Source organism: Ranitomeya imitator, chromosome 4, assembly GCF_032444005.1.
Source record: "Ranitomeya imitator isolate aRanImi1 chromosome 4, aRanImi1.pri, whole genome shotgun sequence".
In the NCBI taxonomy this organism is placed as follows: domain Eukaryota; kingdom Metazoa; phylum Chordata; class Amphibia; order Anura; family Dendrobatidae; genus Ranitomeya; species Ranitomeya imitator.
Genome location: NC_091285.1, coordinates 7488710 through 7551658, shown reverse-complemented (window position 1 = coordinate 7551658; position 62949 = coordinate 7488710). Strand labels below are relative to the sequence as shown.

The 62949-nt window shown below is 45.8% G+C and overlaps 1 protein-coding gene across 2 annotated transcripts; it reads right to left on the bottom strand.

Moving 5' to 3' along the window:
* Positions 1–2771: 2771 nt before the first annotated feature.
* Positions 2772–38486, bottom strand: LOC138674968 (zinc finger CCCH-type antiviral protein 1-like). 2 transcript variants are annotated; one of them, XM_069762850.1, is made up of 14 exons: positions 38089–38486; positions 27926–28061; positions 26174–26525; positions 25633–25935; positions 24713–25546; positions 24227–24289; positions 22384–22507; positions 22043–22205; positions 21716–21836; positions 21444–21540; positions 21226–21337; positions 21015–21145; positions 18233–18384; positions 2772–3204 (listed from the first exon to the last, which is right to left on the bottom strand). In XM_069762850.1, the coding sequence occupies exons 1-14, from the start codon at positions 38361–38363 to the stop codon at positions 2915–2917; spliced, it is 3153 nt and encodes a 1050-aa protein (XP_069618951.1). In that variant the 5' UTR covers positions 38364–38486; the 3' UTR covers positions 2772–2914. The 2 variants fall into 2 exon arrangements, with proteins under 2 accessions (XP_069618951.1, XP_069618952.1); XM_069762851.1 differs by having other exon boundaries at positions 27926–28026; positions 38089–38432.
* Positions 38487–62949: the final 24463 nt, after the last annotated feature.

The following is a 62949-nucleotide window of genomic DNA, read 5'->3' as shown; positions in this document are numbered from 1 at the left end:
CCCAGCGATCTGTCTTCCTGCTTCCTCTCACACACGCGCCGCTGGATGACGTCATCAGTCAGCGGCCGGCTGTGTCAGAGGAAGGCGCTGAGATGCTGCGGCAGAGCGCGAGGAGAGGTGTGTGTGTGTGTGTTGCGCACTGCAGGGGAATGTGCAGAGAAGTAAATGGTGTGTGTGTAGAGGGAGGAGAGGGCAAGGATGGGGATGGTGGTGGAGGAGGAAATGATGGAAGTGGTGGAATGGGCAAGGATGGGGATGGTGGTGGAGGAGGAAATGATGGAAGTGGTGGAATGGGCAAGGATGGGGATGGTGGTGGAGGAGGAAATGATGGAAGTGGTGGAATGGGCAAGGATGGGGATGGTGGTGGAGGAGGAAATGATGGAAGTGGTGGAATGGGCAAGGATGGGGATGGTGGTGGAGGAGGAAATGATGGAAGTGGTGGAATAGGCAAGGAGGCGTATCTAGGGCAGTGGCGTATCTAGGGGGGCAGCCGGGGCATGTAGGGCATTAATTAATAGGGAATTAATTAATAGGGAAAATGTGAATTTGGGTGGAAAATATTTTGGCATGGGGGGGGGGCCCCATTTGAAAGTTCGCACCGGGGCCCATAACTTTGTAGTTACGCCACTGTCACCCGCAGATGTCAATGCACGGGCACGGCTCAATATATAGTATATATACTGCAAATCAACCGGGGCTTCCCCAGTGATGAAACCCCAGGATCCCCTGATAGGAGCGTGCATGTATACAGGCCGATTAGGGGGGTATGGTGCTGTATATAGGGGTGAGGTCTCATGCATGATCAGTGATGTCACCACCGGCGGCGGGGCTGACAACCTCTCACACATGTACACAGCAGGTTGTCAGTAGTGTTGTATATAGTAGTGGGGGTCTCCTGTCTGACCACAATGACGACACTAGTAGCCCCAAGTAATCTGGGAGGACCCCCTTTATTTATCAGTTTATACAGAAATACAATGACTCAGCAATAATCTCTTTAGAGAAGATCGTGGGCATAAAAGAGTTAACCTCAGCTGCAGGGTCTGTAAGAGCCATTAGCAGGTTCTCCATGGTGGGCACTCCCAGTCATGGCGGTACACAGTGAGGAGGGTCAGAGGTCGTCTCCCCGTGGAGAATCCCTTTAAGATTTCTCTAGTTTCTGATTTGTTTCGAATCTTCAGTGAATTTTATTATTATTATTATTATTATTATTTATTGTTATAGCGCCATTTATTCCATGGCGCTTTACATGTGAGGAGGGGTATACATAATAAAAACAAGTACCGTAATCTTAGACAATACAATTTACGCTGGTCCAGGAGGAGAGAGGACCCTGCCCGCGAGGGCTCACAATCTACAAGAATTTTCAGAATAATCCTCTGATTTATTGAACATATTCAGCGTTTAGCCCCCCGTCCTGTCTGGGATTGGGGGCTATAATCACACGAGCCGGACCAGAGTCCAGATATAAGAGAGCCGGACTGGAAATCCTCCAGAAAACTGGAAGCACCAGGGCTGTGCAGGGTGAGCAGGGGCCGCCCGGTGCCCACAGGGCCCGACTACCCACTGACCACGACTACCCCCAGCTCATCCCAAAGAATGATGTCACCACGCCTGCATGATGACCTCACTAATCCTCACCCAGGGGCTCAGACGCCCCCAGGACGCCCTCGGGTGAACCCCGGGACTAAAGCATTCCCCTCACCCAGGAATCAGTTCAGGGTAAGGACATTATGCTCCTCCAAAGCCAGATCTCCACCAGGAAACCTTTATGTTAGAGGCGGCACACTCATACATCATTTTATGACTTATTCTCTAGTCACACATAGAGCTGCAGTCATCTTTCTGCAGATACCTAATTCCCACATTAATGTGTTTTCTTTGCTGCCCTCTTGTGGTCAGTGCTTGCGTAGCACGTTCTGATGTGATACATTTTGGGAGATGTGATGTTTTCACCAAGCACAAAAAAAACTATAATTCTCCAAAGATGCAAAGAAGCAAGTTTCCTACCTGATTGGTCAGGATCAAAATGTATCAACTATTTATCACTATTCTACATGTTGTGTATTCATGTCCCATATGGAAACAATTGAATTGTTCTGGTTTTTGTTACAATGGCAGATATTCTGGGGGACATTCCCTCCTAGTATTGTAGTGTCTCCTTGTATTCAGATTGTCTCCTCCTTGTATGGGGTTGGATCCTCAGCGATCAGCGTTGTCCCCTCCTTGGGTTGGGATTTGCTCCTGGTTGTGCAAGTATTGAGGGTCCTCCTTATATTAGGGTTGGTTCCTTCTTGTTTTTGGGTTGGCACTTCATTGTATTAAGGGATGCTTCTCTTGTACAGTGGGGAAAAAAGTATTTAGTCAGCGACCAATTGTGCAAGTTCTCCCGCATAAAAGATGAGAGAGGCCTGCAATTGACATCATAGGTAGACCACATGAGCGGAGGACAGAGGAGCCTCTTAAAGAAGAAGTTACAGGTCTGTGAGAGCCAGAAATCCTGGATGCTTTTAGGTGAACAAATACTTACTTTCCACCATAATTTGCAAAATAAATCTTCCCATATCAGACAAGGTAATTTTCTGGATTTGTTTTCTCATTGTGACTCTCATAGTTGTGTTCTACCTATAATGTCAATTACAGGCCTCTCTCATCTTTATGGGAGAACTTGCACAATTGGGGGCTGACTAAATACTTTTTTCCCCACTGTAAGTCAGTTACGGTAATTTTTTTCTTAATAAGGGTTACCCCTCCTGCTCTTTATATTGGGGTTAATTTTTTTTGTTTTGAGGGGTTCATTTATCTTTATATTGAGGTGGCTCCTTGTTTTGAGGGTCACTCCTTATGTTGAGGTTTATTTCTCTTTATATTGGGGCAACCTTCCTTGTATCGGGGTTCTCTCTCCGTTTGGTGCTCAGCCGACGATGCAGGATTTTTTCCGCTCTTCTTCATATTCCAGGAGATACTCCGGGTAGATCTGTTGCTTCTCAAACACCACAAAGATGGAGGGATCAGTGGTGTTGTCCACACAGGAGTCATAATGCTGCGAGCTGCTGCCGGGTCTCAGTGGTGGCAGCTTCATTTGGGGGTTTCCCGTTACGTAGTCTCCCACCAGCACGCGAGCTACGAACATCGCCCGCGTCCCACTAGGCGTCGGTGTGGAGTAGTTATGGGAGTACGAGGCGTCTCGGGCAAAGTAGCTTCCTATGGGGAGAACAACTACAGGTTACAAGAAACTCCTGAGTGATGACATCAGTAATACATTACACATGATGGAAAGCCGAGGCTGTCAGGACATGCTGGGAGTTATGGTTGAACAAGGCTGGAGAGCCACAGCCACTGGTGTAACCAGACTCTGATGAGCTCTGGTGCAAAATGTAACCTTGGGTCCCCACTTTCCACATGTTGGTCAGAAGTATGAACCCTTGTAGTGTTCTAAATCCTATGAGAACAAAGTTATCCCCCCTCCCCTCATTATGTAGCATGGTCCGTCATCCTGGCGCCATCCTGGTATATATCACCCCATCCTGGTATATATGCCCCCCATAAATGGCCAATCCTGATATATATGCCCCCTATACTTAGCCCATCCTGATGTATATGCCCTGCATACTTGGCCCATCCTGATATATATGCTCACCATACTTGGCCAATCCTATTTTATATGCCCCCCATACTTGGCCCATCCTGATATATATATGCTCCCCATACTTGGCCAATCCTGATGTATATGCAATAACCATTCTGCCGCCTCACCATCGCCAGAGCCGCCGCCTCGCCTCTACCTTCTGTCTCTTCCCCACTTTCCCATAGAATGTAAGTCCGCAAGGACAGGGTCCTCTCCCCTCTGTACCAGTCTGTCACTGTAAACCTGCTTACTGTAATCGATATCTATAACCCTGTATGTAACCCCTTTCTCATGTACAGCACCATGGAATTAATGGTGCTATATAAATAATAATAATAATAATAATAATATGCCCCCCATACTTGGCCCATTCTGATATATATGCTCCCCATACTTGGCCAATCCTGATTTATATGCTCACCATACTTGGCCAATCCTGATTTATATGCCCCCTATACTTGGCCCATCCTGATATATATGCTCCCCATACTTGGCCAATCCTGATTTATATGCTCCCCATACTTGGCCAATCCTGTTGTATATGCCCCCCCATACTTGGCCCATCCTGATGTATATGCCCCCCATACTTGGCCCATCCTGATATATATGCCCCCTATACTTGGCCCATCCTGGAATATATGTCACTCATCCTGTCATATTTTTCCTCATTTTGTTATATATGTTTCCCATCCTTTAACAGTGGCATGTGAAAGTTTGGGCACCCCTGGTCAAAATTCCTGTTATTGTGAACAGTAAAGCAAATTGAAGATGAAATGATCTAAAAGGCCTAAAGGTACAGATGGCACATTGCCTTTGTATTTTACACATACAGAAAAATTGTATTTTTTTTTAAATTAAAATTGCAAAAAGGAAAATGAGCAGATGGAAAAGTTTGTGCACGTTTTCAGATTTGTGTACTCATAACTTTGACCAAGGTTTCAGCCCTTAATTATCCTGTTACGGTTATGACTTGTTCACTATCATCGTTAGGAAAGGCCAGATGATGGAAATTTCCCAGCTTTATAATAACCCAGCCTTCTCTAACCTTGTGCCAAAAAACAGCAGCCGTGGGGTCTTCCAAGCAGCTGCCTAGCACTCAGAATGGTGGAGATCCACAAAGCAGGAGAAGGCAATAATAATAATATATATAATAATAATAATAATTTTTATTTATATAGCGCCAACATATTCCGCAGCGCTTTACAAATTATAGAGGGGACTTGTACAGACAATAGACATTACAGCATAACAGAAATCACAGTTCAAAATAGATACCAGGAGGAATGCTACAAGCTACAAACTATGAGGAAAAGGGGAGACACGAGAGGTGGATGGTAGGAAAAGGCAATAAGAAGATAGCAAAGTGTTTACAAGTTGCCCTTTCCTCAGTTTCAAATGTAATTAAGAAATGGCCATTACCAGGAACAGTGAAGGTCAAGATAAGATCTGGAAGACCAAGCTAAGTTTCAGTGAGAGCTGCTCGTAGGATTGCTAGAGAGGCCACTCAGAACCCCCACTTGACTGCAAAAGACCTTCAGAAAGATTTAGCAGACTCCGGAGTTGTGGTACATTGTTCTACTGCTCAGACACACCTGTACAAATATAGCCTTCATGGAAGAGTCATCAGAAGAAAACCTCTCATGCGTCCTCACCATAAGATTCAGAGTCAGAAGTTTGAAAAACAAAATCTAAACAAGTCTGATGTATTTTGGAAACAAGTCCTGTGGATCGATGAGGATAAAATAGAACTCTGTGGCCACAATAATCAGAGGTATGTGTGAAGAAAAAGGGCACAGAATTTCAGGAAAAAACATCATGCCAACCATTAAGCATGGGGGTGGATCAATGAGGCTTTGGGGTTGTGCTGCAGCCATGATACGAGGAACATTTCATGGGTAGAGGGAAGAATGGATTCAATGAAATGTCAACAAATTCTTGATGCAAACATAGCACAATCTGTAAAAAAGCTGAAGGTGAAAAGAGGATGGCTTCTACAAATGGAGAATGATCCTAAACAAATGTCACAATCCACAACCTCAAAAGGCGGAAGATGAAGGTTTTACAATGGCCCTCACAGTCCCCTGACCTAACATCATTGAAAATCTGTGGTGAGACCTTAAAATAGAAGAGGAAGCAAGTGCAGTCCAAGAATCTCACAGAACTGGAGGAATTCTCCAAGAAAAAAAAGGAGGAAAATCCCTCAAAGAATAGGAAGACTCTTGTCTGGCTACAAAAAGGATTTACAAGCTGTGATATGTACAAAAGGGGGCGCTACTAGATACTGCAGGGTGCAGAAACTTTTGCATTTTCCTTATTGTAATTTTCAAAATGTTAAAAGATTTAATAAATATATCTACTTTATAATTGTCTAAGGGTCACTTCCGTCTTTCTGTCTGTCTGTCTGTCTTTCTGTCATGGATATTCATTGGTCGCGGCCTCTGTCTGTCATGGAATCCAAGTCGCTGATTGGTCTCTCCAGCTGCCTGTCATGGCTGCCGCGACCAATCAGCGATGGCCACAGTCCGATTAGTCCCTCCCTACTCCCCTGCCGTCAGTGCCCGGCGCCCGCTCCATACTCCCTGCAGTCACGGCTCACACAGAGTTAATGCCAGCGGTAACTCACTCCGTTACCGCCGCTATTAAACCTGTGTGACCAAGTTTTTACTATTGATGCTGCCTATGCAGCGTCTATACTAAAAAGATCTAATGTTAAAAATAATAAAAACAATAAAAAATCATTATATACTCACCTTTCCCGCTCCTAGCGACACTACGATGACCGCTCCATGCAAGCGGCAGGTTCCGGTGCTAAGGATGGTATGTGACAAGGACCTGCCATGACGTCACGGTCATGTGACCGTGACGTCATCACACCCTGGGACCGAAAGCTGCCGCCTGCACCGCACACAGACGACAGAACTACAAGGGGCCCTCGGAAGGTGAGTATATGTTTATTTTTTATGTTTATTTTTTATTTTTTAACCTGTGACATACGTGGCTGGGCAATATACTACGTGGCTCTGTGCTGTATACTACGTCACTGGGCAATATACTACGTCACTGGGCAATATACTACATCACTGGGCAATATACTACGTGACTGGGCAATATACCATGTGACTGGGCAATATACTACGTGGCTGGGCAATATACTACGTGACTGGGCAATATACCATGTGACTGGGCAATATACTACGTGGCTGGGCAATATACTATGTGACTGGGCAATATACTACGTGGCTGGGAAATATACTACGTGACTGGGCAATATGCTACGTGGCTGGGCAATATACTACGTGGCTGGGCAATATACTACGTGGCTGGGCAATATACTACGTGACTGGGCAATATGCTACGTGGCTGGGCAATATACTACTTCACTGGGCAATATACTACGTGGCTGGGCAATGTACTATGTGACTGGGCAATATACTACGTGGCTGGGCAATATACTACTTCACTGGGCAATATACTACGTGGCTGGGCAATATACTACGTGACTGGACAATATACTACGTGGCTGGGCAATATACTACGTGACTGGGCAATATGCTACGTGGCTGGGCAATATACTACTTCACTGGGCAATATACTACGTGGCTGGGCAATATACTACGTGACTGGGCAATATGCTACGTGGCTGGGCAATATACTACTTCACTGGGCAATATACTATGTGACTGGGCAATATACCATGTGACTGGGCAATATACTACGTGGCTGGGCAATATACTACGTGGCTGGGCAATATACTACGTGGCTGTGCAATATACTACGTCACTGGGCAATACACTACGTGGCTGGGCAATATACTACGTGGTTGGGCAATATACTACGTGACTGGGCAATATACTACGTGACTGGGCAATATACTACGTCACTGGGCAATATACTACGTAGCTGGGCAATATACTACGTGGCTGGGCAATATACTACGTGGCTGGGCAATATACTACGTGGCTGGCCAATATACTATGTAACTGGGCAATATACTACGTGACTGGGCAATATACTACGTGACTGGGCAATATACTACGTGACTGGGCAATATACTACGTCACTGGGCAATATACTACGTAGCTGGGCAATATACTACGTGGCTGGGCAATATACTACGTGGCTGGGCAATATTCTACGTGACTGGGCAACATACTACGTGGCTGGGCAATATACTACGTCACTGGGCAATATACTACATGACTGGGCAATATACTACGTGGCTGTGCAATATACTACGTGACTGGGCAATATGCTACGTGACTGGGCAATATACTACGTAGCTGGGCAATATACTACGTAACTGGGCAATATGCTACGTGGCTGGGCAATATACTACGTAACTGGGCAATATACTACGTGGCTGGTCAATATACTACATAACTGGGCAATATGCTACGTGACTGGGCAATATACTACGTGGCTGGGCAATATACTACGTGGCTGGGCAATATACTACGTGGCTGGGCAATATACTACGTGACTGGGCAATATACTACATAACTGGGCAATATGCTACGTGGCTGGGCAATATACTACGTGGCTGGGCAATATACTACGTGGCTGGGCAATATACTACGTAACTGGGCAATATGCTACGTGACTGGGCAATATACTACGTAGCTGGGCAATATACTACGTAACTGGGCAATATGCTACGTGGCTGGGCAATATACTACGTAACTGGGCAATATACTACGTCACTGGGCAATATACTACGTGGCTGGGCAATATACTACTTAACTGGGCAATATACTACGTAACTGGGCAATATACTACGTGGCTGGGCAATATACTACATAACTGGGCAATATACTACGTGGCTGGGCAATATACTACGTGGCTGGGCAATATACTACGTGACTGGGCAATATACTACGTGACTGGGCAATATACTACGTGGCTGTGCTATATACTATGTGGCTGGGCAATATACTACGTGGCTGTGCAATATACTACGTGACTGGGCAATATACTATGTGGCTGTGCAATATACTACGTGGCTGGGCAATATACTACTTAACTGGGCAATATACTACGTAACTGGGCAATATACTACGTGGCTGGGCAATATACTACGTGACTGGGCAATATACTACGTGGCTGTGCTATATACTATGTGGCTGGGCAATATACTACGTGGCTGTGCAATATACTACGTGACTGGGCAATATACTACGTGGCTGGGCAATATACTATGTGGCTGTGCAATATACTACGTGGCTGGGCAATATACTATGTGGTTGGGCAATATACTACGTGGCTGGGCAATATACTACGTGGCTGTGCTATATACTATGTGGCTGGGCAATATACTACGTGGCTGGGCAATATACTACGTGACTGGGCAATATACTACGTGGCTGGGCAATATACTATGTGGCTGTGCAATATACTACGTGACTGGGCAATATACTACGTGGCTGGGCAATATACTACGTGGCTGGGCAATATACTACGTGGCTGGGCAATATACTACGTGACTGGGCAATATACTACATAACTGGGCAATATGCTACGTGGCTGGGCAATATACTACGTGGCTGGGCAATATACTACGTGGCTGTGCAATATACTACGTAACTGGGCAATATGCTACGTGACTGGGCAATATACTACGTAGCTGGGCAATATACTACGTAACTGGGCAATATGCTACGTGGCTGGGCAATATACTACGTAACTGGGCAATATACTACGTCACTGGGCAATATACTACGTGGCTGGGCAATATACTACTTAACTGGGCAATATACTACGTGGCTGGGCAATATACTACGTGGCTGGGCAATATACTACGTGACTGGGCAATATACTACGTGACTGGGCAATATACTACGTGGCTGGGCAATATACTACGTGGCTGGGCAATATACTACGTGACTGGGCAATATACTACGTGACTGGGCAATATACTACGTGGCTGGGCAATATACTATGTGGCTCTGCTAGATACTATGTGGCTGGGCAATATACTATGTGGTTGGGCAATATACTACGTGGCTGGGCAATATACTACGTGGCTGGGCAATATACTACGTGGACATGCATATTCTAGAATACCCGATGCGTTAGAATCGGGCCACCATCTAGTATATATATATATATATATACACGTATATATAACTCAAAATCTGTAGTAGCCCGCTCTATAGAAATCCACAGTTCTCGCCCGATTTGGGTGAAATTTGGCACACCCCCTCTCCGCCCACAAGGGCAGAATAATGCGCACGTTAAATCTCGCTAGCATCCCCCCGTCATGAGATTGGGGCCCCCGAAGTTAGGCCCTGTGCATATATTGGAGAAATGTGAAGGTGAAAGTAAAAGTGCTGAGGGGAAAACAACAGTTGTGACTGACAGGGACGGATTATAGGACGGCGCCAAAGATTCGCTGCTAAAGGGGCCGCACCGCCACACACAACACACAAACACCATACAAACATCACACAGACAGCACACATGCACCAACCCACAAGCACGACACCACACAAATGCCACAACAAATACCACATGCGCACCACACACAACACACACGCAAGGACCACGCACGCAAGGCAAACACACTCAGATGGATGCATCCTACGCACACGGACGAACATTACTGAGCAGCCATATTGATCAGGCGAACAATGCCTCATAGTAAGATTGTCATTATTGCTTACTATACAGGGAGCTTTCATCACTGAAGCTGCTGAGGTAAAGTGAAAGCTGAGCTCTGATTGGTAGCTATGGGCAAGTAGACCAGTCTGCCTGTGAGGCGGATTTCATTACTGAGATGTGAGCTCCTTCAGGTGACACTGAAAATTTTACTTTAGCTATATATATATAGTCCTAAAATATAAAGGCAATGTGTCATCTGTAACTTTAGCCCTTTTAGAGATCATTTAATCTTTAACTTGCTTAACTGTTCACAGTAACAGTAATTTTGACAAGTGGTGCTCAAATTTTTACACGCTACTGTATATATGTCCCCCATCCTGGTATATTTTTCCACATCTTTGTATATCCCACATCCTGTCTCCCATCCTAGGCCCATCCTGGTGTTTATATTCCCCAACCAGGTATATATGTCTCTCACCCTGGTATATGTGTACATGTCTCCCATCCAGGTATACATGTCTCCCATTCTGAGCCCATCCAGGTATATATGTCTCCTATTCTGGGCCCATTCAGGTATATATGTCTCTCGTTCTGAGCCCATCCAGGTATATATGTCTCCCATTCTGGGCCCATCCAGGTATACGTGTCTCCCATTCTGGGCCCATCCAGGTATATATGTCTCCTATTCTGGGCCCATTCAGGTATATATGTCTCTCGTTCTGAGCCCATCCAGGTATAAATGTATCCCATTCTGAGCCCATCCAGGTATACATGTCTCCCATTCTGAGCCCCTCCAGGTATACATGTCTCCCATTCTGAGCCCATCCAGGTATACATGTCTCCCATTCTGAGCCCATCCAGGTATACATGTCTCCTATTCTGGGCCCATTCAGGTATATATGTTTCCCATTCTGTACCCATCCAGGTATACATGTCTCCTATTCTGGGCCCATCCAGGTATATATGTCTCCCATTCTGTGCCCATCCAAGTATACGTCTCTCGTCCTGAGCCCATCCAGGTATACATGTCTCCCATTCTGAGCCCATCCAGGTATACATGTCTCCCATTTTGAGCCCATCCAGGTATATATGTCTCCTATTCTGGGCCCATTCAGGTATATATGTCTCTCGTTCTGAGCCCATCCAGGTATAAATGTATCCCATTCTGGGCCCATCCAGGTATACATGTCTCCCATTCTGAGCCCATCCAGGTATACATGTCTCCCATTCTGAGCCCATCCAGGTATACATGTCTCCCATTCTGAGCCCATCCAGGTATACATGTCTCCTATTCTGGGCCCATTCAGGTATATATGTCTCCCATTCTGTGCCCATCCAGGTATACATGTCTCCTATTCTGGGCCCATCCAGGTATATATGTCTCCCATTCTGTGCCCATCCAGGTATACGTCTCTCGTCCTGAGCCCATCCAGGTATACATGTCTCCCATTCTGAGCCCATCCAGGTATACATGTCTCCCATTTTGAGCCCATCCAGGTATACATGTCTCCTATTCTGGGCCCATCCAGGTATACATGTCTCCCACTCTGGGCCCATCCAGGTATACATGTCTCCTATTCTGAGCCCATCCATGTATACATGTCTCCTATTCTGGGCCCATCCAGGTATACATGTCTCCTATTCTGGGCCCATTCAGGTATATATGTCTCCCATTCTGTGCCCATCCAGGTATACATGTCTCCTATTCTGGGCCCATTCAGGTATATATGTCTCCCACTCTGGGCCCATCCAGGTATACGTCTCTCGTCCTGAGCCCATCCAGGTATACATGTCTCCCATTCTGAGCCCATCCAGGTATACAAGTCTCCCATTCTGGGCCCATCCAGGTATACATGTCTCCCACTCTGGGCCCATCCAGGTATACATGTCTCCTATTCTGGCCCATCCAGGTATGCATGTCTCCCATTCTGGGCCCATCCAGGTATACATTTCTCCCATTATGAGCTTATTCAGGTATACATGTCTCCCATTCTGAGCCCATCCAAGTATACATGTCTCCCATTCTGGGCCCATCCAGGTATACATGTCTCCCATTCTGGGCCCATCCAGGTCTACATTTCTCCCATTCTGAGCCCATCCAGGTATATATGTCTCCCATTCTGAGCCCATCCTGGTATACATGTCTCCCATTCTGAGCCCATCCAGGTATACATGTCTTCCATTCTGGGCCCATCCAGGTATACATGTCTCCTATTCTGGCCCATCCTGGTGTACATGTCTTCCATTCTGGGCCCATCCAGGTATGCATGTCTCCCATTCTGAGCCCATCCTGGTATACATGTCTCCCATTCTGGACCCATTCTGGTATACATGTTTCCCATTCTGGGCCCATTCTGGTATATATGTCTTCTGTAGCTGTCCAGTGACTTCAGAGTGCAAGCAGCTGGCAGTGTATGACATTACTGCCAAGAGCCCGCAGTCATACGCACGCTGACGTCAGCTGCCGGCCTCTGATTGGCCAGCATCTTGTACTGCAGCGCAGAGATCGGCATTTGCACTAAACGTGCGGCCCCAGCACCCCTCCCATGCGGGCCTTGTCATGGTTGTACCCTCTGCAACCGCGATCATTACACCCCTGGCCACAGCTTGTACATTTCTGGTATTTGTCACAACTGCAAACATAATAAGTAACCTGAAAAGTGTCCCCTGCACTGATACATCCCAATACTGTGTCCATATTCTTAAAGAGACCTGTTATGAAGGCAATCCAGTGACACAGTGTGCCAGCAATCAGAGCACATACAGTGATCTGACAATAACCCAAAAACAATAGAACGAGCTCTGAGACGTGGAATCTCTGTAGACCGCAATACGTGAACCTATCCTAAACACAACTAAAAGGCAGCTGTGGATTGCGCCTGACACTACCTATGCAACTCGGCACAGCCTGAGGAGCTGACTAGCCTGAAGATAGAAAAACAAGCCTGACTTGCCTCAGAGAAATACCCCAAACGAAAAGGCAGCCCCCCACATATAATGACTGTTAGCAAGATGAAAAGACAAACGTAGGGATGAAATAGATTCAGCAAAGTGAGGCCCGATATTCTAGACAGAGCGAGGATAGCAAAGAGAACTTTGCAGTCTACAAAAAACCCTAAAGCAAAAAACCACGCAAAGGGGGCAAAAAGACCCACCGTGCCGAACTAACGGCACGGCGGTACACCCTTTGCGTCTCAGAGCTTCCAGCAAAACGAATTGACAAGCTGGACAGAAAAAGTAGCAACAAAAGCAAAGAAGCACTTATCTAAGCAGAGCAGCAGGCCACAGGAAAGATCCAGAAGCTCAGATCCAACACTGGAACATTGACTAGGAGCAAGGAAGACAGAATCAGGCGGAGTTAAATAACAAAGAAGCCAACGAGCTCACCAGAACACCTGAGGGAGGAAGCTCAGAAGCTGCAGTACCACTTGCATTCTGCAGCCACAGAATTCACAACAGTACCCCCCCCTTGAGGAGGGGTCACCGAACCCTCACCAGAGCCCCCAGGCCGACCAGGATGAGCCACATGAAAGGCACAAACAAGATCTGGAGCATGGACATCAGAGGCAAAAACCCAGGAATTATCTTCCTGAGCATAACCCTTCCATTTAACCAGATACTGGAGTTTCCGTCTAGAAACACGAGAATCCAAAATTTTCTCCACAATATACTCCAATTCCCCCCCCACCAAAACCGGGGCAGGAGGCTCAACAGAAGGAACCATAGGTGCCACGTATCTCCGCAACAACGACCTATGGAATACATTATGTATGGAAAAGGAGTCTGGGAGGGTCAGACGAAAAGACACAGGATTGAGAATCTCAGAAATCCTATACGGACCAATAAAACAAGGTTTAAATTTAGGAGAGGAAACCTTCATAGGAATATGACGAGAAGATAACCAAACCAGATCCCCAACACGAAGTCGGGGACCCACACGGCGTCTGCGATTAGCGAAAAGTTGAGCCTTCTCCTGGGACTAGGTCAAATTGTCCACTACCTGAGTCCAGATCTGCTGCAACCTGTCCACCACAGAATCCACACCAGGACAGTCCGAAGACTCAACCTGTCCTGAAGAGAAACGAGGATGGAACCCAGAATTGCAGAAAAATGGAGAGACCAAGGTAGCCGAGCTGGCCCGATTATTAAGGGCGAACTCAGCCAACGGCAAAAAGGACACCCAATCATCCTGGTCTGCAGAAACAAAACATCTCAGATATGTTTCCAAGGTCTGATTGGTTCGTTCGGTCTGGCCATTAGTCTGAGGATGGAAAGCCGAGGAAAAAGATAGGTCAATGCCCATCCTACCACAAAAGGCTCGCCAAAACCTTGAAACAAACTGGGAACCTCTGTCAGAAACAATATTCTCAGGAATGCCATGCAAACGAACCACATGCTGGAAGAACAAAGGCACCAAATCAGAGGAGGAAGGCAATTTAACCAAGGGCACCAGATGGACCATTTTAGAAAAGCGATCACAGACCACCCAAATGACTGACATCTTTTGAGAAACGGGAAGGTCAGAAATGAAATCCATCGAAATATGTGTCCAAGGCCTCTTTGGGACCGGCAAGGGCAAAAGCAACCCACTGGCACGTGAACAGCAGGGCTTAGCCCTAGCACAAATCCCACAGGACTGCACAAAAGTACGTACATCCCGTGACAGAGATGGACACCAGAAGGATCTAGCCACTAACTCTCTGATACCAAAGATTCCAGGATGACCAGCCAACACCGAACAATGAAGTTCAGAGATAACTTTACTAGTCCACCTATCAGGGACGAACAGTTTCTCCGCCGGACAACGATCAGGTTTATTCGCCTGAAATTTCTGCAACACTCGCCGCAAATCAGGGGAGATGGCAGACACAATGACTCCTTCCTTGAGGATACTTGCCGGCTCAGATAAACCCGGAGAGTCGGGCACAAAACTCCCAGACAGAGCATCCGCCTTCACATTTTTAGAGCCCGGAAGGTACGAAATCACAAAATCGAAGCGGGCAAAAAATAACGACCAACGGGCCTGTCTAGGATTCAAGCGCTTGGCAGACTCGAGATAAGTAAGGTTCTTATGATCAGTCAATACCACCACGCGATGCTTAGCTCCTTCAAGCCAATGACGCCATTCCTCGAATGCCCACTTCATGGCCAGCAACTCTCAGTTGCCCACATCATAATTACGCTCAGCAGCCGAAAACTTCCTGGAAAAGAAAGCACATGGTTTCAACACTGAGCAACCAGAACCTCTCTGTGACAAAACCGCTCCTGCTCCAATCTCAGAAGCATCAACCTCGACCTGGAACGGAAGAGAAACATCTGGTTGACACAACACAGGGGCAGAACAAAAACGATGCTTCAACTCCTGAAAAGCTTCCACAGCAGCAGAAGGCCAATTAATCAAATCAGCACCCTTTTTGGTCAAATCGGTCAATGGTTTGGCAATGCTAGAAAAATTACAGATGAAGCGACGATAAAAATTAGCAAAGCCCAGGAATTTTTGCAGACTTTTCAGAGATGTCGGCTGAGTCCAATCCTGGATGGCTTGGACCTTAACCGGATCCATCTCGATAGTAGAAGGGGAAAAGATGAACCCCAAAAATGAAACTTTCTGCACACCGAAGAGACACTTTGATCCCTTCACAAACAAAGAATTAGCACGCAGGACCTGGAAAACCATTCTGACCTGCTTCACATGAGAGTCCCAATCATCTGAGAAGATCAAAATGTCATCCAAGTAAACAATCAGGAATTTATCCAGGTACTCACGGAAGATGTCATGCATAAAAGACTGAAACACAGATGGAGCATTGGCAAGTCCGAACGGCATCACTAGATATTCAAAATGACCCTCGGGCGTATTAAATGCAGTTTTCCATTCATCTCCTTGCCTGATTCTCACCAGATTGTACGCACCACGAAGATCTATCTTAGTGAACCAACTAGCCCCCTTAATCCGAGCAAACAAGTCAGATAACAATGGCAAGGGATACTGAAATTTAACAGTGATCTTATTAAGAAGGCGGTAATCAATACACGGTCTCAGCGAACCATCCTTCTTGGCTACAAAGAAGAACCCTGCTCCCAGTGGTGATGACGATGGGCGAATATGTCCCTTCTCCAGGGATTCCTTCACATAACTGCGCATAGCGGCGTGTTCAGGCACGGATAAATTAAATAATCGACCTTTAGGGAATTTACTACCAGGAATCAAATTGATAGCACAATCACAATCCCTATGCGGAGGTAGGGCATCGGACTTGGGCTCTTCAAATACATCCTGATAATCAGACAAGAACTCTGGGACCTCAGAAGGAGTGGATGACGAAATAGACAAAAACGGAACATCACCATGTACCCCCTGACAACCCCAGCTGGATACCGACATAGAGTTCCAATCCAATACAGGATTATGGGTTTGCAGCCATGGCAACCCCAACACGACCACATCATGCAGATTATGTAGCACCAGAAAGCGAATAACTTCCTGATGTGCAGGAGCCATGCACATGGTCAGCTGGGTCCAGTACTGAGGTTTATTCTTGGCCAAAGGTGTAGCATCAATTCCTCTCAACGGAATAGGACACCGCAAAGGCTCCAAGAAAAACCCACAACGTTTAGCATAATCCAAATCCATCAGATTCAGGGCAGCGCCTGAATCCACAAACGCCATGACAGAATACGATGACAAAGAGCATATCAAGGTAATGGACAGAAGGAATTTGGACTGTACAGTACCAATGACGGCAGACCTATCGAACCGCTTAGTGCGCTTAGGACAATGAGAAATAGCATGAGTGGAATCACCACAGTAGAAACACAGACCATTCAGACGTCTGTGTTCTTGCCGTTCAACTCTGGTCATAGTCCTATCGCACTGCATAGGCTCAGGTTCAATCTCAGGCAATACCGCCAAATGGTGCACAGATTTACGCTCACGCAAGCGTCGACCGATCTGAATGGCCAAAGACATAGACTCATTCAAACCAGCAGGCATAGGAAAACCCACCTGTGTCCCGAAACACCCAAATGTCTAGGGGAAAAAAAAAAAAACTGAACACAGAGCTGAGAGAGAAAAAAAAAATGATGTCAGAACTTCTTTTTTCCCTCTATTGAGAATCATTAGGTAGGCTCCTAGTACTGTTATGAAGGCAATCCAGTGACACAGTGTGCCAGCAATCAGAGCACATACAGTGATCTGACAATAACCCAAAAACAATAGAACGAGCTCTGAGACGTGGAATCTCTGTAGACCGCAATACCTGAACCTATCCTAAACACAACTAAAAGGCAGCTGTGGATTGCGCCTGACACTACCTATGCAACTCGGCACAGCCTGAGGAGCTGACTAGCCTGAAGATAGAAAAACAAGCCTGACTTGCCTCAGAGAAATACCCCAAAGGAAAAGGCAGCCCCCCACATATAATGACTGTTAGCAAGATGAAAAGACAAACGTAGGGATGAAATAGATTCAGCAAAGTGAGGCCCGATATTCTAGACAGAGCGAGGATAGCAAAGAGAACTTTGCAGTCTACAAAAAACCCTAAAGCAAAAAACCACGCAAAGGGGGCAAAAAGACCCACCGTGCCGAACTAACGGCACGGCGGTACACCCTTTGCGTCTCAGAGCTTCCAGCAAAACGAATTGACAAGCTGGACAGAAAAAGTAGCAACAAAAGCAAAGAAGCACTTATCTAAGCAGAGCAGCAGGCCACAGGAAAGATCCAGAAGCTCAGATCCAACACTGGAACATTGACTAGGAGCAAGGAAGACAGAATCAGGCGGAGTTAAATAACAAAGAAGCCAACGAGCTCACCAGAACACCTGAGGGAGGAAGCTCAGAAGCTGCAGTACCACTTGTGACCACAGGAGTGAATTCAGCCACAGAATTCACAACAGAGACCTGCCTCCATTTAGTTGGGAGTACCTATATGATGTGATCTGCTTTACGACCATTTTGCAAGCACTGTCTGTGGGAGAACAAACAGCTCTCCAAGTATCTGGACGCTACCTTGCCCATACACGGTGCCATGGGTGCCACAGATGCGCCAGTCAAAATTCTGATTGCAGATTGCATCGATGTGCGTTCTCTCCGTGCCATGAAACAACCGGATTTCCTTCACATCTCGTCCCCGATTGACTTTCTTCATCTGTTCCTTTTGCCTTAAGAACAAAAAACAACATTACAAAACAAGCAACCACACCATAGTGAAGAATTAGAAAGAGCAGGGACCTCCTCTATCTGTAATGTCCTGCCACCCATAGTGAAGGGATGAAGCCATAGAGAGCAGGGACATCCTCTATCTGTAAGGTCCTGCCACCCATAGTGAAGGGATGGGGCCACGGAGAGCAGGGACATCCTCTATCTGTAAGGTCCTGCCACCCATAGTGAAGGGATGGGGCCACGGAGAGCAGGGACATCCTCTATCTGTAAGGTCATGCCACCCATAGTAAAGGGATGGGACCACAGAGAGCAGGGACATCCTCTATCTGTAAAGTCCTGCCTCCCATAGTGAAAGGATGGGGCCACCGAGAGCAGGGACATCCTCTATCTGTAAGGTCCTGCCTCCCATAGTGAAAGGATGGGGCCACCGAGAGCAGGGACATCCTCTATCTGTAAGGTCCTGCCTCCCATAGTGAAAGGATGGGGCCACCGAGAGCAGGGACATCCTCTATCTGTAAGGTCCTGCCTGCCATAGTGAAGGGATGGGGCCACCGAGAGCAGGGACATCCTCTATCTGTAAGGTCCTGCCTGCCATAGTGAAGGGATGGAGCCACAGAGAGCAGAGAAATCCTCTATCTGTAAGGTCCTGCCTGCCATAGTAAAGGGATGGTGCCACAGAGAGCAGGGACATCCTCTATCTGTAAGGCCATTCCATGCCCAGTGAAAGGATTGGGCCAAAGAGATCAAGGACATCCACTATCTGTAAGGAAATTCCAGCCATAGTGAAGGGATGGGGCCACGGAGAGCAGGGACATCCTCTTTGTGTAAGGTCATGCCACCCATAGTTAAAGGATGGGGCCACCCATAGTGAAGGTCCAGGAAAAAGATGTGCACACTGTCACTGGATTGGTGCAGGCATGAACAAAATAGTCCAAGTATAGGAAAAATCAGCCGCACTCAAATGGTTGAAAGTTCAGCAAACTGTGTAGTTTCTTTATTAACATCTATATATATAATTGCCTAAGGGTTTTTCCGTCTGTCTGTCTGTCTTTCTGTCTGTCTGTCTTTCTGTCTGTCTGTCTGTCCTGGAAATCCCACGTCTCTGATTGGTCGAGGCTCTGATTGGTCGAGGCCGCCAGGCCTCGACCAATCAGCGACGAGCACAGCGACGATGATGTCATAAAGGACGTAGATATCCCGCGTCTGATTGGTCGAGGCCGCCAGGCCTTGACCAATCAGCAACGGGTACAGCGACGATGATGTCATAATGGTTGCCATGGCAACGATGATGTCAAAGGTTGCCTCGACCAATCAGCGACGGGCACAGTCTGCCGCGAATTCTGGAATCATCATTGTCCATATACTACGGGGACATGCATATTCTAGAATACCCGATGCGTTAGAATCGGGCCACAGTCTAGTAAACAATAAACATCACCAGGTGCTTTTTTAGGAGGTAAATGGGTGGCGGACTATTCAATTTGGGTAACATTTCGACCCCAGCGGGTCTTTATCAAAACCTCACTTATGCCAAAGAGGTAGAGGAGAGGAGAAAGAGCCGAGTTCCCATAGGGCAGCTCCGGTGGAGTTGTGTGAAAGCGCGTCCGCCTAGTGGGTGATGTCAATAATATGTTAATAAAGAAACTATACAGTTTGCTGAACTTTCAACCATTTGAGTGCGGCTGATTTTTCCTATACTTACCCATAGTGAAGGAATGGGGCCACCGAGAGGAAGGACATCCTCTATCTGTAAGGCCCTCCACCCATAGTGAAGGGATGTGGCCACTGAGGGCAGGGACATCTTCTATCTGTAAGGCCCTCCACCCATAGTGAAAGGATGGGTCACCGAGAGCAGGGACATCCTCTATCTGTAAGGTCATGCCCTGCCATAATGTAGGGATGGGGCCACCGAGAGCAGGGACATCCTCTATCTGTAAGGTCCTGCCTGCCATAGTAAAGGGATGGGGCCACAGAGAGCAGGGACATCCTCTATCTGTAAGGTCCTGCCTGCCATAGCAAAGGGATGGGGCCACAGAGAGCAGGGACATCCTCTATCTGTAAGGTAATTCCACCCATAGTGAAGGGATGGAGCCACAGAGATCAGGGACATTCTCTATCTGTAAGGCCATTCCACGCCCAGTGAAAGGATAGGGCCAAAGAGATCAGGGACATCCACTATCTGTAACGCAATTCCAGCCATAGTGAAGTGATGGGGCCACGGAGAGCAGGGACATCCTCTTTGTGTAAGGTCATGCCACCCATAGTGAAAGGATGGGGCCACCAAGAGCAGGGACGTCCTCTATCTGTAAGGTCCTGCCACCCATAGTGAAGGGATGGGGCCACTGAGAGCAAGGACATCCTCTATCTGTAAGGCCTTCCACCCATAGTGAAGGGATGTGGCCACTGAGAGCAGGGACATCTTCTATCTGTAAGGCCCTCCACCCATAGTGAAAGGATGGGGCCACAGAGAGCAAGGAGATCTTCTATCTGTAAGCTTCTGTCACCGATAGTGAAGGTATGGGGTAACGGAGAGCTGGGGCATCCTGGTTCAATACTGGCTCATGCACTCATCCCTTCCTGGGGCCCATATTAACTCCCCTCCAGATGTGAGGGTGAAGAGCGGACGTACCACTGGAACACCTGCCACAGAGATGGGTTCTGGAGACGCCATATCTTCTTCACCTCGTGCCTCCTGACCGTCTTGGAGAAGCTGCTGACGATTTCTAAGAACTCGATGGATAGGTTCGAGACAAGAACTTTCTACCGAAGATAGAAGAAGATACGTGACCCCTCTTGTCCTTTGTCCTCCATTCACAAGTCATAGGGGCTCCGCACACTACCTTACAGCCGATCTCCGGCATGGCCTCAGGGTCCCAGCTCTTGGGGTAGATGTCAGTGTTCATGGGGGACGTTCCTGATTTCAGGGGGGATTTAGCTGCTGCCGATCTTGTGCTGAAAGTACAAAGGATAAAAGAAAGTTTAATACTGAATTGCTGACAAAGCATCTAATGACACATCCAGGAACAACGAGGAAAGCATCTATCTGTGAGGAGTTTACCTTCCTCGCAGTAATTTCACATCGTCAAAGCTCAGAAATTTCGGTCTCCTGCGCACATCTTTCTCCGTCTTGTATATAATGTTCTTCTGCTTCATTTCTGAGACAGTAAAAAAAGGTAATTCATCCTCTTGTATCACTGTCAGAGACATCGACGCTTGGAGAAACCTCCAGCAGATGTGGTTGGATACTCAGTCAGTGACTGTAATCTCGGGGTACACATGTGTCTATCCAGAGTCACACATCGATCCCGCTGCCATTTATCGCACCCGTACCTCGGAACTTGATCTCATAGATCTGGTTGCCGGCCATGAAAGGTATAACAGCGACTGGATCGGGGAGATACACGTTCTCCAGGTCTGACGACAATATGTTGGAGCTCACGTCTTTCATATTCTAAAAGGAGGAAAATAATGTGTAAAATATAATTCCTTGAAGTTCTGCTCTCCAGCACTACCCCTGCTCCCATCTATCACATGTGTGACCGGGAGACCTCTTGGGCCTTTCCAGGATCCAGACCCTGGGTGCTATAACTCTCTCGGCCCATCCTACTGTTCCACCCCTGAGGATTGCCCATTATTATGTGCCCAGTGCCTACTTACAGATTGGCCATATTGTATCCAGCTGCCATATTCATCCCTCCAGTACCACAGCCACTCAGTGGTCAGGACATATTCAGACGGCTTCACGACCGATGATACGGTGGAGAGACGACGAGCATGGTGCCCGCCTGATCTCATGGTCAGAAAGTCAATCAGAGGAACCCTGCAGAGGATAAGTGGGAAGAAGTTACCTGGTGATTCTATATTGAGAACGTGATCCACAGCAAGAAGATGATCGATGTCAGTGGCCATCATGTCTGGTCACTTATGTGGAGTTTGTTCCTCTTTAGTTGTCACATACACACATTATAATCTGATGCTCGGTTCTGGACGACCCGTACCTGTCAACCTTTGGGTCACAGTAACTTTTCTCAACATCCTCCATGTTGGGAACGTCTTCCCAGTCGGTTCCTTTGTGAATCTGCCAGCGGTATGGCAGGTAGTAATGCATGTCTGGGCAATCCTCTGGGAATAAGAAGAACCGAGCGTTACCTGCATATTAGACAATATCCAAACCTAATAGTGACAAACATAGGAAAAGTCCAGCGTTGCAGAGTTGATCCCGCAAGACGTAATGAGTGAATGAACTACAATTTTTTGCCAATTCTATCAAAACTGAAAGTTATTTGTGTTCAGTCCTGTAAACAATGTGCACACAAGTGGTCTTCACACCACCGTTCAGTCCGTCGGATACCTGTCTGACACTTTTGCACTTTATTACTGTGCACTGGGAGTCTGGACACTGGCCGTGGATGGGGCAGCACCTTTTTCTCCCTGTGGCTGCCCTTCTGGTGACCTGACGTGATTTAGACGCGGCTTCCACCGTTCGATAGCTTGCTTGCAGGTGACGGGTTACCCATCCCTTCTATAACGGGTATTTATACAGGTTTACAAAGTGTCCGGATGGCGCTATAAATTATTCCTTGATACGTCCCATGATACTGGTGGCTGTATACTTTGGATCCCCACTAAAGTGCCATTCATCCATCTCTATATCTGCTCTCCTCAACACTGAGCCTATGACTCCAAGGATAAGCCATACGGTTATGCAAATCAAGGAAATTTTTGAATCTCTAATTTTTGGGATGTGAGAGGGGCAAAAATATTATTCACATGAGACCTCAAAAATTGGATAAAGTCTTGTAGCGCTGTATCTGGTCCTTCAGTGCGCCAGTTATTGCCACTTTGCAAACAGAGAGATGCAGGATCCTTGAACTCAAAGACCTTAGTTTATCACTCCTGAAGTTCGGAGATGTCTAAACTCTTCAATGTTGCAAGTTGCAAGTCTCAAACTGGAATGAAAGCCAGAAATCCACAGATGGATCGTCAGATTAGAAGAATTGCATGCAGTGATCAATCCTGTACCGCAAATAAAATTGGACATCACCAAGAAAAAGGAGTCAATCAGCGTCTACACAACTATAAGAAACACGACATCCACCTAATGGTGCTCCACTGAGCTTACATCACATCTTCCCAAGGTTATCAGGGTACAGAGCAAGAAAGCAATGGAGGATTGCATGCAGTGACATTCAGAGAATGGTCTGGAGACCATGTGGGCAACGCCATGAAGAGACCTTCACAAGAGAACATCACACTGGTCCTACTCCCAGATTATGGTGTAGTGGGCCATAATGTCCTAGCCAATTCACTACTTTAATCCTTTAAATCAGGGACTTCATGTAATAAACTAGTGATGTGGAATTAATTGGAGACATCTGACAGCAGATGTTGGAGTTTGCAGCATCATTCTTGTCTGATACAATTCTGCATTCATTCCTAGACCTCGGGATCTATACCTCGATTATGCAGTTTTTCTCTCTCACTGACATATCAGATCATGTGAAATTCTGGTGAGAGCGGAGGGAGGTTGCCTGATCTCCCATAAATCACCATAAGAAGGTTGCGAGGGACAGAAACCTGGACTTGGCCATGAATAAGTCGTAACCTGCCAAGACACGTTAGCCAGTTCATAGGCTGCTGTATTTTTGACACCATGAGGGAATAAAAGTTAAGTCTTTTGAGATCATCTCCGCATTGTTGGGCTTTTTCTATGTTTGCTACTGAAAAGTCTGTGGATGCAGACAGATGTCTGTACAACTGAAGCGTCCGCAACACAACAACGGTGAATTGATCGTCTGTACATGTTCATATATTTAATAATGTCCACAAGGGGTCACTTACTTCCTAGACTACAATATTTCCAAAGATTAGAGAGACAAATCTCCGGGACTTTGTTGGGATCCACTGAAAAAAAAATAAGAAAAATATCATAACATCAGTATTTTATATCCTGGACACGCACATATCACTGATGTTTCGTCTAGAGAGTGGTAGACCCTAACGGTACAAACGAGTAGGTCGACTTTAAATATTTTAAAGACTTGTCCATGTTTGACCAACTAAGTAAAATACTCATAAAATACTAAACAACACGGACCTAACTTCTAAGTGTGACCTTCAGACTTTGAATGTGACAGGAGAAGCAACAGGTTGATATGGTTTCTTCACTTTTTATGTTAATTTGACCGATCAAAACAATGATTGAAGATGGTGCTAAGAAAACCAGTCATACCAGGGATGGATCACTATGTACCCAGATGGAGTTCATTTGAGCATTTTCGAAGATTAGCTACAATTAGATGAATCTTTCACCACTCATGTACTTACCCCTCTTTGGAGACGTCTGAGGATCGGAAAATGTAGGTTCAGCAGTCACTAAATCTGGAACACCTGCCCTCAATATCTGCTTATCATCAGGTACACGCTGGTACTGGACACTGGACTGGACTGGTTTTACATGAAGAACAGGTAGACCTTCTGTAGGAGAGTTTACCAGTCTGGGATAAGATGGAGGTGCGGCAGTGGAAGGACCAGCTGTTGGGGTGGTTACTGATTTGATGGTAACAGCTCCTCGAGTGATGGAAGGGTTTCCAATTGAGGTTGTCACTGGTTTCTCCTGAGGAATAGATGGACCTTTGATATGAGAATCAACCAATTTTGGATAAGATATTGATGGAGAAATAGAAGGACTTTCTGTGGCGGAAGTTTCTGTTCTGATGGTGGTAACACCAAAGTGAGGGTTGTTCTGGTTGACAGTTGAAGTGGTTACTGGCTTCTCCAGAGGAGCAAATGAACCTTTCATAGGAGAATTAACTAAGTTGAGATGTGTCTCTGGGGAGGACCATGGTTTGGTGGTATCAACTGATAGAGATATGGATGACTTTGTGATGGGAGCCATCATTGGTTTCTCTGGAAGAACAGATGGACCTTCTATTGGAGAATCAACGATTTTGCTTGGTCTTGTTGGTGGCACTAGTGTATCATTGGGTGGTTTCACCAATGAGGGTGACCCTGGCTTTTTAGAGTCCATAACTGATGGACCTTGTGTAGGAAAATTACTTGGTTTTGGTGGAGCATTAACGGAACCTGCTGGTGTAATGGCCGGCTTTGGCTGAGGGGCAGATGGGCTAGAACTTGGAGTAAAGAGTCCGGCTGGGATTCCTGTGGATAAAATTATGGATTAATTATGAAATTCTAAACTTTCTTTTCAGCAGTATATTCTTGGGGAGACCCCACAGGGGACGTACCTGGCTGAAAAAAAGATACTTGAGGTGAGGCTGGTGGTATGGTGGTTACAGTTGGCATTGGGTGTCGCATTCCTGATGACATTGATGGCTGGAAAATGGGATAGGTTCTGGTTGGTGTGTGCAGAAATGAAGCCCCTCTGTCGTCAGACTGGGACAGGGATGAATTAAACCATTTTTTCTTTATAATATCTTGCTGAGTTTTTAGAAATTCATTCCATTCATCATAATTGTCTCCAAACCAAATAGGACTCTCCCCATTCTCAGATGTTGGCCGGCTCCTTGATCTCTCCCAGACATCGCACCCTAAAATACATTTCAAAATATTATTTATATGTCAAGGCTGCTGACTGTATAAGATGCCCTAAAAAGCGGAGTCTTCCTCCATCGAGTGGCCCAGGGGAACGAGGAGTTTTCCAGCTCATTTTATTGAACAGTGGAGGTCCTACCGACAGAGCCCTCAGTGATCATCTATCCCAGGAAAAAAAAACTGAATCTATTAAAAACAGTCTATAAGACCTCCCACCTAAAATATGGATTATACCTGTTTCTTCTTGTCGTCCTTGACTCTTGTTTCTCAAAAAGTCCTGGTAATCCCCCTTTTTTGTGGGTCTTCCTCTGCTTCTCTGGACTGCAGGGTTCCCATTCTCAACATCCTTCTTTTCCACTTTGTTCAGTGACTGGAGACGTTCATTGTGTTTTAACTCAGAAAGTATCTGAAAGTTTTTTAGAGAAACCTCAGACATCTGACAGCGATCAGCACCAACGTCCAGGAGATTGTGAGAACGTTTACAGAAGAGTCGATTACATTCTCCTCGTGTGAAGAAATCACAAATGTGAAGACGGGAACAATCCTTGCCGAGGTCACACGAGTCACGCTGATACTTCCAACAGATCTGCAGAAAACAAGGTAAAAGTAAAAATTATAGAAAGGGGGCAGTATTATAGTAGTTATATTCTTGTACATAGGAGCAGTATTATAGTAGTTATATTCTTGTACATAGGAGCGGTATTATAGTAGTTATATTCTTGTACATAGGAGCAGTATTATAGTAGTTATATTCTTGTACATAGGGGCAGTATCATAGTAGTTATATTCTTGTACATAGGGGCAGTATTATAGTAGTTATATTCTTGTACATAGGAGCAGTATTATAGTAGTTATATTCTTGTACATAGGAGCAGTATTATACTAGTTATATTCTTGTACATAGGAGCAGTATTATAGTAGTTATATTCTTGTACATAGGGGCAGTATTATAGTAGTTATATTCTTGTACATAGGGGCAGTATTATAGTAGTTATATTCTTGTACATAGGGGCAGTATTATAGTAGTTATATTCTTGTATATAGGGGGGCAGTATTATAGTAGTTATATTCTTGTACATAGGGGCAGTATCATAGTAGTTATATTCTTGTACATAGGGGCAGTATTATAGTAGTTATATTCTTGTATATAGGGGGCAGTATCATAGTAGTTATATTCTTGTACATAGGGGTAGTATCATAGTAGTTATATTCTTGTACATAGGGGCAGTATTATAGTAGTTATATTCTTGTACATAGGGGCAGTATCATAGTAGTTATATTCTTGTACATAGGGGCAGTATTATAGTAGTTATATTCTTGTATATAGGGGCAGTATTATAGTAGTTATATTCTTGTACATAGGAGCAGTATTATAGTACTTACATTCTTGTACATAGGAGCAGTATTATAGTAGTTATATTCTTGTACATAGGGCAGTATTATAGTAGTTATATTCTTGTACATAGGAGCAGTATTATAGTAGTTATATTCTTGTACACAGGGGGCAGTATTATAATAGTTATATTCTTGTACATAGGGGGCAGTATTATAGTAGTTACATTCTTGTACATAGGAGCAGTATTATAGTAGTTATATTCTTGTATATAGGAGCAGTATTATAGTAGTTATATTCTTGTATATAGGAGCAGTATTATAGTAGGTATATTCTTGTATATAGGAGCAGTATTATAGTAGTTATATTCTTGTTTATAGGGGCAGTATTATAGTAGTTATATTCTTGTATATAGGAGCAGTATTATAGTAGTTATATTCTTGTTTATAAGGGCAGTATTATAGTAGTTATATTCTTGTACATGCTGGCAATTTTGAGTGTTAATTGTGGTGATAGATATGAATGAGATGGAAGAGTGGTATTTCTGTTGTTACACTGAAATGCGAGACTAAAGACGGCACATTTTTGTATTAGTTATTTGCGTTATGTTTTGCTCAGAAGTAACTTTATTATCTCTGCTGTGTTGCACTGACCTCCGGCAGAATCTGGCTGTCATTCTGGAGCAGGAGAACTTTTAATTCTTCTACATTCAGCCCACAAATTTCTTTGTTTTTCAAAATCGACCGGTTATGATCTGTTGTAATATCATGAGAAAACTTGCAGTGTTTTCTGAAATAAGGAATGTGTGATACTGTCTGCTAAGATGTTATATAAATAATCCTTTTATATATCATATTTCAGAGCTCTCAGTGAGAACCCAAAATAGTAAATATATATATATATATACACCACCTCCTGCCCTGTACATTACTCCCCGGTCACCACCTCCTGTCCTGTACATTACTCCCCGGTCACCACCTCCTGTCCTGTACATTACTCTCCGGTCACCACCTCCTGTCCTGTACATTACTCCCCGGTCACCACCTCCTGTCCTGTACATTACTCTCCGGTCACCACCTCCTGTCCTGTACATTACTCCCCGGTCACCACCTCCTGTCCTGTACATTACTCCCCGGTCACCACCTCCTGTCCTGTACATTACTCCCCGGTCACCACCTCCTGCCCTGTACATTACTCCCCGGTCACCACCTCCTGTCCTGTACATTACTCCCCGGTCACCACCTCCTGTCCTGTACATTACTCCCCGGTCACCACCTCCTGTCCTGTACATTACTCCCCGGTCACCACCTCCTGTCCTGTACATTACTCTCCGGTCACCACCTCCCGTCCTGTACATTACTCCCCGGTCACCACCTCCCGTCCTGTACATTACTCCCCGGTCACCACCTCCCTGTTGTGAATTCTGTGGCTGAATTCACTCCTGTGGTCACAAGTGGTACTGCAGCTTCTGAGCTTCCTCCCTCAGGTGATCTGGTGAGCTCGTTAGCTGCTTCGTTACTTAACTCCACCTGATGCTGCTATCCTTGCTCCTTGTCAATGTTCCAGTCTTGGATCTGAGCTTCTCCTGATTGTTCCTGTGACCTGCTGCTCTGTATAGCTAAGTGCTTTTTCGCTATTTTGTTGCTTTTTTCTGTCCAGCTTGTCTTTTGGTTTTGCTGGAAGCTCTGAGACGCAAAGGGTGTACCGCCGTGCCGTTAGTTCGGCACGGTGGGTCTTTTTGCCCCCTTTGCGTGGTTTTTGCTTTAGGGTTTTTTGTAGACTGCAAAGTTCGCTTTACTGTCCTCGCTCTGTCTAAGAATATCGGGCCCCCCTTTGCTGAATCTATTTCATCCCTGCGTTTTGTCTTTTCATCTTACTCACAGTCATTATATGTGGGGGGCTGCCTTTTCCTTTGGGGTATTTCTCTGGGGCAAGTCAGGCCTATTTTTCTATCTTCAGGCTAGCTAGTTTCTTAGGCTGTGCCGAGTTGCATAGGTAGTTGTTAGGCGCAATCCACAGCCGCCTTCAGTTGTGTTTAGGATAGGATCAGGTGTGCAGTCTACAGAGTTTCCACGTCTCAGAGCTCGTTCTTTTGTTTTTTGGGTATTTGTCAGATCACTGTGTGTGCTCTGACTGCTAGGCACATTGTGTCTCTGGATTGCCTTCATAACACCATTCATAAGCAGACACAACAGTACAAGGAGCCAAACTAATGATTCTCAATAGAGGGAAAGAAAAAGTTCTGACATCATTTTTTATTTTTTTATTTTCTGCTCTGTGTTCACTTTTTTTTTTCCCCTAGACATTTGGGTGATTCTGGACACAGGTGTGGACATGGATATTCAGGGTCTGTGCTCTTCAATGGATAATCTCGTTATAAATGTACAAAAGATTCAAGATACTATTGATCAGAAATCTATGTTAGAACCAAGAATTCCTATTCCTGATTTGTTTTTTGGAGATAGAACTAAGTTTCTAAGTTTCAAAAATAATTGTAAGCTATTTCTGGCCTTGAAACCTCGTTCTTCTGGTAATCCTGTTCAACAGGTTTTGATTATTATTTCTTTTTTGCGCGGCGACCCTCAAGACTGGGCATTTTCTCTTGCGCCAGGAGACCCTGCATTGAGTAGTGTCGATGCGTTTTTCCTGGCGCTCGGATTACTGTACGATGAGCCTAATTCAGTGGATCAGGCTGAGAAAAATTTGCTGGCTTTGTGTCAGGGTCAGGATGAGATAGAGGTATATTGTCAGAAATTTAGGAAATGGTCAGTACTCACTCAGTGGAATGAATCTGCGCTGGCAGCTTTGTTCAGAAAGGGTCTCTCTGAGGCTCTTAAGGATGTCATGGTGGGTTTTCCTATGCCTGCTGGTTTGAATGAGTCTTTGTCTTTGGCCATTCAGATCGGTCGACGCTTGCGCGAGCGTAAATCTGTGCACCATTTGGCGGTATTGCCTGAGATTAAACCTGAGCCTATGCAGTGCGATAGGACTATGACCAGAGTTGAACGGCAGGAATACAGACGTCTGAATAGGCTGTGTTTCTACTGTGGTGATTCCACTCATGCTATTTCTGATTGTCCTAAACGCACTAAGCGGTCCGCTAGGTCTGCCGTCATTGGTACTGTACAGTCCAAATTCCTTCTGTCCGTTACCCTGATTTGCTCTTTGTCGTCGTTTTCTGTCATGGCGTTTGTGGATTCAGGCGCTGCCCTGAATCTGATGGATTTGGATTATGCTAAACGTTGTGGGTTTTTCTTGGAGCCTTTGCGGTGTCCTATTCCATTGAGAGGAATTGATGCTACACCTTTGGCCAAGAATAAACCTCAGTACTGGGCCCAGCTGACCATGTGCATGGCTCCTGCACATCAGGAAGTTATTCGCTTTCTGGTGTTGCATAATCTGCATGATGTGGTCGTGTTGGGGTTGCCATGGCTGCAAACCCATAATCCTGTATTGGATTGGAATTCCATGTCGGTATCCAGCTGGGGTTGTCAGGGGGTACATGGTGATGTTCCATTTGTGTCAATTTCGTCATCCACCCCTTCTGAGGTCCCAGAGTTCTTGTCTGATTATCAGGATGTATTTGAAGAGCCCAAGTCCGATGCCCTACCTCCGCATAGGGATTGTGATTGTGCTATCAATTTGATTCCTGGTAGTAAATTCCCTAAGGGTCGTTTGTTTAATTTATCCGTGCCTGAGCACGCCGCTATGCGCAGTTATGTGAAGGAATCCCTGGAGAAGGGGCATATTCGCCCATCGTCATCACCACTGGGAGCAGGCTTCTTTTTTGTAGCCAAGAAGGATGGTTCGTTGAGACCGTGTATTGATTACCGCCTTCTTAATAAGATCACTGTTAAATTTCAGTATCCCTTGCCATTGTTATCTGACTTGTTTGCTCGGATTAAGGGGGCTAGTTGGTTCACTAAGATAGATCTTCGTGGTGCGTATAATCTGGTGAGAATCAGGCAAGGAGATGAATGGAAAACTGCATTTAATACGCCCGAGGGTCATTTTGAGTATCTAGTGATGCCGTTCGGACTTGCCAATGCTCCATCTGTGTTTCAGTCCTTAATGCATGACATCTTCCGTGAGTATCTGGATAAATTCCTGATTGTTTACTTGGATGACATTTTGATCTTCTCAGATGATTGGGAGTCTCATGTGAAGCAGGTCAGAATGGTTTTTCAGGTCCTGCGTGCTAATTCTTTGTTTGTGAAGGGATCAAAGTGTCTCTTTGGTGTGCAGAAAGTTTCATTTTTGGGGTTCATCTTTTCCCCTTCTACTATCGAGATGGATCCAGTTAAGGTCCAAGCCATTCAGGATTGGACTCAGCCGACATCTCTGAAAAGTCTGCAAAAGTTCCTGGGCTTTGCTAATTTTTATCGTCGCTTCATCTGTAATTTTTCTAGCATTGCCAAATCATTGACCGATTTGACCAAGAAGGGTGCTGATTTGGTTAATTGGTCTTCTGCTGCTGTGGAAGCTTTTCAGGAGTTGAAGCGTCGATTTTGTTCTGCCCCTGTGTTGTGTCAGCCAGATGTTTCTCTTCCGTTCCAGGTCGAGGTTGATGCTTCTGAGATTGGAGCAGGGGCAGTTTTGTCACAGAGAGGTTCTGGGTGCTCAGTGATGAAACCATGTGCTTTCTTTTCCAGGAAGTTTTCGCCCGCTGAGCGTAATTATGATGTGGGCAACCGAGAGTTGCTGGCCATGAAGTGGGCATTCGAGGAGTGGCGTCATTGGCTTGAAGGAGCTAAGCATCGCGTGGTGGTATTGACTGATCATAAGAACTTGACTTATCTCGAGTCTGCCAAGCGCTTGAATCCTAGACAGGCCCGTTGGTCGTTATTTTTTGCCCGCTTCGACTTTGTGATTTCGGACCTTCCGGGCTCTAAAAATGTGAAGGCTGATGCCCTGTCTAGGAGTTTTGTGCCCGACTCCCCAGGGTTATCTGAGCCGGCGAGTATCCTCAAGGAAGGAGTCATTGTGTCTGCCATCTCCCCTGATTTGCGGCGGGTGCTGCAAAAATTTCAGGCGAGTAAACCTGATCGTTGTCCAGCGGAGAAACTGTTCGTCCCTGATAGGTGGACTAATAAAGTTATCTCTGAACTTCATTGTTCGGTGTTGGCTGGTCATCCTGGAATCTTTGGTACCAGAGAGTTAGTGGCTAGATCCTTCTGGTGGCCATCTCTGTCACGGGATGTACGTACTTTTGTGCAGTCCTGTGGGATTTGTGCTAGGGCTAAGCCCTGCTGTTCTCGTGCCAGTGGGTTGCTTTTGCCCTTGCCGGTCCCAAAGAGGCCTTGGACACATATTTCGATGGATTTCATTTCTGACCTTCCCGTTTCTCAAAAGATGTCAGTCATTTGGGTGGTCTGTGATCGCTTTTCTAAAATGGTCCATCTGGTGCCCTTGGCTAAATTGCCTTCCTCCTCTGATTTGGTGCCTTTGTTCTTTCAGCATGTGGTTCGTTTGCATGGCATTCCTGAGAATATTGTTTCTGACAGAGGTTCCCAGTTTGTTTCAGGGTTTTGGCGAGCCTTTTGTGGTAGGATGGGCATTGACCTATCCTTTTCCTCGGCTTTCCATCCTCAGACTAATGGCCAGACCGAACGAACCAATCAGACCTTGGAAACATATCTGAGATGTTTTGTTTCTGCAGACCAGGATGATTGGGTGTCCTTTTTGCCGTTGGCTGAGTTCGCCCTTAATAATCGGGCCAGCTCGGCTACCTTGGTTTCTCCATTTTTTTGCAATTCTGGGTTCCATCCTCGTTTCTCTTCAGGACAGGTTGAGTCTTCGGACTGTCCTGGTGTGGATTCTGTGGTGGGCAGGTTGCAGCAGATCTGGACTCAGGTAGTGGACAATTTGACCTAGTCCCAGGAGAAGGCTCAACTTTTCGCTAATCGCAGACGCCGTGTGGGTCCCCGACTTCGTGTTGGGGATCTGGTTTGGTTATCTTCTCGTCATATTCCTATGAAGGTTTCCTCTCCTAAATTTAAACCTCGTTTTATTGGTCCGTATAGGATTTCTGAGGTTCTCAATCCTGTGTCTTTTCGTCTGACCCTCCCAGACTCCTTTTCCATACATAATGTATTCCATAGGTCGTTGTTGCGGAGATACGTGGCACCTATGGTTCCATCTGTTGAGCCTCCTGCCCCGGTTTTGGTGGAGGGGGAATTGGAGTATATTGTGGAGAAGATTTTGGATTCTCGTGTTTCTAGACGGAAACTCCAGTATCTGGTTAAATGGAAGGGTTATGCTCAGGAAGATAATTCCTGGGTTTTTGCCTCTGATGTTCATGCTTCCGATCTTGTTCGTGCCTTTCATGCGGCTCATCCTGGTCGGCCTGGGGGCTTTGGTGAGGGTTCGGTGACCCCTCCTCAAGGGGGGGGGGGGGGTACTGTTGTGAATTCTGTGGCTGAATTCACTCCTGTGGTCACAAGTGGTACTGCAGCTTCTGAGCTTCCTCCCTCAGGTGATCTGGTGAGCTCGTTAGCTGCTTCGTTACTTAACTCCACCTGATGCTGCTATCCTTGCTCCTTGTCAATGTTCCAGTCTTGGATCTGAGCTTCTCCTGATTGTTCCTGTGACCTGCTGCTCTGTATAGCTAAGTGCTTTTTCGCTATTTTGTTGCTTTTTTCTGTCCAGCTTGTCTTTTGGTTTTGCTGGAAGCTCTGAGACGCAAAGGGTGTACCGCCGTGCCGTTAGTTCGGCACGGTGGGTCTTTTTGCCCCCTTTGCGTGGTTTTTGCTTTAGGGTTTTTTGTAGACTGCAAAGTTCGCTTTACTGTCCTCGCTCTGTCTAAGAATATCGGGCCCCCCTTTGCTGAATCTATTTCATCCCTACGTTTTGTCTTTTCATCTTACTCACAGTCATTATATGTGGGGGGCTGCCTTTTCCTTTGGGGTATTTCTCTGGGGCAAGTCAGGCCTATTTTTCTATCTTCAGGCTAGCTAGTTTCTTAGGCTGTGCCGAGTTGCATAGGTAGTTGTTAGGCGCAATCCACAGCCGCCTTCAGTTGTGTTTAGGATAGGATCAGGTGTGCAGTCTACAGAGTTTCCACGTCTCAGAGCTCGTTCTTTTTTTTTTTGGGTATTTGTCAGATCACTGTGTGTGCTCTGACTGCTAGGCACATTGTGTCTCTGGATTGCCTTCATAACACCATTAATAAGCAGACACAACACCTCCCGTCCTGTACATTACCCCCCGGTCACCACCTCCTGTCCTGTTCATTACTCTCCGGTCACCACCTCCCGTCCTGTACATTACTCCCCGATCACCACCTCCTGTCCTGTACATTACTCCCCGGTCACCACCTCCTGTCCTGTACATTACTCCCCGGTCACCACCTCCTGTCCTGTACATTACTCCCCGGTCACCACTTCCTGTCCTGTACATTACTCCCCGGTCACCACCTCCTGTCCTGTACATTACTCCCCGGTCACCACCTCCTGTCCTGTACATTACTCCCCGGTCACCACCTCCTGTCCTGTACATTACTCCCCAGTCACCACCTCCTGTCCTGTACATTACTCCCCGGTCACCACCTCCTGTCCTCTACATTACTCCCCGGTCACCACCTCCCACCCTGTACATTACTCCTCGGTCACCACCTCCTGCCCTGTACATTACTCCCCGGTCACCACCTCCTGTCCTGTACATTACTCCCCGGTCACCACCACCTGTCCTGTACATTACTCCCCGGTCACCACCTCCCGCCCTGTACATTACTCCCCGGTCACCACCACCTGTCCTGTACATTACTCCCCGGTCACCACCTCCCGCCCTGTACATTACTCCCCGGTCACCACCTCCCGTCCTGTACATTACTCCCCGGTCACCACCTCCTGTCCTGTACATTACTCCCCGGTCACCACCTCCTGTCCTGTACATTACTCCCCGGTCACCACCTCCTGTCCTGTACATTACTCCCCGGTCACCACCTCCTGTCCTGTACATTACTCCCCGGTCACCACCTCCTGTCCTGTACATTACTCCCCGGTCACCATCTCCTGTCCTGTACATTACTCCCCGGTCACCACCTCCTGTCCTGTACATTACTCCCCGGTCACCACCTCCTGTCCTGTACATTACTCCCCGGTCACCACCTCCTGTCCTGTACATTACTCCCCGGTCACCATCTCCTGTCCTGTACATTACTCCCCGGTCACCACCTCCTGTCCTGTACATTACTCCCCGGTCACCACCTCCTGTCCTGTACATTACTCCCCGGTCACCACCTCCTGTCCTGTACATTACTCCCCGGTCACCACCTCCTGTCCTGTACATTACTCCCCGGTCACCACCTCCTGTCCTGTACATTACTCCCCGGTCACCACCTCCCGTCCTGTACATTACTCCCCGGTCACCACCTCCTGTCCTGTACATTACTCCCCGGTCACCACCTCCTGTCCTGTACATTACTCTCCGGTCACCACCTCCTGTCCTGTACATTACTCTCCGGTCACCACCTCCTGTCCTGTACATTACTCCCCGGTCACCACCTCCTGTCCTGTACATTACTCCCCGGTCACCATCTCCTGTCCTGTACATTACTCCCCGGTCACCACCTCCTGTCCTGTACATTACTCCCCGGTCACCACCTCCTGTCCTGTACATTACTCCCCGGTCACCACCTCCCGTCCTGTACATTACTCCCCGGTCACCACCTCCCGTCCTGTACATTACTCCCCGGTCACCACCTCCCGTCCTGTACATTACTCCCCGGTCACCACCTCCTGTCCTGTACATTACTCCCCGGTCACCACCTCCTGTCCTGTACATTACTCCCCGGTCACCACCTCCTGTCCTGTACATTACTCCCCGGTCACCACCTCCTGTCCTGTACATTACTCTCCGGTCACCACCTCCTGTCCTGTACATTACTCTCCGGTCACCACCTCCTGTCCTGTACATTACTCCCCGGTCACCACCTCCTGTCCTGTACATTACTCTCCGGTCACCACCTCCTGTCCTGTACATTACTCCCCGGTCACCACCTCCTGTCCTGTACATTACTCCCCGATCACCACCTCCTGTCCTGTACATTACTCCCCGGTCACCACCTCCTGTCCTGTACATTATTCCCCGGTCACCCATCTCCCGTCCTGTACATTACTCCCCGGTCACCACCTCCTGTCCTGTACATTACTCCCCGGTCACCACCTCCTGTCCTGTACATTACTCCCCGGTCACCACCTCCTGTCCTGTACATTACTCCCCGGTCACCACCTCCTGTCCTGTACATTACTCCCCGGTCACCACCTCCTGTCCTGTACATTACTCTCCGGTCACCACCTCCTGTCCTGTACATTACTCCCCGGTCACCACCTCCTGTCCTGTACATTACTCCCCGGTCACCACCTCCTGTCCTGTACATTACTCTCCGGTCACCACCTCCTGTCCTGTACATTACTCCCCGGTCACCACCTCCTGTCCTGTACATTACTCCCCGGTCACCACCTCCTGTCCTGTACATTACTCCCCGGTCACCACCTCCTGTCCTGTACATTACTCCCCGGTCACCACCTCCTGTCCTGTACATTACTCTCCGGTCACCACCTCCTGTCCTGTACATTACTCTCCGGTCACCACCTCCTGTCCTGTACATTACTCCCCGGTCACCACCTCCTGTCCTGTACATTACTCCCCGGTCACCACCTCCCGTCCTGTACATTACTCCCCGGTCACCACCTCCTGTCCTGTACATTACTCTCCGGTCACCACCTCCCGTCCTGTACATTACTCCCCGGTCACCACCTCCTGTCCTGTACATTACTCCCCGGTCACCACCTCCCGTCCTGTACATTACTCCCCGGTCACCACCTCCTGTCCTGTACATTACTCCCCGGTCACCATCTCCCGTCCTGTACATTACTCCCCGGTCACCACCTCCTGTCCTGTACATTACTCCCCGGTCACCACCTCCTGTCCTGTACATTACTCCCCGGTCACCACCTCCTGTCCTGTACATTACTCCCCGGTCACCATCTCCTGTCCTGTACATTACTCCCCGGTCACCACCTCCTGTCCTGTACATTACTCCCCGGTCACCACCTCCCGTCCTGTACATTACTCCCCGGTCACCATCTCCCGTCCTGTACATTACTCCCCGGTCACCACCTCCCGTCCTGTACATTACTCCCCGGTCACCACCTCCTGTCCTGTACATTACTCCCCGGTCACCACCTCCCGTCCTGTACATTACTCCCCGGTCACCACCTCCTGTCCTGTACATTACTCCCCGGTCACCACCTCCTGTCCTGTACATTACTCCCCGGTCACCACCTCCTGTCCTGTACATTACTCCCCGGTCACCACCTCCTGTCCTGTACATTACTCCCCGGTCACCACCTGCTGTCCTGTACATTACTCCCCGGTCACCACCTGCTGTCCTGTACATTACTCCCCGGTCACCACCTCCTGTCCTGTACATTACTCCCCGGTCACCACCTCCTGTCCTGTACATTACTCCCCGGTCACCACCTCCTGTCCTGTACATTACTCCCCGGTCACCACCTCCCGCCCTGTACATTACTCCCCGGTCACCACCTCCTGTCCTGTACATTACTCCCCGGTCACCACCTCCTGTCCTGTACATTACTCCCCGGTCACCACCTCCTGTCCTGTACATTACTCCCCGGTCACCACCTCCTGTCCTGTACATTACTCCCCGGTCACCATCTCCCGTCCTGTACATTATTCCCCGGTCACCACCTCCTGTCCTGTACATTACTCCCCGGTCACCACCTCCTGTCCTGTACATTATTCCCCGGTCACCATCTCCTGTCCTGTACATTACTCCCCGGTCACCCACCTCCAGCACTTGCCCTGCAGGTAGTATCGGCACAGGTGCAGCTTGTCGCACTCCTCCTCTGTTTCATCCTTCAGATATTGACGGCAGATTCTCACAGGGTTTCGGGCCAGAACAAGATCCCCAACCAACGAGAACTTCTGGGGTTCATCACGCAGAATTTGCTCAATCTGCTCTGGAGGAAGCTCCAAGAATCCAGACAACTGATCTCTACGCAGCCGACCCCCATGTGAGCAAAGCAGCTTGGTCAGATATGAGGTGACAGTAGGATCAGACATGGATCTTATGGAATTAATGAACCTGGTAACACAGGAGCTGCCTCGAGGCTGAGAGCGGACTGATCGTCTGAAGAGAGAGGAGGATCCTGCACAAGGCTGAGGAGAAACGAAACCGGAAAGCAAGAAACCAGCTGGAGAGAGCAAGAATCTGTTTACATACACGTGATCAAGCCGGACAGGCGTGGTACTGTGCAGTGTATATACACAGGAGGAGTGGTACTGTGCAGTGTATATATACAGGAGGAGTGGTACTGTGCAGTGTATATATACAGGAGGAGTGGTACTGTGCAGTGTATATATACAGGAGGAGTAGTACTGTGCAGTGTATATATACAGGAGGAGTGGTACTGTGCAGTGTATATATACAGGAGGAGTGGTACTGTGCAGTGTATATATACAGGAGGAGTGGTACTGTGCAGTGTATATATACAGGAGGAGTGGTACTGTGCAGTGTATATACACAGGAGGAGTGGTACTGTGCAGTGTATATATACAGGAGGAGTGGTACTGTGCAGTGTATATATACAGGAGGAGTGGTACTGTGCAGTGTATATATACAGGAGGAGTGGTACTGTGCAGTGTATATATACAGGAGGAGTGGTACTGTGCAGTGTATATACACAGGAGGAGTGGTACTGTGCAGTGTATATATACAGGAGGAGTGGTACTGTGCAGTGTATATATACAGGAGGAGTGGTACTGTGCAGTGTATATATACAGGAGGAGTGGTACTGTGCAGTGTATATATACAGGAGGAGTAGTACTGTGCAGTGTATATATACAGGAGGAGTGGTACTGTGCAGTGTATATATACAGGAGGAGTGGTACTGTGCAGTGTATATATACAGGAGGAGTGGTACTGTGCAGTGTATATATACAGGAGGAGTGGTACTGTGCAGTGTATATATACAGGAGGAGTGGTGCTGTGCAGTGTATATATACAGGAGGAGTGGTACTGTGCAGTGTATATATACAGGAGGAGTAGTACTGTGCAGTGTATATATACAGGAGGAGTGGTACTGTGCAGTGTATATATACAGGAGGAGTGGTACTGTGCAGTGTATATATACAGGAGGAGTGGTACTGTGCAGGGTATATATACAGGAGGAGTGGTACTGTGCAGTGTATATGTACAGGAGGAGTGGTACTGTGCAGTGTATATACAGGAGGAGGGTACTGTGCAGTGTATATATACAGGAGCGGTACTGTGCAGTGTATATACAGGAGGAGTGGTACTGTGCAGGGTATATATACAGGAGGAGGGTACTGTGCAGTGTATATATACAGGAGGAGTGGTACTGTGCAGTGTATATATACAGGAGGAGTGGTACTGTGCAGTGTATATATACAGGAGTGGTACTGTGCAGGGTATATATACAGGAGGAGTGGTACTGTGCAGTGTATATATACAGGAGGAGTGGTACTGTGCAGTGTATATATACAGGAGGAGTGGTACTGTGTAGTGTATATATACAGGAGGAGTGGTACTGTGCAGTGTATATATACAGGAGGAGTGGTACTGTGCAGTGTATATATACAGGAGGAGTGGTACTGTGCAGTGTATATATACAGGAGGAGTGGTACTGTGCAGTGTATATATACAGGAGGAGTGGTACTGTGCAGTGTATATATACAGGAGGAGTGGTACTGTGCAGTGTATATATACAGGAGGAGTAGTACTGTGCAGTGTATATATACAGGAGGAGTGGTACTGTGCAGTGTATATATACAGGAGGAGTGGTACTGTGCAGTGTATATATACAGGAGGAGTGGTACTGTGCAGTGTATATATACAGGAGGAGTGGTACTGTGCAGTGTATATATACAGGAGGAGTGGTGCTGTGCAGTGTATATATACAGGAGGAGTGGTACTGTGCAGTGTATATATACAGGAGGAGTAGTACTGTGCAGTGTATATATACAGGAGGAGTGGTACTGTGCAGTGTATATATACAGGAGGAGTGGTACTGTGCAGTGTATATATACAGGAGGAGTGGTACTGTGCAGGGTATATATACAGGAGGAGTGGTACTGTGCAGTGTATATGTACAGGAGGAGTGGTACTGTGCAGTGTATATACAGGAGGAGGGTACTGTGCAGTGTATATATACAGGAGCGGTACTGTGCAGTGTATATACAGGAGGAGTGGTACTGTGCAGGGTATATATACAGGAGGAGGGTACTGTGCAGTGTATATATACAGGAGGAGTGGTACTGTGCAGTGTATATATACAGGAGGAGTGGTACTGTGCAGTGTATATATACAGGAGTGGTACTGTGCAGGGTATATATACAGGAGGAGTGGTACTGTGCAGTGTATATATACAGGAGGAGTGGTACTGTGCAGTGTATATATACAGGAGGAGTGGTACTGTGTAGTGTATATATACAGGAGGAGTGGTACTGTGCAGTGTATATATACAGGAGGAGTGGTACTGTGCAGTGTATATATACAGGAGGAGTGGTACTGTGCAGTGTATATATACAGGAGGAGTGGTACTGTGCAGTGTATATATACAGGAGGAGTGGTACTGTGCAGTGTATATATACAGGAGGAGTGGTACTGTGCAGTGTATATATACAGGAGTGGTACTGTGCAGGGTATATATACAGGAGGAGTGGTACTGTGCAGTGTATATATACAGGAGGAGTGGTACTGTGCAGTGTATATATACAGGAGGAGTGGTACTGTGTAGTGTATATATACAGGAGGAGTGGTACTGTGCAGTGTATATATACAGGAGGAGTGGTACTGTGCAGTGTATATATACAGGAGGAGTGGTGCTGTGCAGTGTATATATACAGGAGGAGTGGTACTGTGCAGTGTATATATACAGGAGGAGTGGTACTGTGCAGTGTATATATACAGGAGGAGTGGTACTGTACAGTGTATATATACAGGAGGAGTGGTACTGTACAGTGTATATATACAGGAGGAGTGGTACTGTGCAGTGTATATATACAGGAGGAGTGGTACTGTGCAGTGTATATATACAGGAGGAGTGGTACTGTGCAGTGTATATATACAGGAGGAGTGGTACTGTGCAGTGTATATATACAGGAGGAGTGGTACTGTGCAGTGTATATATACAGGAGGAGTGGTACTGTGCAGGGTATATATACAGGAGGAGGGGTACTGTGCAGTGTATATATACAGGAGGAGGGGTACTGTGCAGTGTATATATACAGGAGGAGTGGTACTGTGCAGTGTATATATACAGGAGGAGTGGTACTGTGCAGGGTATATATACAGGAGGAGGGGTACTGTGCAGTGTATATATACAGGAGGAGTGGTACTGTGCAGTGTATATATACAGGAGGAGTGGTACTGTGCAGTGTATATATACAGGAGGAGTGGTACTGTGCAGTGTATATATACAGGAGGAGTGGTACTGTGCAGTGTATATATACAGGAGGAGTGGTACTGTGCAGTGTATATATACAGGAGGAGTGGTACTGTGCAGGGTATATATACAGGAGGAGTGGTACTGTGCAGTGTATATATACAGGAGGAGTGGTACTGTGCAGTGTATATATACAGGAGGAGTGGTACTGTGCAGTGTATATATACAGGAGGAGTGGTACTGTGCAGTGTATATATACAGGAGGAGTGGTACTGTGCAGTGTATATATACAGGAGGAGTGGTACTGTGCAGGGTATATATACAGGAGGAGTGGTACTGTGCAGTGTATATATACAGGAGGAGGGGTACTGTGCAGTGTATATATATACAGGACAGGAGGAGTGGTACTGTGCAGTGTATATATACAGGACAGGAGGAGTGGTACTGTGCAGTGTATATATACAGGAGGAGTGGTACTGTGCAGTGTATATATACAGGAGGAGTGGTACTGTGCAGGGTATATATACAGGAGGAGTGGTACTGTGCAGGGTATATATACAGGAGGAGTGGTACTGTGCAGTGTATATATACAGGAGGAGCGGTACTGTGCAGTGTATATATATATATATAGCGAAGGGAATGAGGATGTCGAGTCCATATGGGTTGAAATTCATGGAGGGAAAAATGGTAACAAAATTCTCATTGGGGTCTGTTACAAACCCCCAAATATAACAGAAACCATGGAAAGTCTACTTCTAAAGCAGATAGATGAAGCTGCAACCCATAATGAGGTCCTGGTTATGGGGGACTTTAACTACCCGGATATTAACTGGGAAACAGAAACCTGTGAAACCCATAAAGGCAACAGGTTTCTGCTAATAACCAAGAAAAATTATCTTTCACAATTGGTGCAGAATCCAACCAGAGGAGCAGCACTTTTAGACCTAATACTATCTAATAGACCTGACAGAATAACAAATCTGCAGGTGGTTGGGCATTTAGGAAATAGCGACCACAATATTGTGCAGTTTCACCTGTCTTTCACTAGGGGGACTTGTCAGGGAGTCACAAAAACACTGAACTTTAGGAAGGCAAAGTTTGACCAGCTTAGAGATGCCCTTAATCTGGTAGACTGGGACAATATCCTCAGAAATAAGAATACAGATAATAAATGGGAAATGTTTAAGAACATCCTAAATAGGCAGTGTAAGCGGTTTATACCTTGTGGGAATAAAAGGACTAGAAATAGGAAAAACCCAATGTGGCTAAACAAAGAAGTAAGACAGGCAATTAACAGTAAAAAGAAAGCATTTGCACTACTAAAGCAGGATGGCACCATTGAAGCTCTAAAAAACTATAGGGAGAAAAATACTTTATCTAAAAAACTAATTAAAGCTGCCAAAAAGGAAACAGAGAAGCACATTGCTAAGGAGAGTAAAACTAATCCCAAACTGTTCTTCAACTATATCAATAGTAAAAGAATAAAAACTGAAAATGTAGGCCCCTTAAAAAATAGTGAGGAAAGAATGGTTGTAGATGACGAGGAAAAAGCTAACATATTAAACACCTTCTTCTCCACGGTATTCACGGTGGAAAATGAAATGCTAGGTGAAATCCCAAGAAACAATGAAAACCCTATATTAAGGGTCACCAATCTAACCCAAGAAGAGGTGCGAAACCGGCTAAATAAGATTAAAATAGATAAATCTCCGGGTCCAGATGGCATACACCCACGAGTACTAAGAGAACTAAGTAATGTAATAGATAAACCATTATTTCTTATTTTTAGTGACTCTATAGAGACAGGGTCTGTTCCGCAGGATTGGCGCATAGCAAATGTGGTGCCAATATTCAAAAAGGGCTCTAAAAGTGACCCTGGAAATTATAGGCCAGTAAGTCTAACCTCTATTGTTGGTAAAATATTTGAAGGGTTTCTGAGGGATGTTATTCTGGATTATCTCAATGAGAATAACTGTGTAACTCCATATCAGCATGGGTTTATGAGAAATCGCTCCTGTCAAACCAATCTAATCAGTTTTTATGAAGAGGTAAGCTATAGGCTGGACCACGGTGAGTCATTGGACGTGGTATATCTCGATTTTTCCAAAGCGTTTGATACCGTGCCGCACAAGAGGTTGGTACACAAAATGAGAATGCTTGGTCTGGGGGAAAATGTGTGTAAATGGGTTAGTAACTGGCTTAGTGATAGAAAGCAGAGGGTGGTTATAAATGGTATAGTCTCTAACTGGGTCGCTGTGACCAGTGGGGTACCGCAGGGGTCAGTATTGGGACCTGTTCTCTTCAACATATTCATTAATGATCTGGTAGAAGGTTTACACAGTAAAATATCGATATTTGCAGATGATACAAAACTATGTAAAGCAGTTAATACAAGAGAAGATAGTATTCTGCTACAGATGGATCTGGATAGGTTGGAAACTTGGGCTGAAAGGTGGCAGATGAGGTTTAACAATGATAAATGTAAGGTTATACACATGGGAAGAAGGAATCAATATCACCATTACACACTGAACGGGAAACCACTGGGTAAATCTGACAGGGAGAAGGACTTGGGGATCCTAGTTAATGATAAACTTACCTGGAGCAGCCAGTGCCAGGCAGCAGCTGCCAAGGCAAACAGGATCATGGGGTGCATTAAAAGAGGTCTGGATACACATGATGAGAGCATTATACTGCCTCTGTACAAATCCCTAGTTAGACCGCACATGGAGTACTGTGTCCAGTTTTGGGCACCGGTGCTCAGGAAGGATATAATGGAACTAGAGAGAGTACAAAGGAGGGCAACAAAATTAATAAAGGGGATGGGAGAACTACAATACCCAGATAGATTAGCGAAATTAGGATTATTTAGTCTAGAAAAAAGACGACTAAGGGGCGATCTAATAACCATGTATAAGTATATAAGGGACAATACAAATATCTTGCTGAGGATCTGTTTATACCAAGGAAGGTGACGGGCACAAGGGGGCATTCTTTGCGTCTGGAGGAGAGAAGGTTTTTCCACCAACATAGAAGAGGATTCTTTACTGTTAGGGCAGTGAGAATCTGGAATTGCTTGCCTGAGGAGGTGGTGATGGCGAACTCAGTCGAGGGGTTCAAGAGAGGCCTGGATGTCTTCCTGGAGCAGAACAATATTGTATCATACAATTATTAGGTTCTGTAGAAGGACGTAGATCTGGGGATTTATTATGATGGAATATAGGCTGAACTGGATGGACAAATGTCTTTTTTCGGCCTTACTAACTATGTTACTATGTTATGTTACTATACAGGAGGAGTGGTACTGTGCAGTGTATATATACAGGAGGAGTGGTGCTGTGCAGTGTATATATACAGGAGGAGTGGTACTGTGCAGTGTATATATACAGGAGGAGTGGTACTGTGCAGTGTATATATACAGGAGGAGTGGTACTGTGCAGTGTATATATACAGGAGGAGTGGTACTGTGCAGTGTATATATACAGGAGGAGTGGTACTGTGCAGTGTATATATACAGGAGGAGTGGTGCTGTGCAGTGTATATATACAGGAGGAGTGGTACTGTGCAGTGTATATACACAGGAGGAGTGGTACTGTGCAGTGTATATATACAGGAGGAGTGGTACTGTGCAGTGTATATATACAGCAGGAGTGGTACTGTGCAGTGTATATATACAGGAGGAGTGGTACTGTGCAGTGTATATATACAGGAGGAGTGGTACTGTGCAGTGTATATATACAGGAGGAGTGGTACTGTGCAGTGTATATATACAGGAGGAGCGGTACTGTGCAGTGTATATATACAGGAGGAGTGGTACAGTGCAGTGTATATATACAGGAGGAGTGGTACTGTGCAGTGTATATATACAGGAGGAGTGGTACTGTGCAGTGTATATATACAGGAGGAGTGGTACTGTGCAGTGTATATATACAGGAGGAGCGGTACTGTGCAGTGTATATATACAGGAGGAGTGGTACTGTGCAGTGTATATATACAGGAGGAGTGGTACTGTGCAGTGTATATATACAGGACAGGAGGAGTGGTACTGTGCAGTGTATATATACAGGACAGGAGGAGTGGTACTGTGCAGTGTATACATACAGGAGGAGTGGTACTGTGCAGTGTATATATACAGGAGGAGTGGTACTGTGCAGTGTATATATACAGGAGGAGCGGTACTGTGCAGTGTATATATACAGGAGGAGTGGTACTGTGCAGTGTATATATACAGGAGGAGTGGTACTGTGCAGTGTATATATACAGGAGGAGTGGTACTGTGCAGTGTATATATACAGGACAGGAGGAGTGGTACTGTGCAGTGTATATATACAGGACAGGAGGAGTGGTACTGTGCAGTGTATATATACAGGAGGAGTGGTACTGTGCAGTGTATATATACAGGAGGAGTGGTACTGTGCAGTATATATATACAGGAGGAGTGGTACTGTGCAGTGTATATATACAGGAGGAGTGGTACTGTGCAGTGTATATATACAGGAGGAATGGTACTGTGCAGTGTGTATATACAGGAGGAGTGGTACCGTGCAGTGTATATATACAGGAGGAGTGGTACCGTGCAGTGTATATATACAGGAGGAGTGGTACTGTGCAGTGTATATATACAGGAGGAATGGTACTGTGCAGTGTGTATATACAGGAGGAGTGGTACTGTGCAGTGTATATATACAGGAGGAGTGGTACTGTGCAGTGTATATATACAGGAGGAGTTGTACTGTGCAGTGTATATATACAGGAGGAGTGGTACTGTGCAGTGTATATATACAGGAGGAGTGGTACTGTGCAGTGTATATATACAGGAGGAGTTGTACTGTGCAGTGTATATATACAGGAGGAGTGGTACTGTGCAGTGTATTTATACAGGAGGAGTGGTACCGTGCAGTGTATATATACAGGAGGAGTGGTACTGTGCAGTGTATATATACAGGAGGGGTGGTACTGTGCAGTGTATATATACAGGACAGGAGGAGCGGTACTGTGCAGTGTATATATACAGGAGGAGCGGTACTGTGCAGTGTATATATACAGGAGGAGCGGTACTGTGCAGTGTATATATACAGGAGGAGTGGTACTGTGCAGTGTATATATATAGGAGGAGTGGTACTGTGCAGTGTATATATACAGGAGGAGTGGTACTGTGCAGTGTATATATACAGGAGGAGTGGTACTGTGCAGTGTATATATACAGGAGGAGTGGTACTGTGCAGTGTATATATACAGGAGGAGCGGTACTGTGCAGTGTATATATACAGGAGGAGCGGTACTGTGCAGTGTATGTATACAGGAGGAGCGGTACTGTGCAGTGTATATATACAGGAGGAGTGGTACTGTGCAGTGTATATATACAAGACAGGAGGAGTGGTACTGTGCAGTGTTTATATACAGGAGGAGTGGTACTGTGCAGTGTATATATACAGGCGTGGTACTGTGCAGGGTATATATACAGGAGGAGTGGTACTGTGCAGTGTATATATACAGGAGGAGTGGTACTGTGCAGTGTATATATACAGGAGGAGTGGTACTGTGCAGTGTATATATACAGGAGGAGCGGTACTGTACAGTGTATATATACAGGAGGAGGGGTACTGTGCAGTGTATATATACAGGAGGAGTGGTACTGTGCAGTATATATACAGGAGGAGTGGTACTGTGCAGTGTATATATACAGGAGGAGTGGTACTGTGCAGTGTATATATACAGGGGGAGTGGTACTGTGCAGTGTATATATACAGGAGGAGTGGTACTGTGCAGGGTATATATACAGGAGGAGTGGTACTGTGCAGTGTATATATACAGGAGGAGTGGTACTGTGCAGTGTATATATACAGGACAGGAGGAGTGGTACTGTGCAGTGTATATATACAGGAGGAGTGGTACTGTGCAGTGTATATATACAGGAGGAGTGGTACTGTGCAGTGTATATATATACAGGAGGAGTGGTACTGTGCAGTGTATATATACAGGAGGAGGGTACTGTGCAGTGTATATATATACAGGAGGAGTGGTACTGTGCAGTGTATATATACAGGAGGAGTGGTACTGTGCAGTGTATATATATGCAGGAGGAGTGGTACTGTGCAGTGTATATATACAGGACAGGAGGAGTGGTACTGTGCAGTGTATATATACAGGAGGAGTGGTACTGTGCAGTGTATATACTGTATACAGGAGGAGTGGTACTGTGCAGTGTATATATACAGGAGGAGTGGTACTGTGCAGTATATATATATATATATATATATATATATATATATATATATATATATATATACAGGAGGAGTGGTACTGTGCAGTGTATATATACAGGAGGAGTGGTACTGTGCAGTGTATATACTGTATACAGGAGGAGTGGTACTGTGCAGTGTATATATACAGGAGGAGTGGTACTGTGCAGTATATATATATATATATATATATACAGGAGGAGTGGTACTGTGCAGTGTACATATACAGGAGGAGTGGTACTGTGCAGTGTATATACACAGGACAGGAGGAGTGATACTGTGCAGTGTATATATACAGGAGGAGTCGTACTGTGCAGTATATATATATATACAGTAGGAGTGGTACTGTGCAGTGTATATATACAGGAGGAGTGGTACTGTGCAGTGTATATATACCGGAGGAGTCGTACTGTGCAGTATATATATATATACATATATATATATATATACAGTAGGAGTGGTACTGTGCAGTGTATATATACAGGACAGGAGGAGTGGTACTGTGCAGTGTATATATACAGGAGGAGTGGTACTGTGCAGTGTATATATACAGGACAGGAGGAGTGGTACTGTGCAGTGTATATATACAGGGCAGGAGGAGTGGTACTGTGCAGTGTATATATACAGGAGGAGTGATACTGTGCAGTGTAGATATACAGGACAGGACGAGTGGTACTGTGCAGTGTATATATACAGGACAGGAGGAGTGGTACTGTGCAGTGTATATATACAGGAGGAGTCGTACTGTGCAGTATATATATATATATATACAGTAGGAGTGGTACTGTGCAGTGTATATATACAGGAGGAGTGGTACTGTGCAGTGTATATATACAGGAAAGGACGAGTGGTACTGTGCAGTGTATATATACAGGGCAGGAGGAGTGGTACTGTGCAGTGTATATATACAGGAGGAGTGGTACTGTGCAGTGTATATATACAGGAGGAGTGGTACTGTGCAGTGTATATATACAGGAGGAATGGTACTGTGCAGTGTGTATATACAGGAGGAGTGGTACCGTGCAGTGTATATATACAGGAGGAGCGGTACTGTACAGTGTATATATGCAGGACAGGAGGAGCGGTACTGTGCAGTGTATATATACAGGATGAGCGGTACTGTGCAGTGTATATATACAGGAGGAGCGGTACTGTGCAGTGTATATATACAGGAGGAGTGGTACTGTGCAGTGTATATATATAGGAGGAGTGGTACTGTGCAGTGTATATATACAGGAGGAGTGGTACTGTGCAGTGTATATATACAGGAGGAGTGGTACTGTGCAGGGTATATATACAGGAGGAGTGGTACTGTGCAGTGTATATATACAGGAGGAGCGGTACTGTGCAGTGTATATATACAGGAGGAGCGGTACTGTGCAGTGTATGTATACAGGAGGAGCGGTACTGTGCAGTGTATATATACAGGAGGAGTGGTACTGTGCAGTGTATATATACAGGACAGGAGGAGTGGTACTGTGCAGTGTATATATACAGGAGGAGTGGTACAGTGCAGTGTATATATACAGGCGTGGTACTGTGCAGGGTATATATACAGGAGGAGTGGTACTGTGCAGTGTATATATACAGGGGGAGTGGTACTGTGCAGTGTATATATACAGGAGGAGTGGTACTGTGCAGTGTATATATACAGGAGGAGTGGTACTGTGCAGTGTATATATACAGGAGGAGTGGTACTGTGCAGTGTATATATACAGGAGGAGTGGTACTGTGCAGTGTATATATATACAGGAGGAGTGGTACTGTGCAGTGTATATATACAGGAGGAGGGTACTGTGCAGTGTATATATACAGGAGGAGTGGTACTGTGCAGTGTATATATATACAGGAGGAGTGGTACTGTGCAGTGTATATATTTACAGGACAGGAGGAGTGGTACTGTGCAGTGTATATATACAGGACAGGAGGAGTGGTACTGTGCAATGTATATATACAGGACAGGAGGAGTGGTACTGTGCAGTGTATATATACAGGAGGAGTGGTACTGTGCAGTGTATATATACAGGAGGAGTGGTACTGTGCAGTGTATATATACAGGAGGAGTGGTACTGTGCAGTGTATATATATACAGGAGGAGTGGTACTGTGCAGTGTATATGTACAGGAGGAGGGTACTGTGCAGTGTATATATATACAGGAGGATTGGTACTGTGCAGTGTATATATATACAGGAGGAGTGGTACTGTGCAGTGTATATATACAGGACAGGAGGAGTGGTACTGTGCAGTGTATATATACAGGAGGAGTGGTACTGTGCAGTGTATATATATACAGGAGGAGTGGTACTGTGCAGTGTATATATACAGGAGGAGTGGTACTGTGCAGTGTATATATATACAGGAGGAGTGGTACTGTGCAGTGTATATATACAGGACAGGAGGAGTGGTACTGTGCAGTGTATATATACAGGAGGAGTGGTACTGTGCAGTGTATATATATACAGGAGGAGTGGTACTGTGCAGTGTATATATACAGGAGGAGTGGTACTGTGCAGTGTATATATACAGGAGGAGTGGTACTGTGCAGTGTATATATACAGGGCAGGAGGAGTGGTACTGTGCAGTGTATATATACAGGAGGAGTGGTACTGTGCAGTGTATATATACAGGACAGGAGGAGTGGTACTGTGCAGTGTATATATACAGGGCAGGAGGAGTGGTACTGTGCAGTGTATATATACAGGAGGAGTGATACTGTGCAGTGTATATATACAGGACAGGACGAGTGGTACTGTGCAGTGTATATATACAGGACAGGAGGAGTGGTACTGTGCAGTGTATATATACAGGAGGAGTCGTACTGTGCAGTATATATATATATACAGTAGGAGTGGTACTGTGCAGTGTATATATACAGGAGGAGTGGTACTGTGCAGTGTATATATACAGGAAAGGACGAGTGGTACTGTGCAGTGTATATATACAGGGCAGGAGGAGTGGTACTGTGCAGTGTATATATACAGGAGGAGTGGTACTGTGCAGTGTATATATACAGGAGGAGTGGTACTGTGCAGTGTATATATACAGGAGGAATGGTACTGTGCAGTGTGTATATACAGGAGGAGTGGTACCGTGCAGTGTATATATACAGGAGGAGTGGTACCGTGCAGTGTATATATACAGGAGGGGTGGTACTGTACAGTGTATATATACAGGACAGGAGGAGCGGTACTGTGCAGTGTATATATACAGGATGAGCGGTACTGTGCAGTGTATATATACAGGAGGAGCGGTACTGTGCAGTGTATATATACAGGAGGAGTGGTACTGTGCAGTGTATATATATAGGAGGAGTGGTACTGTGCAGTGTATATATACAGGAGGAGTGGTACTGTGCAGTGTATATATACAGGAGGAGTGGTACTGTGCAGGGTATATATACAGGAGGAGTGGTACTGTGCAGTGTATATATACAGGAGGAGCGGTACTGTGCAGTGTATATATACAGGAGGAGCGGTACTGTGCAGTGTATGTATACAGGAGGAGCGGTACTGTGCAGTGTATATATACAGGAGGAGTGGTACTGTGCAGTGTATATATACAGGACAGGAGGAGTGGTACTGTGCAGTGTATATATACAGGAGGAGTGGTACAGTGCAGTGTATATATACAGGCGTGGTACTGTGCAGGGTATATATACAGGAGGAGTGGTACTGTGCAGTGTATATATACAGGGGGAGTGGTACTGTGCAGTGTATATATACAGGAGGAGTGGTACTGTGCAGTGTATATATACAGGAGGAGTGGTACTGTGCAGTGTATATATACAGGAGGAGTGGTACTGTGCAGTGTATATATACAGGAGGAGTGGTACTGTGCAGTGTATATATATACAGGAGGAGTGGTACTGTGCAGTGTATATATACAGGAGGAGGGTACTGTGCAGTGTATATATACAGGAGGAGTGGTACTGTGCAGTGTATATATACAGGAGGAGTGGTACTGTGCAGTGTATATATACAGGAGGAGTGGTACTGTGCAGTGTATATATATACAGGAGGAGTGGTACTGTGCAGTGTATATATACAGGAGGAGGGTACTGTGCAGTGTATATATACAGGAGGAGTGGTACTGTGCAGTGTATATATTTACAGGACAGGAGGAGTGGTACTGTGCAGTGTATATATACAGGACAGGAGGAGTGGTACTGTGCAATGTATATATACAGGACAGGAGGAGTGGTACTGTGCAGTGTATATATACAGGAGGAGTGGTACTGTGCAGTGTATATATACAGGAGGAGTGGTACTGTGCAGTGTATATATATACAGGAGGAGTGGTACTGTGCAGTGTATATGTACAGGAGGAGGGTACTGTGCAGTGTATATATATACAGGAGGATTGGTACTGTGCAGTGTATATATATACAGGAGGAGTGGTACTGTGCAGTGTATATATACAGGACAGGAGGAGTGGTACTGTGCAGTGTATATATACAGGAGGAGTGGTACTGTGCAGTGTATATATATACAGGAGGAGTGGTACTGTGCAGTGTATATATACAGGAGGAGTGGTACTGTGCAGTGTATATATATACAGGAGGAGTGGTACTGTGCAGTGTATATATACAGGACAGGAGGAGTGGTACTGTGCAGTGTATATATACAGGAGGAGTGGTACTGTGCAGTGTATATATATACAGGAGGAGTGGTACTGTGCAGTGTATATATACAGGAGGAGTGGTACTGTGCAGTGTATATATACAGGAGGAGTGGTACTGTGCAGTGTATATATACAGGGCAGGAGGAGTGGTACTGTGCAGTGTATATATACAGGAGGAGTGGTACTGTGCAGTGTATATACTGTATACAGGAGGAGTGGTACTGTGCAGTGTATATATACAGGAGGAGTGGTACTGTGCAGTGTATATATACAGGAGGAGTGGTACTGTGCAGTATATATATATATACAGGAGGAGTGGTACTGTTCAGTGTATATATACAGGACAGGAGGAGTGGTACCGTGCAGTGTATATACACAGGACAGGAGGAGTGATACTGTGCAGTGTATATATACAGGAGGAGTGGTACTGTGCAGTATATATATATATACAGTAGGAGTGGTACTGTGCAGTGTATATATATACAGTAGGAGTGGTACTGTGCAGTGTATATATACAGGAGGAGTGGTACTGTGCAGTGTATATATACAGGAAAAGACGAGTGGTACTGTGCAGTGTATATATACAGGAGGAGTCGTACTGTGCAGTATATATATATATACAGTGGGGCAAAAAAGTATTTAGTCAGTCAGCAATAGTGCAAGTTCCACCACTTAAAAAGATGAGAGGCGTCTGTAATTTACATCATAGGTAGACCGCAACTATGGGAGACAAACTGAGAAAAAAAAATCCAGAAAATCACATTGTCTGTTTTTTTAACAATAATTTGCATATTATGGTGGAAAATAAGTATTTGGTCAGAAACAAACAATCCAGATTTCTGGCTCTCACAGACCTGTAACTTCTTCTTTAAGAGTCTCCTCTTTCCTCCACTCATTACCTGTAGTAATGGCACCTGTTTAAACTTGTTATCAGTATAAAAAGACACCTGTGCACACCCTCAAACAGTCTGACTCCAAACTCCACTATGGTGAAGACCAAAGAGCTGTCAAAGGACACCAGAAACAAAATTGTAGCCCTGCACCAGGCTGGGAAGACTGAATCTGCAATAGCCAACCAGCTTGGAGTGAAGAAATCAACAGTGGGAGCAATAATTAGAAAATGGAAGACATACAAGACCACTGATAATCTCCCTCGATCTGGGGCTCCACGCAAAATCCCACCCCGTGGGGTAAGAATGATCACAAGAACGGTGAGCAAAATCCCAGAACCACACGGGGGGACCTAGTGAATGAACTGCAGAGAGCTGGGACCAATGTAACAAGGCCTACCATAAGTAACACACTACGCCACCATGGACTCAGATCCTGCAGTGCCAGACGTGTCCCACTGCTTAAGCCAGTACATGTCCGAGCCCGTCTGAAGTTTGCTAGAGAGCATTTGGATGATCCAGAGGAGTTTTGGGAGAATGTCCTATGGTCTGATGAAACCAAACTGGAACTGTTTGGTAGAAACACAACTTGTCGTGTTTGGAGGAAAAAGAATACTGAGTTGCATCCATCAAACACCATACCTACTGTAAAGCATGGTGGTGGAAACATCATGCTTTGGGGCTGTTTCTCTGCAAAGGGGCCAGGACGACTGATCCGGGTACATGAAAGAATGAATGGGGCCATGTATCGTGAGATTTTGAGTGCAAACCTCCTTCCATCAGCAAGGGCATTGAAGATGAAACGTGGCTGGGTCTTTCAACATGACAATGATCCAAAGCACACCGCCAGGGCAACGAAGGAGTGGCTTCGTAAGAAGCATTTCAAGGTCCTGGAGTGGCCTAGCCAGTCTCCAGATCTCAACCCTATAGAAAACCTTTGGAGGGAGTTGAAAGTCCGTGTTGCCAAGTGAAAAGCCAAAAACATCACTGCTCTAGAGGAGATCTGCATGGAGGAATGGGCCAACATACCAACAACAGTGTGTGGCAACCTTGTGAAGACTTACAGAAAACGTTTGACCTCTGTCATTGCCAACAAAGAATATATTACAAAGTATTGAGATGAAATTTTGTTTCTGACCAAATACTTATTTTCCACCATAGTATGCAAATAAATTGTTAAAAAAACAGACAATGTGATTTTCTGGATTTTTTTTTCTCAGTTTGTCTCCCATAGTTGAGGTCTACCTATGATGTAAATTACAGACGCCTCTCATCTTTTTAAGTGGTGGAACTTGCACTATTGCTGACTGACTAAATACTTTTTTGCCCCACTGTATATATATACAGTAGGAGTGGTACTGTGCAGTGTATATATACAGGAGGAGCGGTACTGTGCAGTGTATATATACAGGAGGAGTGGTACTGTGCAGTGTATATATACAGGAGGAGTGGTACTGTGCAGTGTATATATACAGGACAGGAGGAGTGGTACTGTGCAGTGTATATGTACAGGACAGGATGAGTGGTACTGTGCAGTGTATATATACAGGAGGAGTGGTACTGTGCAGTGTATATATACAGGGCAGGAGGAGTGGTACTGTGCAGTGTATATATACAGGAGGAGTGATACTGTGCAGTGTATAAATACAGGACAGGACGAGTGGTACTGTGCAGTGTATATACAGTTAGGTCCATATATATTTGGACAGAGACAACATTTTTCTAATTTTGGTTATAAACATTACCACAATGAATTTTAAACAAAACAATTCAGATGCAGTTGAAGTTCAGACTTTCAGCTTTCATTTGAGGGTATCCACATTAAAATTGGTTGAAGGGTTTAGGAGTTTCAGCTCCTTAACATGTGCCACCCTGTTTTTAAAGGGACCAAAAGTAATTGGACAATTGAATCCAAAGCTATTTCATGGACAGGTGTGGGCAATCACTTCTTTATGTCATTCTCAATTAAGCAGATAAAAGGCCTGGAGTTGATTTGAGGTGTGGTGCTGCATTTAGAAGGTTTTACTGTGAAGTAAACATGCGGTCAAAGGAGCTCTCCATCCAGGTGAAACAAGCCATCCTTAAGCTGCGAAAACAGAAAAAACATCCGAGAAACTGCTACAATATTAGGAGTGGCAAAATCTACAATTTGGTACATCCTGAGAAAGAAAGAAAGCTCTGGTGAACTCATCAATGCCAGAAGACCTGGGCGCCCACGGAAGACAACAGTGGTGGATGATCGCAGAATAATCTCCATGGTGAAGAGAAACCCCTTCACAACAGCCGACCAAGTGACCAACGCTCTCCAGGAGGTCGGCGGATCAATATCCAAATCTACCATAAAGAGAAGACTGCATGAAAGTAAATACAGAGGGTTCACTGCACGGTGCAAGCCACTCATAAGCATCAACAATAAAAAGGCTAAAAACATCTAAAAAAGCCGCACAGTTCTGGAAGAACTTTCTTTGGACAGATGAAACCAAGATCAACCTCTACCAGAATGATGGAAAGAGAAAAGTATGGCAAAGGTGTGGTACAACTCATGATCCAACGCACCACATCATCTGTAAAACACGGCGGAGGCAGTGTGATGGCGCGGGCATGCATGGCTGCCAGTGGCACTGGGTCACTAGTGTTTATTGATGATGTGACACAGGACAGAAGCAGCCGAATGAATTCTGAGGTCTTCAGAGCCGCCATACTGTGTGCTCAGATCCAGCCAAATGCAGCCAAACTGATTGGTCGTCGTTTCATATTACAGAAGGACAATGACCCAAAACATAAAGCCAAAGCAACCCAGGAGTTTATTAAAGCAAAGAAGTGGAATATTCTTGAATGGCCAAGTCAGTCACTTGATCTCAGCCCAATTGAGCAGCATTTCACTTGTTAAAGACTAAACTTCAGACAGAAAGGCCCACGAACAAACAGCAACTGAAAACCACCGCAGTGAAGGCCTGGCAGAGCATCAAAAAGGAGGAAACACTGCGTCTGGTGATGTCCATGAGTTCAAGACTTCAGGCAGTCATTGCCAACAAAGGGTTTTCAACCAAGTACTAAAAATGAACATTTTTTTTTAAATTATTGAATCTGTCCAATTACTTTTGGTCCCTTTAAAAACAGGGTGGCACATGTTAAGGAGCTGAAACTCCTAAACCCTTCATCCAATTTTAATGTGGATACCCTCAAATGAAAGCTGAAAGTCTGAACTTCAACTGCATCTGAATTGTTTTGTTTAAACCCTTCAAGACCCAGCCTATTTTGACCTTAAAGACCTTGCCGTTTTTTGCAATTCTGACCAGTGTCCCTTTATGAGGTAATAACTCAGGAACGCTTCAACGGATCCTAGCGGTTCTGAGATTGTTTTTTCGTGACATATTGGGCTTCATGTTAGTGGTAAATTTAGGTCAATAAATTCTGCATTTATTTGTGATAAACACGGAAATTTGGCGAAAATTTTGAAAATTTCGCAATTTTCACATTTTGAATTTTTATTCTGTTAAACCAGAGAGATATGTGACACAAAATAGTTAATAAATAACATTTCCCACATGTTTACTTTACATCAGCACAATTTTGGAAACAAAATTTTTTTTTGTTAGGAAGTTATAAGGGTTAAAATTCGACCAGCGATTTGTCATTTTTACAACGAAATTTACAAAACCATTTTTTTTAGGGACCACCTCACATTTGAAGTCAGTTTGAGGGGTCTATATGGCTGAAAATACCCAAAAGTGACACCATTCTAAAAACTGCACCCCTCAAGGTACTCAAAACCACATTCAAGAAGTTTATTAACCCTTCAGGTGCTTCACAGCAGCAGAAGCAACATGGAAGGAAAAAATGAACATTTAACTTTTTAGTCACAAAAATTATCTTTTAGCAACAATTTTTTTATTTTCCCAATGGTAAAAGGAGAAACTGAACCACGAAAGTTGTTGTCCAATTTGTCCTGAGTACGCTGATACCTCATATGTGGGGGTAAACCACTGTTTTGGCGCACGGCAGGGCTTGGAAGGGAAGGAGCGCCATTTGACTTTTTGAATCAAAAATTGGCTCCACTCTTTAGCGGACACCATGTCACATTTGGAGAGCCCCCGTGTGCCTAAAAATTGGAGCTCCCCCACAAGTGACCCCATTTTGGAAACTAGACGCCCCAAGGAACTTATCTAGATGCATAGTGAGCACTTTGAACCCCCAGGTGCTTCACAAATTGATCCGTAAAAATGAAAAAGTACTTTTTTTTCACAAAAAAATTCTTTTAGCCTCAATTTTTTCATTTTCACATGGGCAACAGGATAAAATGGATCCTAAAATGTGTTGGGCAATTTCTCCTGAGTACACCAATACCTCACATGTGGAGGTAAACCACTGTTTGGGCACATGGTAAGGCTCGGAAGGGAAGGAGCGCCATTTGACTTTTTGAATGAAAAATTATTTCCATCGTTAGCGGACACCATGTCGCGTTTGGATAGCTCCTGTGTGCCTAAACATTGGCGCTCCCCCACAAGTGACCCCATTTTGGAAACTAGACCCCCCAAGGAACTAATTTAGATGCCTAGTGAGCACTTTAAACCCTCAGGTGCTTCACAAATTGATCTGTAAAAATGAAAAAGTAATTTTTTTTCACAAAAAAATTCTTTTCGCCTCAATTTTTTCATTTTCACATGGGCAGTAGGATAAAATGGATCATAAAATTTGTTGGGCAATTTCTCCCGAGTACGCCGATACCTCATATGTGGGGGTAAACCACTGTTTGGGCACTCGGCAGGGCTCGGAAGAGAAGGCGCGCCATTTGACTTTTTGAATGGAAAATTAGCTCCAATTGTTAGCGGACACCATGTCGCGTTTGGAGAGCCCCTGTGTGCCTAAACATTGGAGCTCCCGCACAAGTGACCCCATTTTGGAAACTAGACCCCCCAAGGAACTTATCTAGATGCATATTGAGCACTTTAAACCCCCAGGTGCTTCACAGAAGTTTATAACGCAGAGCCATGAAAATAAAAAATAATTTTTCTTTCCTCAAAAATGATTTTTCAGCCTGGAATTTCCTATTTTGCCAAGGATAATAGGAGAAATTGGACCCCAAATATTGTTGTCCAGTTTGTCCTGAGTACGCTGATACCCCATATGTGGGGGTAAACCACTGTTTGGGCGCACGGCAGGGCTCGGAAGGGATGGCACGCCATTTGGCTTTTTAAATGGAAAATTAGCTCCAATCATTAGCGGACACCATGTCACGTTTGGAGAGCCCCTGTGTGCCTAAACATTGGAGATCCCCCAGAAATGACACCATTTTAGAAACTAGACCCCCAAAGGAACTAATCTAGATGTGTGGTGAGGACTTTGAACCCCCAAGTGCTTCACAGAAGTTTATAACGCAGAGCCATGAAAATAAAAAAAAAAATTATTTTCTCAAAAATGATCTTTTAGCCTGCAATTTTTTATTTTCCCAAGGGTAACAGGAGAAATTTGACCCCAAAAGTTGTTGTCCAGTTTCTCCTGAGTACGCTGACACCCCATATGTGGGGGTAAATCACTGTTTGGGCACATGCCGGGGCTCGGAAGTGAAGTAGTGACGTTTTGAAATGCAGACTTTGATGGAATGCTCTGTGGGCGTCACGTTGCGTTTGCAGAGCCCCTGATGTGGCTTAACAGTAGAAACCCCCCACAAGTGACCCCATTTTGGAAACTAGACCCCCAAAGGAACTTATCTAGATGTGTGGTGAGCACTTTGAACCCCCAAGTGCTTCATAGAAGTTTATAATGCAGAGCCGTGAAAATAATAAATACGTTTTCTTTCCTCAAAAATAATTATTTAGCCCAGAATTTTTTAATTTTCCCAAGGGTAACAGGAGAAATTTGACCCCAATATTTGTTGTCCAGTTTCTCCTGAGTACGGTGATACCCCATATGTGGGGGTAAACTACTGTTTGGGCACATGCCGGGGCTTGGAATTGAAGTAGTGACGTTTTGAAATGCAGACTTTGATGGAATGCTCTGCGGGCGTCACGTTGCGTTTGCAGAGCCCCTGATGTGCCTAAACAGTAGAAACCCCCCACAAGTGACCCCATTTTGGAAACTAGACCCTGAAAGGAACTTATCTAGATGTGTGGTGAGCACTTTGAACCCCCAAGTGCTTCATAGAAGTTTATAATGCAGAGCCGTGAAAATAATAAATACATTTTCTTTCCTCAAAAATAATTATTTAGCCCAGAATTTTTTATTTTCCCAAGGGTTACAGGAGAAATTGGACCCCAAAAGTTGTTGTCCAGTTTCTCCTGAGTACGCTGATACCCCATATGTGGGGGTAAACCACTGTTTGGGCACACGTCGGGGCTCAGAAGGGAAGTAGTGACTTTTGAAATGCAGACTTTGATGGAATGGTCTGCGGGTGTCACGTTGCGTTTGCAGAGCCCCTGGTGTGCCTAAACAGTAGAAACCCCCCACAAGTGACCCCATTTTAGAAACTAGACCCCCCAAGGAACTTATCTAGATATGTGGTGAGCACTTTGAACCCCCAAGTGCTTCACAGACGTTTACAACGCAGAGCCGTGAAAATAAAAAATCATTTTTCTTTCCTCAAAAATTATGTTTTAGCAAGCATTTTTTTAGATTCACAAGGGTAACAGGAGAAATTGGACCCCAGTAATTGTTGCGCAGTTTGTCCTGAGTATGCTGGTACCCCATATGTGGGGGTAAACCACTGTTTGGGCACACGTCAGGGCTCGGAAGTGAGGGAGCACCATTTGACTTTTTGAATACGAGATTGGCTGGAATCAATGGTGGCGCCATGTTGCGTTTGGAGACCCCTGATGTGCCTAAACAGTGGTAACCCCTCAATTCTAACTCCAACACTAACCCCAACACACCCCTAACCCTAATCCCAACTGTAGCCATAATCCTAATCACAACCCTAACCACAACCCTAATTCCAACCCTAACCCTAAGGCTATGTGCCCACGTTGCGGATTCGTGTGAGATATTTCCGCACCATTTTTGAAAAATCTGCGGGTAAAAGGCACTGTGTTTTACCTGCGGATTTTCCGCGGATTTCCAGTGTTTTTTGTGCGGAAATCAGGTGTAAAACGCTGCGGAATCCGCACAAAGAATTGACATGCTGCGGAAAATACAACGCAGCGTTTCCGCGCGGTATTTTCCGCACCATGGGCACAGCGGATTTGGTTTTTCATATGTTTACATGGTACTGTAAACCTGATGGAACACTGCTGCGGATCCTCAGCCAAATCCGCACCGTGTGCACATAGCCTAATTCTAAAGGTATGTGCACACGCTGCGGAAAACGCTGCGGATCCGCAGCAGTTTCCCATGAGTGTACAGTTCAATGTAAACCTATGGGAAACAAAAATCGCTGTACACATGCTGCGGAAAAACTGCACGGAAACGCAGCGGTTTACATTCCGCAGCATGTCACTTCTTTGTGCGGATTCCGCAGCGGTTTTACAACTGCTCCAATAGAAAATCGCAATTGTAAAACCGCAGTGAAATGCGCAGAAAAAAACGCGGTAAATCCGCCATAAATCTGCAGCGGTTTAGCACTGCGGATTTATCAAATCCGCAGCGGAAAAATCCGCAGAGGACCAGAATACGTGTGCACATTCCTAACCCTAACCCTAGCCCTAACCCTAGCCCTAACCCTAACCCTAGCCCTAACCCTACCCCTAACCCTACCCCTAACCCTAACCCTACCCCTAGCCCTACCCCTAACCCTACCCCTAACCCTACCCCTAACCCTAACCCTACCCCTAACCCTAACCCTATTCTAACATTAGTGGAAAAAAAAAAATTTCTTTATTTTTTTATTGTCCCTACCTATGGGGGTGACAAAGGGGGGGGGGGTCATTTATTATTTTTTTTATTTTGATCACTGAGATAGATTATATCTCAGTGATCAAAATGCACTTTGGAACGAATCTGCCGGCCGGCAGATTCGGCGGGCGCACTGCGCATGCGCCCGCCATTTTGGAAGATGGCGGCGCCCGGGAGAAGACGGACGGGACCACGGCTGGATCGGTAAGTATGATAGGGTGGGGGGGGGACCACGGGGGGGGGGGATCGGAGCACGGGGGGGGGAATCGGAGCGCGGGAGGGGTGGAACGGAGCGCGGGGGGCGTGGAACGGAGCACGGGGGGCTGGAACGGAGCACGGGGGGGTGGAACGGAGCACGGGGGGGGTGGATCGGAGTGCAGGGGGGGTGATTGGAGCACGGGGGGGTGATTGGAGCACGGGGGGAGCGGACACGAGCACGGGGGGGAGCGGAGCACAGGGCGGAGGGGAGCCGGAGCAGTGTACCGGCCAGATCGTGGGGGGTGGGGGGGCGATCGGAGGGGTGGGGTGGGGGCACACTAGTATTTCCAGCCATGGCCGATGATATTTCAGCATCGGCCATGGCTGGATTGTAATATTTCACCCGTTATAATGGGTGAAATATTACAAATCGCTCTGATTGGCAGTTTCACTTTCAACAGCCAATCAGAGCGATCGTAGCCACGAGGGGGTGAAGCCACCCCCCCTGGGCTAAACTACCACTCCCCCTGTCCCTGCAGATCGGGTGAAATGGGAGTTAACCCTTTCACCCGATCTGCAGGGACGCGATCTTTCCATGACGCCGCATAGGCGTCATGGGTCGGAATGGCACCGACTTTCATGACGCCTACGTGGCGTCAAAGGTCGGGAAGGGGTTAAAATTCATTGTGGTAATGTCTCTAAATAAAATTAGAAAAATGTTGTCTCTGTCCAAATATATATGGACCTAACTGTATACAGGGCAGGAGGAGTGGTACTGTGCAGTGTATATATACAGGAGGAGTGGTACTGTACAGTATATATACAGCGTCGGACTGGAGCACCTTGGGCCCATCAGAGAAAATCATTCTTGGGGCCCACTATGTAGCTACATAGAAATAGATACAAGACCACCAATTGTGCGGTAAAAAGCGCTAATATCAGGGTATAATATAAGGTAGTTCACGTCTCAGTAATGTAGCAAGGGTTGGGGTAGCCCCCTCACAGAATATAATGTAGCCCCTCATAAAATATAATGCGGTCCCCTCTCATAGAATATAATGCAGCACCCCACAAAATATAATGCAACCCCTTCAGGTATGACACAGTCCCCACCATAGAATATAATGTAGCACCCCCATAGGGTATAATGCAGCTTCCCTCATATAGTATAATGCAACCCACCACAGAATATAACGTAGTCCCCTGAGAGAATGCAGTTCCACCACAGAATATAATGCAGCCCCCCCATAGAGTATTCTGTAGCCCCCTCATATAGTATGATGTAGCTCCCCATAATATAATGTAGTGCCCTGAGTATAATGCAGTCCCCCCCACAGAATATAATGTAGCCCCCAAGGGCCGTATTTAGAGTTTCTGCTGTCCTAGGCACTTTTAGTGCTGCCTCCCCCTTTGGTGAGTATGACACTATCGCCATAGACTTTGGCAAGAATCGCTGATGTGAAA

Excerpts from the sequence above, each read along its gene's own strand:
- LOC138674968 (XM_069762850.1), bottom strand. The coding sequence starts at position 38,363 with ATGTCTGATCCTACTGTCACCTCATATCTGACCAAGCTGCTTTGCTCA. Across the intron at positions 26,526-27,925 it reads ACAGCCAGATTCTGCCGGAG|ATCTGTTGGAAGTATCAGCG; the intron begins GTCAGTGCAACA and ends TGTTTTCTGCAG. Across the intron at positions 21,837-22,042 it reads GGATACAATATGGCCAATCT|AATATGAAAGACGTGAGCTC; the intron begins GTAAGTAGGCAC and ends TCCTCCTTTTAG.